This window comes from Juglans regia, chromosome 1 (genome assembly GCF_001411555.2).
Source record: "Juglans regia cultivar Chandler chromosome 1, Walnut 2.0, whole genome shotgun sequence".
NCBI lineage: Eukaryota > Viridiplantae > Streptophyta > Magnoliopsida > Fagales > Juglandaceae > Juglans > Juglans regia.
In genome coordinates, this window is record NC_049901.1 from 34,854,846 (window position 1) to 34,926,934 (window position 72,089).

At 36.0% G+C, this 72,089-nt stretch overlaps 3 protein-coding genes and 1 long non-coding RNA gene across 4 annotated transcripts; 3 read left to right on the forward strand and 1 right to left on the reverse strand.

Moving 5' to 3' along the window:
* The first annotated feature begins 3,914 nt into the window (after positions 1–3,914).
* On the forward strand, positions 3,915–5,634 carry LOC109008678 (myb-related protein 330-like). Its single transcript, XM_018988867.2, has 3 exons — positions 3,915–4,118; positions 4,260–4,389; positions 4,494–5,634. The coding sequence occupies exons 1-3, from the start codon at positions 3,986–3,988 to the stop codon at positions 5,392–5,394; spliced, it is 1,164 nt and encodes a 387-aa protein (XP_018844412.2). The 5' UTR covers positions 3,915–3,985; the 3' UTR covers positions 5,395–5,634.
* Positions 5,635–13,271: 7,637 nt separating this feature from the next.
* Positions 13,272–13,792, forward strand: LOC118348209. The gene is made up of 3 exons (XR_004801313.1): positions 13,272–13,318; positions 13,606–13,686; positions 13,778–13,792. It is a non-coding gene; the product is annotated as an uncharacterized LOC118348209 (long non-coding RNA).
* Positions 13,793–34,656: 20,864 nt separating this feature from the next.
* On the forward strand, positions 34,657–35,193 carry LOC118348740 (14.7 kDa ribonuclease H-like protein). Its single transcript, XM_035691014.1, has one exon. It carries the CDS (start codon positions 34,657–34,659, stop codon positions 35,191–35,193), a length of 537 nt encoding a protein of 178 aa, XP_035546907.1.
* Positions 35,194–52,846: 17,653 nt separating this feature from the next.
* Positions 52,847–53,692, reverse strand: LOC109018853. The gene has a single exon (XM_019001045.1). The coding sequence runs from the start codon at positions 53,690–53,692 to the stop codon at positions 52,847–52,849; it is 846 nt and encodes a 281-aa protein (XP_018856590.1).
* Positions 53,693–72,089: the final 18,397 nt, after the last annotated feature.

Genomic DNA, 72,089 nt, shown 5'->3' on the forward strand with positions numbered 1-72,089 from the left:
ATAATAGAAAAAATTTTCTGGTTTCTTTCTATTTTTTTTTTTGGGAAGTGCATTCTTGATATGTCAAAATTTTGAGCACATGTGTTCTCACAAAATAAATTTTTGAACTTATACATCTCTCTACTTTGTGCAGTTCACTTTATGCATACTAACCCTTTGGGTCATCTTGACAAAGTTCATTTACAAAGCATTGTGAGAAACTTATGTGTATGCACCTTATAATTAAGTTCCATATTTATTATTAAGATGCTCACCATAGAGAGAGTCTATGCCTTGAAATGACTAATACTAGTTGAACCTAGTACAATAATAAATAGATCTTCCCTTGCCAAACATAAATAGTTTATCCACATAGAAAAAATCGGTGTTGTTTCATTGCGGAAAAAGACAAACACTATACACGGATGTATCCCTTAAGTCCTTATAGAAAGAATCGGGGCTCAAATCATTGTAGAAAAAGATGAGCAACAAAAATGGACATGAAATGGGTTGTGCAAACTAGTGTTTGGAGAAGATACTCATATATCTAGGCCTTAGCATAAAGTTTGACTCTTGAAGTAAGTGACAAACTTTTGGAAGCATCTGTAAGAAGAACAAAATTGCTACGTACAGTCGCCCTATGCAAGTGGCGTGCAAACGACTTTAAAAAATAATAATAATAAATATTAAAAAAAATAAGGCCAAAATAAAAATAGAAAAGAAACGCAGAGAGAGGTCGTCTTCTTCGTTGGTGGGTGTTTTCGTTTCCTCGTCATTCCAGGTGGTTGATATCCCTAAGAAGATCAAGATCAAGGCTGAAACTAGAATACAGAGGAATTGGTTGGCATGTCTGCCCTTTGTAGCCGCCAACAAGAATACATCACCCATGTTGAGAAAGAGAGGAAGAAAGGAAGATGGCAACGCAATGAGAGATGTGGGCTAGTTTGGTAATGGAAAGAGAGAGAAAATGAGAAACAAAGAGAGATAAGGACGGCACAATGGAGAAGAAGAAGAAGAGACAAATGGAAATGCAGAGAGGGAGATGGAAACTAAGGGAGGGAGAGTTCGTGTTGGGGATAAAACAGTGCATTTCAATTTTTTTGTCATGTCAGCGACGCTTACCCGGCGCTTATCCCAGGCGACTGTATCTAGACATTTCGTAAAAAGAAAATACTCATGAGTAATATTATCAAAAATATATTGAAAATAAAAAGAAATAAAGAGTTACTTTTCTATATAAGTTTATTCACTCACATACTCACACGAACTTTGACATTGATGATCTTATGAGACATGAACATTTATGGTGATTGTTGCAAATAAGAGGGTGTACTCTATTGAATGTTTTTTTGTGAGTGACACTATGTTTTGAACTAAGATGCATCTAGGCATGTTACTTGCTCCATTGCTTCTATATATATAAAAACAAATTTTTATTATCATTTATTTATTTTGGTTTATATAAAATAAATATGAAAATATAAAATATATTGATGTATAAGTCAGTGTTGGGATTATTCATGTCGGTTTTAAACTAATGCTCACTAAGTGTTTATTTTTATGTCTCAACCAAACTTCTTCACTCATTTTGCCATAATTTTACGTGCATTCGTGCTCATACATCAAGTGCATTTAATCTATGAAAAGTTGAAACACATGAGAGTTGTTCATCATATCTTTCTTAGTGTCTTCATCTTGGCTCACATAAGTAGCATTTATTATCTTATGAGTCTTGTCCGATTAGTGACAAAAATGAAGGGATTTAAATGTGTTGTTGAGGAGGAGTTGAATAAGCTCAAGGAGAGTTGAATGAGTAAGTGAAGTAAGTGTATTGCTGAAAAAAAAATGGAGAGATTGAGGGGGAGAACTATATACTTGAGGAGGAGCAGCAAAATATTGAGGTGGAGTACTAAGTATTGAACATGGTTATTAATGATGATTAGAACACTATTTTAGTAGGTTTCGATTACGTCTAACCTTTGATTTTGTTGAGACTAATTTCAAAGAGTGTTCTATGTCATTTCTTCTCATTACTGTATTAAGATTTTCTTCATGACATCTTGGTCTGTTGGTTGTCTTTGTCTCAGGTACACTTTATATTCATCAAGTTGGTTTCGTCACCAATCTGCCAAAGGGGCAGATTGTAGATACAAGACATTTCTCAAGTTGACTTTATCACCAATCCACCAAAGGGGGAGATTGTAGATGTAAAAATTTGGCTATGATTAGGTGACTAAGTTGATAAGTTTATATGGGATTATGTGACTAAAATGATAGAGTTTATCCTATCATTAAATTGGTAATTTTGGATGAATGTAAATTATTTAATGTCTTTATCTATAACAATATTAAATTTATCTAAGAAGTATTAGAGGTTGTTTAGATAAGTCATAAGTGGGAAAATCGAGTCCCAAATAATCTGCACTTACCCAGAGAAGAGGTTGATATGAAATCTGTTACTGTAGTGAAGAGTTATACTTTTTCCAGCGATTTAATTATGTCGTTGGAATATATAGATCTCAGTATTAGCAGCGATTTATTTATTTTTTGCAACGACTTAATTTGCCGGAAAAAGTTTTCCCAGCGATTTAATAGGCAAACCGAATGGGTATTTGCAACGTTTTATTTGGAATTTGCGGCGAATAAAAATCACAGGTAAAGAAAATCTTTTCCGGCAATTTTTTACTTCCGTTGGAGTATATCAAAAGTGGGGCTTTAATACCAGCAAACCTCCAACAATCTATAAATCGTTGAAAAGGGTGATTTTATTAGTTTTTCCTGCAAAAATAAATCGTTGTGAAATATGATTCTCCTTGTAGTATATATCCACCGGTTTAGCCCGCAAGGAAAAACGTATGGATTTCTTTATTTTGAAAATAAAATGCCTCCACGTTATATTCATGACTGCAAGCAGTTTAATTTTAAGATTACCGTTGGGTGGCGCCTTGTCAGTTTTATTGCTAAGCTCATGATTGGCTGATTGCCGTTTAGCTTAAGTACAATATGTCTTGTCCATTTTATATTTATTTATTATTAGTTTCTAAATTTAAGTGACGACTACATATCATCAAGCGTGACGATGATATATGTCCCAATGACAGAAACTAAAAGCTAGCTAGCAGATGGTCCAAAGGGTTCAGAATGGGCCAAAGAGCTGCAGCATGCATTATTATATTGATAGTTTGATTTCAATGACACTGGTAGCTAGCTTTAAAGAAGTGGATGCTGATTACCTGATCTCTCATCACACGCTGATCTTCCGACACGTTTCTTATTTATTTGAAGGAAAGATATGCCGGATCTGGGGGACAGGGTCCCTTTGTTCTACAACAAACTTTCAATCATCTGCAGTGAGAATGTCAGTTGGAGATAAGACCCAATAATTGAAAGGATGGCTGGTGAGTATGGAGATTTAAGTTTTACACTCTTTTTCCATAGCTACTACCTAAGCTGCTAGCTCCTCGATCCCATATTCTGGCTTCTCATGAGGATAAAATATATATATATATATATATATATAAATTCTCACCATCTTGAATATTAATGCATCTCTTGCATGAATATATATGCAGTAGTACTATCAGCATCAGCATGCAATTTCTTTATTTATTTAAATTGAAGGAGGAGCTAGCACTCCAATCATTGTTCATTTTTGTTTGGTTGCTCCTGTTTTGGAATGGGATCATGTGGCGCTTAATTAAATGTTTCGACGTTTGAATATGAAGTAGGACCATGTGACCACGAGACACGTAAATTATAAGTGAGAAATATTATGTAACGCAAGTTGGTTTTGAATAAGACAAAGGGACCACATGACCACGATCGAGACACATGCAGTATTTTTTTTTTTGATATAATATTTTAATCACAAAAGCATAAAAGCTAGTTAATTATACGGCGAAAAACCTGCTATATAAGCAAGCACCATTGCTCACTCCCTCTAGACCATAACTACTACTCAATTACAAGGCGGAAACATCATATCGATTGAGACGTACAGTGCCAAATGGGGAGGAGCCCTTGTTGTGCTAAGGAGGGCTTAAACAAAGGTGCTTGGACATCTCAAGAAGATGATATTCTCATCGAGTACATTAGAATCAATGGTGAAGGCAAATGGAGAAACCTTCCCAAAAATGCAGGTACTGATCGATCATGATCTATATATATTTAAATCAAGAGAGATTCAATTCCCAACTTTAATTATTCATGTTTGTTTAATATTTTATTACTTTTAAGTAATTAGAAAGGAACGTTACAATATGCATGGACGTTTGGAGCAGGTCTGAAAAGATGTGGGAAGAGCTGCAGGCTTCGATGGTTGAACTACCTGAGACCAGATATCAAGAGAGGTAACATAGGACCGGATGAAGAGGACCTCATCATTAGGCTCCACAAACTTCTGGGAAACAGGTTTTGAATCTCTTCTACATAGTAAAAACTCTAATGTATTTAACGATGGATGTATAAGTTAATCAGGCAGCTAAATGATCTATATGTTTCTGCGGTGTTTATAGATGGTCTCTAATTGCTGGGAGGCTTCCGGGCCGAACAGACAATGAAATAAAAAACTACTGGAACACCAACCTGGGAAAAAAAGTTCAAAACCACCAAATCAGTACTACCGTTTCGATTCCTCCTAAGCTTTCAGGGCATTCAGATGAAAACAATTTTCCGCCACCTGCAGTTTCAACGACTCCTATGCTTTCAGGTTATACCGATGAAAACAATTTTCCGCCACCTGCAGTTTCAACGACTCCTATGCTTTCAGGTTATACCGATGAAAACAATTTTAATCCAGTACCAACGATCAACCTGATGTCCTCCATTGACACAAGCACCTTACCATCATCACCAATATCGAAAACCTGCACGAACTCCAATGTGATCCGGACCAAAGCTTTCAGGTGCAGCTCTAAGCTTCTTCTGACCCCACAGCCAAACAAGTCATGTAAAGAAAATTTGGAGACCAACGTGATCGGGGTAGGATTAATGCCGATGGATGGTCAACATCATTCGGTAAACAAGCCCACGGAATTATCTGGTGCATTCGATGAGTTATTATCACTTGTTACTACTACTCCTACTCCTACAGGATCATCAGGAGATCATAATAATAATCAGTCGTCGGATTTGCTGATGAATTTCAACGTGGGGCATATTTGCTTATCGGATCTTCTCAACTCAGACTTCTCAGGTGTTTGTGATTTCAATTATAGTGACGATAACATGAGTAATGATTTATCTCCAGTTTCTGCAGACCAACCACCTCTAACGCAGTACTCTGATCATCGGGATATGCTGCAAGATTGGAAGATAAACAACTCTTGTGTTCAAACAATGAATTATGTGGCTCCAAATCTCCAGTACTCTTTCTCATCACTTCTTAATTCTGTTGCGGAATGGTTTGAAGAATAATATGACTTGCTAGTACTCAAAGTATGCATGTCTAGGCAGAGCTAGAATGAATAATTCAGTCCAAATGTACTTAAAACGAATAAATAGTACTACTGGCTGTCATGTAAGATTTTGTGTGACATTGTTTTGGTTCCCAGCCGGCTCTGTGTAATTACATAACAACAATGTAAGATTTCCAATCGATTTTTGTACGGTGATCGTGTTATATATTTTCAACTAAGACTGCGTTTAGACGTTAAATTGAGTTAAAGTTGAAGAATTAGATCTGTGTAGTTTTTATTTTAAGTATTTTATATGAATCGTTCAAAAACTGAAATATGGCATCCGTCGGTCTAATCTCTCTTCGTTTAATATGTAAAGGGTAGTGATAGGCTAAAAAATCATTCATAAATAATTTTAAATATAATAATATATTTTTTTATATTTAAATACATTAAAAAGTCAAAAATAAATTTAAAATAATATTATTTCATTATATAATTATATACAAATTATTATTTAATAATAACTTTATCATATGTAAACTATGACAAAGCTGATATATATATATATATATAACTGATGATCAGTCTAGGTAGCTAACGACATGCCTCTTAATTTCACGGCCTAATAGTAATGCCTGCGCGCGCGCTGTGCATGCAGGCCACAATATTGAGATGATCGAGGTTAATTCGTTCGTCGAACGAGCTCATCGTAATAATATTGAATTAAGTTGAGTTAAAATAATTAATTATATCAAAGCAATTAATTATATAATTAATTAACTTGAAAATAATTAATTATATCAAAGCAATTAATTAGAAAAAATTATGAAAATTCAAGATATTTTATAGTCACCTATATGAATAAAATATTTAGTACTTTTATTCTTCATCTTCAGATGAATTTTTCATGCTTGTTTCAGAATCTCCATCAATAACATCTTCATCATCATCATGCACCTATTCTTCATTGTCCTTATCCACCTCCTGCCCGGATTCTGATTCGTCTTCATCTTCTGACTCTTCTTCTTCTTCTTCCTACTCAATTACTTGAATTGAATGATCATTTATACAGACGGGTCGAGAAGGATGGGTGGGACATCATCTCTACACAAGGGGAGCAACTCGAGTGCACTGAGGTCAACAAACAAGTTAATACCCTCTCTATCTTCATCTTCACTATTCTCATAATCTGCACTCGTTCCTGCTTCATATATATTTCGATGAACAAATTTTTGTACGACTCGCCAAGTGATCTCTCCACTATCTTCATCAGCACTTTTCATTGGATCAATCAAGTAATAGACTTGGGTAGCTTGATAAGACAATACGAATGGATCATCTTCGTAAATCAATAATATATATTAAATTGTTACTTATTAAATTCTGCATTATATACTAACTTATAATATAGTATATATACTACATTTTATATATCTATAACTATACTACATTGTATAGTATGATAGTATAATACTTTGAATGAGAACATAATAATATAGTATATAAACTATACCATATATATATATATTTTTTATTTTATTAAAGAGTTAGAGTCACCTGTCCAAGAGTGACCCCTCCCCAATTTTATTAATAGCCCTCACTTGTGGCGGAGGAAAACCGTGGTTACAAAAAACCCAGCATACCAAAAAACAACCAACAACCATAAAAAATAATTCAACAAGAAAACGACAAAACCACAAGAAAAAACAAACCAAAACTAAGAAATACGAAGCGAAGGAGTCCCGGAATAGTCCATGCGAATAAGGCCATGCAACATGCGGGGAGTCTCCATCAAATGGGAGAAAGCTGAATCGTTACCAGAAGCTCCATTTTTGGCTAACCAATCTGCAACTTTATTTCCCTCTCGAAATATATGGTGAATAGAGCAAGTCATAGAATTCATGATATTAAGAACTTCTTCCCAGAAGTCCTCCAAATACCAAACCCCACATCTTTTACTACGCCACCAAGAAATAACAGTCATAGAATAAAGTTCAATTTCAACATGATTGAGAGCTAAAGACCTACAAACCTGGAGTCCATGTAGGAGAGCTAGAAGCTCAGCTTGGTTATTAGAACCTGTGCCAGTAAAAGCAGAGAAAGCATGAATTAATTTACCATGATCGTTTCGAATAATCCCACCTATGCCAGAAGCTCCTGGATTGCCCAAACTACTGCCATCTGTATTCAATTTAACCCAACCATCCGAAGGCCTTTGCCATTTAATAATCTTGTAACTCCGAGCAGGAGGGAAACTAGGTTGAACCTGCAAACTCTCAAGTACCTGCAAATCAAAACCAGAGATGTGAGAGCTAGTATGTATATCACGGCAAATAGTACTAATCCACCTTCGGACAGAATGAATGATGTCAGCGGTCGTTTCAAATTGACCCTCCATACGCGCCAGACAATGCCTTCGCTAGAGACGCAAAGTAATAACCACCGGGAGAATTCCCACTATAATGCCCATTTGAGATGCTAATTTCACACGACGAAACTAAGTTTGCACCGTATCTTTCCAATTACGACCATTGACTATACCAAGATTAGCCCCAAAATGATGCCAAACATTGCTAGCTATATCACCTGCAAACAAAACATGATTTTGGTCTTCATAATGACCGTTAGCACAGCAGTCACAACGAGAAGTAATAGGAATACCAATGCACCGAAGGTGATGATCAACACTCAAAGCCATATACCAGGCTTTCCACATATTGATAGACATCTTCAAAGGAAGACTTTTATGCCACATCCAAGAATGCCCTTCCAGAGAGCCACCTCTAATACGAACACAATCCCAAGCCGACTTGGTGGAAAACAAACCATTATCATTTTTAGTCCATATCAACACATCCAGACCAGGTTTAGCTTTACAAATGTCCTCTAAAATACCGTCCAGATTTGCCGGACCCACTAACTGGAGAATAAAGTCCACATCCCAGTTATTAGATAATTTACAATCTTTAACTTTCAAGAGAGAGTTACCCACAATAGGCATCTCATTAGCTAAAGGACCTCTTTCCCGCCATTTATCATACCAGAATAAAATATTTCCGTCTTTTAAACGCCATTTAGTGCTATCCAAAACCAAAGGAAGAGATTTAGCAATCATTCGCCAGAATCTAGTACCTTTATTAGGGTCAATAAGGGACCAAGGTTTGGTACCTACATATTTACCTTTAAAAAAATTAGCCCATAAAGAATTACCTTGAATGAGATTCCAAGCAAAACGGGTATGAAGGGCTTGTTGCATATCATCAAGATTTCTCAAAGCCAAGCCACCTTCATCCACGGGACGACAGATAGAATTCCAGGCCACCCATTTTTTTTTTCTTTTACCATTAAACTCGCCCCAGAAAAAGGTACTCATCATACGATGAAGAGTATTGATAGTGGCTTGCGGAACCTGAAGAATAGCAAAAAGATGAAGAGCCATGCTGGAGAGAACATGTCTCAATAAAATAAGTCTACCACCAGCTGAAAGAATTTTCATTTTCCAGCCAGAGATTTTCTTTTGGACTTTAGCCACCATATCTTCCAAATACACATGTTTAAGATGGCCCAAAATAATAGGCACACCAAGATAGTTGAAAGGGAAAGATCCTTCTGAAAATCCAGTCATTCTTAATAAAAGACTCTTACGAGAAGAAGTGATTTTATTAGAACAATAAATGGCAGATTTAGAATGATTAATGCATTGGCCCGACCAACTAGCATATTTATTAAGCACATCCAAAATTTCCTTGATGGCTTTGGAACTACCATTAGAAAAAAGCATCACATCATCAGCATACATGAGATGAGAGATAATAGGCGTACCTCGGGCTTGAGAGAATTGACCAAATTTCCTAGTCTCCACACTTTTCTTAATGAGACGAGATAGAATTTCTTGGAGAATAATAAATAAGTAGGGAGATAGGGGATCGCTCTGCCGTAAGCCCCGACCTCCTTGAAAAAAGCCTTTAGTAGTACCATTCATCATGATAGAAAACCAAGGAGTCGAAATACAAGTGCTGATGAGATCATAGAAGATGGAGGAGAATCCAAAACAGCGAAGAACCTCTATAAGAAAAGACCAATCCACTCGATCATAGGCCTTGGCCATATCCAGCTTAATCATGATATTACCACCATGAGTCTTCTTGTTAATAGTATGGACCATTTCTTGAGTAATACTAATATTTTCAAAAATACTTCTTCCCGGAATGAAGGCACCTTGTTCCCAAGAAATTATACGATCTAGTAAACCTGTCAAGCGATTAACAATAATCTTGGAACATATTTTATAAAAAACCGAACATAGACTGATAGGCCTGAATTTATTAAACCCAGAAGGATTATCAACCTTTGGAATAAGAACCAGAAAAGAGGCCGTAAAAACTCTTGGGAGCTGTTTAGAAACAAAGAATTCAGATATGGCTTCCAAGACATCTTCTTTCACAATCTCCCAACAACTTTTGTAGAAACCCGAACTAAAACCATCAGGACCCGGAGCACTATTAGACGGGATAGAAGAAAGAGCTGAGAAAACCTCATTCAATGTAGGAACAGAGCACAGAATATTGCTATCAGCGTCTGAAATAACAGGAGAAATAAGAGAAGACAGATTTGGAAGAGATCTGTTCGGCATACCCTTCAGAAAATTAGAAAAAAAATCCACTGCCCCTTGATGAAGGCTCTCCGGCGAGTTAAAGACCATCCCATTCGAACATCTCATTTCCATCACTCTTTTACGCCGTTTATTGGCAAGGCACGCATGAAAAAACTTCGTGTTCCGATCCCCTTCCATTTGCCATTTTATTTTAGACATCTGTCCCAACCTGGTATCTTCACGTTGAAGCCAAATATCTAATTCCGCAGTCGAGATAAGGAGGTCCCTTTCCGTAGCTTCATCCCAGTTTATATGAAGTTTATGATCAAGCTCTTCAATGTGTCTTTCAAGCGCATTAATATGCATGGTGGTATGACCAAAAATATGTTTGTTCCATTCCCGCAGAGCCACCTTAGTCTTTTTCAATTTCATAGCCAATTTAGTAAGATCCTGGCCAACGACAGTCTCAGACCACACCTGGCGAATACAATATAAAAACTGCGGGTGGTCCAGCCACATTTGTTGGAAATGGAAAGGCGAGGGGCCATAAGAGAAAGGATCCATCTTGAATTCAATAACCATAGGAGAGTGATAAGATGTTGTGCGCGGAAGATAGGAGCAAATAGCATTCGGGAAAGAAGAGAACAAAGGAACATCCATGAATACCCGATCTAATTTTGCCCAAGATCGAGCAAGGCCAGACTGCCCATTACACCAGGAGTAATTTTTACCTTTTGATCTCATTTCAACCAAGCCACCCTGATGGATCCAATTGTTGAAGTCCTCCATAGCGGCATTCGGACGGGGACAACCACCCTTTCTCTCAGAATTATTACGGATGATATTAAAATCACCAGCAATTAAGCAAGGTTCCGAACCCAGAGAGTGAGAACTGAGATCTTCCCACAAAACTTTCCTCTCATACATGCTGCACTTAGCATAAACAATATTGCACAAGAATTGATAAGAACCCGTACTAACACGAAGAGAAATAAACTGCTGTCTTATCCTTACCATCTGAACACACTACAAGAAATCAGGTCTTTTCCAGCGATTTTTAAATCGTCGCAACCCAAATCGCTGCAAATAGATGTTATTTCCGGCGATTTTCAAGTCGCCGCTCAATTTCCTCGGTTAAGTTGCGAAATGGAGGAAAATAATTTTGTCTTGACTTGTTGCAGCGATTTTTCCATCTATAGCGGCGATTTTTTTCGCCGCAATAATTAATTTTATATTGTAGCATGTTAAGTTTTCGTCGAAATGAAAAAATCGCTATTATTAATTGATTTTGAGGCGAAAATTGTCGCCGTAACAAAATATGCTTCATTTAAAACTTATTAGCGGCGAATAAAATTCGCCGGAAAAAGCACATAAAATTTAAATGCCGCTGGTTGGGTTTTTCCCTCATTAATTTGTTTCCCTCGCCGAACTCTCCCCGCCCCCCTGCCCCCCTCTCCCCAAATTCTTCTCCTTCAAGCCTCCGCCACCCACAGCCGTCACCGGCGACCCCACCACGCCACCGCCACCGCCACCTCACCTCGACAGCCAACCCCTCCTTTTCCCCCAGCCCCAGCGCCGATCTCTTGGCTTTTCCCCAAATCTAGCCTCACCTCTCTCTCTCGGATTTCTCTATATCGCCGCCGCTGGGGGTGCCGTTCGCCACCACCCACATCTCGGCGCCGTCCACAGTCCTCCGTCGGAGCCCCCTTCTCCTCCACGCCTAGCCGAGCAGCCCGAGGCCCTCCCTCTCTCCCTTGCTCTGTTCGTAACCCACGACCACCAGCTCTCCACAGCGCTGCCGTGCTCCTCCCGAGCCACCACTCCACTCCAAGCTACCACCACGACCACCCCTGGTATGGGTTTTCAATTTAATCTTCAAGTTAATCATGATAACGTGCTTCGACCGTGAAAAGTTAAGCGTGAAACATGAATAGTACTATAAATATATATGTAGATTCTCATGACCATGATCAGTCAAAGTGAATTATAAGCTTTATTGTCTGGATTTGAGGCCATATATAGGTGATTGATCAAAGACTGAGGTTCAGTAGCTCATAGAATAAATATATATATATATATATATATATATATATATATATATTTGATCTTCTTTAATTTGTGCATATATTTCTGGGATGCAATTAACAGATTGAGCTGAATTAATCAAAATCATACCTTTATTTAATTGAGCATCCACATGATTTCTTTTCTTTTTGTTTCATCTTGATCTACATGAGTTATTTGAGGGAGAAGGAATATAATTTGATAATTTTTTTGGTTTGCATTTCATTGCTAATTTGCTTTAGATTGATGACAAATTCGAAGCAAATTTGGACTGTTTCAACTGTACGTACTACATATAAATTTCTTAAGTTGCTGATTTTTTAATTTTGATTCATTATGTTAGAACACAATATTTTTTAGGTTTGGGCTATTTAGTTTGAGGTTTGTGTTTGTGGATTTTGTCATTTCTGTATAAATCTTTACTATTGTTTGTTAAATTAAATTTTATATTTCATTTTAGTAATATCTGGTTATTTATATAACCACAACTGCCATGTGTTTAAAAAACAATCAATGAATGAAACATATAAAATTAAACACTTCAGGAAACCCGAAGTATGATCCTCACCTTGATTTGTCATAATATCGATGGTTTTAAAGTCATAATACTGATGGCATTGCCTTTGCTTGTGCTGGACAGCTGGTCTGATTATATTTGATCTATGTTTTTTACATGACAGAGTGCAATGTTAGAATCTGTTCAAGTTTTACATTGAACTGATTATCTGATATTATTGTTAATCATGCTTAATGTTCTCATGTTATCATTGAATATCTGCTAGCTGGATCTTTTATTGGACCTGGAGGATTTAACTTTGTTAGTGAAATGGTCCAAGTATGTTGCTTTTTCCTTTGAAAACTTTTAGTGCCTTTTATCTTTAATTACCTCTAAACTCTTGAATATGATTGTTTGTTTGCTTTAATGTCATACTTCACTGTTTTACCGAAGTAATCCCCTTATATGATAGGTACTTATAAAAAAAAAATGTGCTATGATAGGTAACGAATGATATCGAATGAGTGTAATGATTCGATTGACATATCTGGTTAGAGTATGGTTATCATAATGCTCTGGTTTCTCTGTTGGTCTACACATTTGGGAGATAAAGGGCTCATTATTTGCACTTGTATAATTTGCTTTTTGGATTTGATTGTTTGATTCAAACTATTTTGAACTTTTGACGTTAGGTCTTGCTAAACTGTTTTTTCCCCTGCCCATGTGATGTAGGAAAGATAAGCTTGTATTAGGACAAACTAGAGAGGTTCATAGACTTGAGTAAAGGTACATTTGTTTCTTTGAAATTTTGACATTTGTTGTTAATTTCTCATCTTAAAATGTCATCGTGAATGGTGCTGCAAGTACAAGGGCACTCCTAATCTTACTATGAAGATTTTACTTTATTTTAAGATGAAAGTGACTGGGCTGGGTCATTTAATATGCAGAGCATACTATCATATGCTCAAATTTGATTTTTTTTAGAATCTCATTTTCTAATGACAATATTCTTGTGTTGGCTGTAGTTTATTTTCCTCTTAACTGATTGCATGATTTTGATTTTTTTCTTCCAGCACCACTTCGACCCTCTACTACCTTGAATTATCAGGCTGCAACACGTTTTATTGAGCATTCTTTCCCTGACCTGACCCCAGGTAAATTGTTCTTTTCTAATTTTTATGTTCATGAATCTTTAACCATTTTTAGCTCTTTGCATTGGGGGATTGCTCATTTTTTGTACACCAGAAGCTAAGTATGAGAAATATTAAAGTTCACCTCCATGTTATACTGACATCTGTGTTGGGGTTGGTGCATGTTTCATTTGATTTCCTGTTGTCATGCATGTATTCTTTGATTTATCGGTTCCTTTGATTTTAAATTTCTATTTGACGTTATTTTCATTTCTGGATTACAGTAGGCGATATTGGCATATCTTAAATAGCCACTTACCTTGTATTAAGTTCCTGATCATACACACTTATACCTACTTAGAAATATCTATACAACATGAGATTCATGAAGGCTGTAGATTAAGGACTTCGGTTCTAAGATCATATACCCTTGTTGCTTATAAATAGGATATTGTTGCCAGTAGCTTCCATGAAGTTGCTAAAATTGCAGCCTTGAAGACTGAAGTTTACATTCTGCATCACATAAGATTTCTGTCCATTCCAAGAATTATATATGACTAGTTGGCTCTTACTCACAAAATTAGTAATTGGCATATTACAAGTATGATAATCAACATGAGCTGTTGATTGTGAAGAGGCTGACATTTCAGAAACTATCCTAACATGACTAGTTATATCTTTAATTATCAAAATTATTATTTGAAAATATAAAGGATATGATGCAAAAAGGACATACACAATTACTAATTGTGTATCCCTTCGTTTGACCCTCCATTCTTCTAGTCTTGCTGTTGTAGATTGTAGATAGTTCTTATGGAAAGCAAAAAGGAGTCAGAAATATACAACTAGTTTATTAATTTCCTCAAGCAAATTAAACTGAGTCATATATATATATATATATATAGTTTAATCTAAATGGTTGAAAATATGTTTTCCATGATTGTTTACGCGTTAAAAATAATAATAATAATAATAATAATTTGCATTAATCTTTCTACATTAATGACTCGACATATTTAGTAGATCAACTTAAAACCCGCCAAGCCTGCTGCAATATGCCTCTAATTTGCCTTGCTTTTCCACTAAGATGGATAATATATATGAAACATTATTTGTATGGTCGGCATGTACTGCATGCATGGAATTCACACAATATTGTTTGCATTTTAATCCACATAATTTTCAAAAAAATCTTGCTAATTATTATCTCTTACAAAATTTGAATTGATACACTCCAGCTGAAATGAAAAAGATTAAAAAAGGGTCAATTGTTGAGAAGAAACATAGTTTTGTTAATGTGGTCTGATGATAGTATATATATAGACTATCATATGTCAGATATTGGTGTTTCTGAGATAAAAACTACCTCTTTAGCTTTGTGTAATAGTGCATTTAGAGAATTCCTCTTTTCCCCTCAGGTAGTTGTGCCTTTCCTATCCCCCTCATTTAGTGTTGTTTTTTTAAAGTTATATGGGGTAGAGTTGGAGAGAAAGCTGAGTTGAACACATTTAGAAGCCTGTGAAAAGTCTTCAATTATTTTGTGTTGGCTGTTGGTTCTGCCACGTTTCTTTCTTATTCCACCCCCCCAACAAAAAAAAAAGGAGAGTTGGCTTCGGTAGTTTGCTATTTCCATGTTACTCATTGTTCTGTTTTTGCCGGAATGCATTGCTTGGAATTATTGGAAAGGGTGGTTTACGTTCATTGTATGCTGGGTGGGGAGCAGTACTCTGCAGGAATGTTCCTCACTCAATAATCAAGGTCAGTCTAGTTTTTGATTGTAGACACAGGTCTACAATATTAGGATGACATTTTTTGAGAGAGAATTGTCATTTAAAATATTAGGATGACATATCCATGAGCTTATTTGATTTATTCTGCTGCTTGTCCCTTGAACTGGTCTCTCCTTCTCATGATTATTACCTTAATATGCTTAGTATAGTCTTAGTATAGTTACTATAGATCTTTGGATCTTTTGTGTAAAAAGAATATTAGGGCAATCCATAGTGTAAGGTAAAATTGTGAAGCCTGCAAAACTTGGATGTGTATAATATTTTCTCTATACTGTTTTGTGCATTTTTTTTTTTAATTTTCTGAAAAATCTTTTCCGGCGATTTTTACTCGCCGGAAATAGTTTTTAATAGCATAAATATTTTGTGGCGACATAAAATCGCCACAAATAGTTTTTTGTGGCGACAATTACACGCTGCAAAATACTCCATAGCGGCGATTATTTCAAATCGCTGGGGAAAATAATAATTTATTGCGGCGATTTATTAAGTTTTTGTGACGATAAATATCGCCGGAAATAGTAGTTCTCAGCGATTTCAAAGGTAAACCGGAGGGCTATTTCTGTCGATTTTTTTAACATTTCCGGCAGACGAAAGTCGCCGGAAATACTAGTCTTTGTGACGATTTTTTCCTATCGCTGCAATTGATCAAAAATGGCTTTAGGATAGTGGCGAACCGGCAGCGATTTATAAATCGCCGCAATTGATCAAATGCAGCGATTTCTAAAGGTATTTGTGACGATTTTGACCGCTGGAAAAGGCCAGATTTCTTGTAGTGACATCAAGGACATTATCCCAAAAAATCCAAATTTTACCCCCAGCATCAACATTAGAGATAAAAGAATCAAAATGAAGAGAATTCATCAACCGAAGAGCTTTGTTTTGATTTTGGAATGGCTCCAAAATGGCAATAATCTTAGGCTTGAACTTAAAAACCAAACTTTTTAAAAGACGACTAGAAGTGCCAATGCCGCGAACATTCCAAACAATTATGGATTCACTCATAAAGGAAAATTAGAGGAATGGGTAAGGACCCGTAGGGAACTTCGCACTTTCTCAAATTTCTTTCTCTGATATTTTTTTATTTTTATTTTGCCTTCATTATCAGAATAATAATCTTTGTCCTGAGATAATGTTTGCGGTTACATCTCAGGGTCGGGTTCAGACAACACAAAATCTTCAATCAAATTTTCCTGGCTTTTGTTCAAACTAACATCAACCAAACAGGGGTCTTCTTCAGGAATATCTTCCTTCAGAAACAGATTATTTGGTTCCTGGGAACTAAAAGAATTTAGAGTGTTACCTGCTTCCGCATTGGTCGCAAACTCACCCCTGTCCGTAAGCTCCTTGGGCACGAACTCTCCATCTGCTTTATCAACAAGATTTTCTGTTACGGTAAGCTTAATCCCCTGAATAGAGGACGTGAATTTCACCGTATCTTGCTCTTCAGCAATCTCACCCTCTTCTTTCTCATGAAGTGCCGGTTTTGATGTCTCACCATTCTGCACATTCCCATAATTATTTTCACCCGTAATTACTTCTTCTTTCTTACGGTCACGAAATTTCTCTCCATTCATATTTTTCCCTGCACGACATGTCTTGACATTGTGACCCTGCACTCTGCACTTTCCACAATACGCCGGTAATGTTTCATAAAGAATTTCCTGCTTTCGGCTCGTTGACAGTCCAGGAGTGCCTATCCAGAAATAGGGAATGGGTTCTTTGGCCACATCCATCTCCAAACAGATCCTAGCTCCGTCCATCCAAGTCGCGCAACGAGTAGGATTATCCCTACGTATAAATCGTCCAATGGGTGCAGAGAAAATACGTAAAAAGGACTCTTGATAGAAGTTTGGCGGCAACCCAGGGAGTAAGATCCACACCGGGACGTTGGATGGTTCATGCTCTTCATTAAATTCTGGAGACCAATGGAACTCACGATATGCCACGCCATTCACTTCGCAAGACTCACGGGACAGGGCTTTCACGAAGTCAGCCTCCGTGTTCATCCTAACAAAGACATTGCGGGGAAGTTTCATGGAAGAGACCACCGGAGTAGAGGACAGACCCCACCGGTTGAGAATAAAAGCACGGATGGCATCCAGGGACGGTCTTTGTCGAAGGAACTTAAGAACTATGGAGAAGCGGAATGGTTCAGCCGAACGGTTTATTTCTTCTTTCGAAAACTGGAAAAAGATTTCTCCATCCATGACTTTTGGTACACGATGAATAACATGAATCTCAGGCAGGGGCTGTGGGGTCGCAGCAGCCATTTCGGCAAAGGACTGACGAACAGAACCATGGCCATCAATGGCTGCCATGCAGCCACAACACAGCAGCGTCACAAGCCCTTCAAAACACACGAACCCTAGCAGAGCAGAAAACAGGGGTAAAAAAGTCCTTGTCGTCGTCGTATCCCTTCATTGGATGAAGTTATAAACTATACCATATATATAAATCAATAACATATACTAAATTGTTACTTATTAAATTCTGCATTATATACTAACTTATAATATAATATATATACTACATTTTATATATCTATAACTATACTACATTGTATAGTATGATAGCATAATACTTTAGATGAGAGCATAATAATATAGTATATAAACTATACCACATATATAAATCAATAATATATACTAAATTGTTACTTATTAAATTATGCATTATATACTAACTTATAATATAATATATATACTACATTTTATATATCTATAACTATACTACATTGTATACTATGATAACATAATACTTTGAATGAGAACATAATAATATAGTATATAAACTATACCATATATATAAATCAATAATATATACTAAATTGTTACTTATTAAATTCTGGACTATATACTAACTTATAATATAGTATATATACTACATTTTATATATCTATAACTATACTTCATTGTATAGTATTATAGCATAATACTTTAGATGAGAACATAATAATATAGTATATAAACTATACCATATATATAAACCAATAATATATACTAAATTGTTACTTATTAAATTCTGCATTATATACTAACTTATAATATAGTATATATATTACATTTTATATATCTATAACTATACTATATTGTATAGTATGATAGCATAATAGTTTAGATGAGAACATAATAATATAGTATTTAAACTATACCATATATATAAATCAATAATATATACTAAATTTTCTGCATTATATACTAACTTATAATATAATATATATACTACATTTTATATATCTATAACTATACTACATTGTATAGTATGATAGCATAATACTTTAGATGAGAACATAATAATATAGTATATAAACTATACCATATATATAAATCAATAATATATACTAAATTGTTACTTATTAAATTCTGCATTATATACTAACTTATAATATAATATATATATACTACATTTTATATATCTATAACTATACTACATTGTATATATATATATATAGACAATCAGGATGTGTATTTTGGACACCTATCTTGATGTCTGAAGATACGTACGGCCCACTTGATAGCCACAAACGCAACCAATGAAGGTACGCAACTACAACGTGATCACCAAGCTAGTTAGCTAGTTAGTCCTGTATTTTTTACTTTTTTAGGGCATAATTTATATTATACTTATAATTTGAATAATAATCATATTCTAACTAAATTAGTATGAATATATTATATATACTTACTCCATGTTATATATTAAATTTCATATAATCTGTATATTAAATGTTTTTAATCTTTACTTAAAATTAAGATCATAAACTTATAATTTTCTTGTTAAACATATTCAATAAAAATTCAAAAACAATAATCACAATATTTTAAATCCATATAACAGAATATTCACAATATTCTCACAACAATATTTATACACATATTAATATGAAAGGGCCATTTTTGCTAAAAGGGGCAAGAAGTTGGAAATATTGAGAAGGCTCAATATTAGTTAACTGTACGTCGCATGTTGTCGTAACAATGAAAGCATGGCCTATAAATCATGGTCAAAAGGCACGAGGTAATTGGGAAATCATGCTGATCCAGTTTCCTCGTGATAACTCCCCTTTCTAGTAAAGAAAATAGGTACGGGTTACAATGAATTTTGCTAGTAAAGTGAACTAGTTTCCAGTTAAAATGATGCCTTTATATCCATGTATGCGTTTTTTGTATGGCAGAAATCTGGCACAACTGAGGGCACAAGCTGTGAATGAACAATAAAGATTACTTGAATTCATTTCGTCAAGATGATGCTGGAGAGGCTAAGGAAGAAGAGGCTTATGTTTGTGAGAGATTCTCTTAATCGGGTCAGTGGGTTTCGATGGTCTGCCTGCTCGATTCATGGATTTCACCAAAACTCAAATACGTGCAACACAATGGCTCTTTGACACCTTTAAGGCCATTGTGAGTATATATATAGTATTATTTGGGTAAATTTACTAACATGTAGTTCTGCCTTATCAACCCTAGAATTGAGATAGGAATTATTGGATTAGCAATAGTCTAAAGAAATAATATATACCTAAAAGGCTGATCTTAAGATACAACTAAATTTTAAAGCCATAATTCTAGATTGTTAGAGTCAAGGCAATAGAGAAGCATGCTAGGCATTGGACGGATGCGGACATACTAGTGTTTGACTCCTACTTATGGTGGTGAAGGCCATGCATAAAAGTTTTGTAAGTATCTTCGATATATAAAAGTAGGCCAACATTAGCAGCTAGATAGTTAGCTCCTTAATTGATCATTTGTCACAATATCAACTTAATTAGCAATCTAATCTTACAATAATAATTTTTGGTGGCAATGATTAGGTGGGGATCATTTGAAAATCCAGATGATGCTATTATAAAGAAATAGAGATGCTTCAAGAAATCGGGCTCTAAGAACAGCAAGCAGATTGGGTGGAAGTTCGGGTATAATAGAACCAAGACCCAATTGTTTTTTGTTAGCATGTCACCAACTCATGAAATGTATAATTAATATATCTTGACTCCCTCCTAATCTTGTTCCCTTGTTCCCTGGCAGGCCTAGTCTGTGTGTGTATATGTATATATAAAAACAGTTCAGGATTTGGGTACCTCTTAGAATTTCTAGGATAATGCAAAATGATGGATTAGAAAAAATTTATATTCTCAATAAATTAATGACACACTGTCCAAAAATATATATACATTAGTGCTTGAGGCACAGTACCAATAATAGAAGAAAATGGAAGATTATATACTAAGTAATTATTATCTAACTTTCATCATATACAAATATTGCTTTTACTTATATATATATACACACACACACACACATACAGACACACCATGCAATCAATTATTGCCTTTTAGAATAAGAAATCATAATGAAATCGGGATCGATCGTGGCCCAAATAATAGTTCATGGAAATAAAACCTAACATCCAGTGCATATTCTAGTGGACAAGATTGGGGCAGTGGTGAAACCTGTTACCTAGAAATGCAATTTTAGATGAGAGATATTGGTGAAATGACACAGATCGAAAAGTGATGCGAGTCCTAGAAATTTCATGAGGTATTTGACTATCCCAATTGAAATGGTCTGACAGCTACCATTGAAATATATTAACCATGAAATTCCATACGGTCTTTAACCCAATTTGATTATCACAATCGATACTCAAAAACATGCAAAATATTAACCCTTCCACTAACTGATGGGGAAGCAGAAAAGCGACAAAGCTTATTGAAAAGAAAAAATCTGGTGGATCTCATAATCCAAAATTGTTGGCATCATTTAATTATCCCATCACTGACCAAAACAAAAACCACAAGAGTTCAAAAGAAACCATATGATAGGGGTATAAAGCCTGATAGACAGGGGTGAGATAGGCCGGTTGAAGGTCAGTGAGAGGAGAGAGAGAGAGAGGGATAGAGGAGAATCACGGGAGTGAGTCTGCATTTACCACATACCTAATTTTTGATGGTGTATGCATGATTGTGGGCCTTCCTTAAAATTTGGTGTCGATTGGAGTGAAAGAGTCGAACCAATCCACCAGATCAACACGCTTGTGATGCAAAAGCAGAGAGAGAGAGAGAGAGTGAGTGTGAGAGAGAGAGAGAGAGAGAGAGAGATGAAGTGGCTACCGCGAGGAGGTGACGGTGCGGGGTGGGAAGGGGCCTTTAGGGCAGTTTGTGAGATGTATACATAGGCTAATGGGAAATTGTAGAGTATTGGGTTAGGGGAGAAGAAACAGAGCGATAAAATTGACAAAATTACCTTTAAAGACGATAAAATTCGCTGCAAGCATATTTCCCAGTTGCATAGCTATTGTGTCGGCCCAAGATCACTGTGATATATCACCCCCAATACGGTAAAAACGTTAATAGGTCCAAACTTAATGCGACCACAGCACATTCGACGCAATTGATCACTTATCATGACATTCTTAGGATCGTCGCACTAAAATGGTCAACTGCTTGTTGTTGTGTCAAACATACATGGCGCCACAAATATATTGGACGCAAAAAGGGGTATGTGTTGTAGTGTTGCGGCGGGGCAATGGTGGGGCAGCAAAAATCTTAGACAGAGTGAGAGAAGCAGGACTGATTAGCCAAATTTGGTTTTGTGATCAAATAAAGAAATAGAGATAGAGGATGAGAGGGTCAAACCATTAGAGAGAGACTCACAAGCAAGGCAAGGCGGCGACGGTGCGGCATGGATAGGGAGACACAGACGAAGAAGTTAGACAAATAATAGAGTATCGAGTTGGGGGGAAAAGAAAAAAGAGGGAAGTATTTAATTCCTTATCTTTTGCCGCAAAAAAAAAAAAAAAGATATATATATAATATATCATTGCAAGTAAATGGATTGTGAACAACATACCTCCAACAGAAAACCTGCATACAGGAGTGCCTTCCCTTTCTCTGGGAGAAAGAGTGAGGTTACAGTGCCTTTGATGTTTCAACAAAGGTTTAAGTCTCACTTCGGTGAGTTGGGTTTGATTGTGGATAGTATTGTTGAGTAGATAGAAGCGATGGAGGCGGAGGACCTGGCATCACGTTGGGAAAGATTACACCTTTCTAAAGAAGAAAGTGCATGCTTCCACGTCCAGCAGAAGAGTTTCAACGGTGACAAAAAAAAGGGAAAGTATTGTATTGTTGGGAAGGCTATGACGGATAAGGGAGTGAACAGTGAAGGATTCAGAATCACAATGTCTCAAATATGGAGGTTGGATGGGTGGGTGACCTTTAAGGAACTTGGTGATCAGTGCTTCTTGATCGAGTTTCAGAAAATAGAAGACAAAGAAAAGGTGCTGAGTGGACGTCCATGGTTTTTTGACAGACACATCCTCACCATGATGGAGGTGGATGAGAAGGAATCCATAGATGGGTTGAAGTTTTGTTTTGAGCCATTTTGGATACAACTACACAATCTTCCACTATCAGTCATGACAGAAGGTTTCGGTGAGCAGTTTGCAGAGGCTATAGGCCCGGTCATTAGAGTAGAAGCAGAAGCAGATGGACATGCATGGGGAAGATGCCTTAGAGTAAGGGTGGCTGTGGACCTCAACAAACCTTTACTACAAGGAAATGGTTAAGGCTAGATGACAAACAACACTAGATCTCATTCAAATATGAGAGGCTGCAAAACTTTTGTTTTCAGTGTGGAATTCTTAATCACAAAGGCAAAGGCTACTCAACAGCTCGTTATGCTCCGCAAGGAGATACATTGCCCCCATCTCAGTATGGTCCATGGCTTCGAGGACAGCCCAGGAACACAAACATCTTCGATAGCCATAGATACGGTGGATCAAAGGGAGGAAACAACCAACAGACGGGCCAGAAAGGGGGAGAGGGTACTATGGTCCAAGATATGTTGGTGCACCGTACATCAGAAGTCCATTCAAAAGTGGTGGTAGAGGAAATGGAGAAGGTGTCAGCAGAAAAGAAGGGAGGAGGGTCTCAGGCAGGCACCAATCTGTCACCTACAGAAGTAAAGCAGGAGAAGGAGCTGCTAAGGATTCATGCATCGGGAATATGGCTAGAAGCCAGGGTGTAAGTCAATCCGCTGACTAGAAAAAGGCTATATTTGGACAGGAGGATGCTAGGTGCTTAGAACCTGGTGGCCCTCAGGAGATCCAGGGTCTCCACGTGGGGGAGGATTTTGCAGCTAACCTAATGTCAGGGACATATAGCCCTCATGACCCTACGAGGGGTATAGGGCTTGAAAGGGGTAAGAAGGGAAGTTCCAATAATGGCAGCATGGTTGCACCCACTATTGGTGTATGTTTTTCTATTCAACATGATGATAGAAGGATGGCCCTGGATAAACTACCTGGTGAAGATATTATCATGCCAATGGCAAAGGTTGAGGGTCTGAGGACTTTGAGGAAATGGAAAAGGAAGGTCCGGGAGTGTGAGACTAATACAAAAGGCAAAAGTAAGTCAAAACTAGTTGACAGCTCAAAATACAATGCAAGGAATATGTATGCGAGCGGGTGTAAAAGGAGCTCAACTTTACAGGAGGCTAGTTCAAAAAAGACAAAGAGAAGCCACAATACCACAGATATTCCCATGGTTAAGGCAGAGGCTGGCTTCCAGCCCTGCCATGACCAATGAGCATTCTAGTGTGGAACTGCTGAGGGCTTGGGAACCCTCGGACAGTTAAGGTCCTTAGGAATCTAACTAAGGAAAAGTATCCCAATTTAGTTTTCCTAGTGGAAACTAAATGCAGAAGAAATAAAATGGAGGCAGTTAGGAGGTTTTTGCAAATGGATGGGTGCTTTACAGTGGAATGTATGGGACTTAGTGGGGGTATTGCCCTCCTCTGGAAAGATGATTGGTGTGTTAACATCATTAATTTTACTAAATGGCACGTTAGTGCTCTGATCCAAGAGAAAGAAAATGGACCAACATGGCAATTCACGGGCTTCTATGGACATCCTGACATAGGGAAGAGAGGCAGTAGTTGGCAGTTACTTAAGATGCTAAAACCCACCACTTCCATAGCATGGTTATGTGCTGGGGATTTTAATGAGATTCTTCATCAGAGTGATAAGATTGGTGGAGCCAGTAGACCATATAAACAGATTGAGGACTTTAGACAAGCTGTGGAATACTGTGGTCTCAATGATATACATTCATATGGGCAAAGGTTTACTTGGTCAAATAACAGAAGTGGTAATGACTTTATAAAAGAAAAAATTGACAGAGCTTTTGGAAATAAAGAATGAAGTGAGTTATATTGCCATGGTGTCTGTAATGTTCTTCCTGCCATTAGATCTGATCACTCCCCCTTGTCAATTAGTTTACACAACACCACTAATGGGAGGAAGAAAAGAAGATGGTGCTTTAGATATGAGATGGCCTGGGAAATAAAGGAAGAATGTCTGAAGGTGGAGAGTGAGGCTTGGCAAAATGCTGGTATAACAAACTGTCAGGCTAAATCCTTAAGGACACAACTTGAACTACGCCAAAAGGGTCTCATGACAAGAAGGTGGTATCTGCCACTACAACTAATGATATAAAGTGGAAGCAAAGGGCAAAGCAACACTGGCTGAAGCATGGGGACAGAAACACTCAGTATTTTCACATGCAAGCAAGCCAAAGAAAGAAGATCAATGCAGTCAAAAGCATAGAGGATTCTCAAGGCAGGGTTGTCACTGACCAGTCAGAAAATGGTGAGGTATTCACATGTTTTTTCTCTTCTCTATTCACTACATCCCAACCTTTATCTATTGACCAATGTCTGCAAGCAATGGACACCAAATTAGACATGGATATGAAGGCTTGGCTTTTAAATCCTTTCACTAGGGAAGAAATCACTGCAGCTGTTTTTAAAATGAATCCCTTGGGGTCGCCAGGCCCTGATGGTTTTCCTGCCCAATTCTATCAAAAAAGCTGGGAGGTAGTGGGGGGTCAAGTTTGTAACTTTGCTCTTGATTTCCTCAATCATGGTGGCTCTCTCAGTGAGGTTAATGACACGTTTATTACTCTTATACCCAAAGTTCAAAGCCCCAAAAGAGTAGTGGATTACAGACCCATAAGTCTATGTAATGTATTATACAAGGTTGTGTAAAAAACTATGGCAAATAGACTGAAACACATACTGCCTCAAATCATTACCCCCAATCAGAGTGCCTTTGTGCCTGGAAGGCTCATATCTGATAACACCTTGGTAGCCTATGAGGTCCTCCACTCTATGAACTCTAGAATGAAAGGGAAGAAAGGATTCATGGCTCTAAAATTGGACATGAGTAAAGCCTATGACAGGGTAGAGTAGAAATTTATTGAAGCCATCATGATCAAAATGGACTTCCCTGGACATTGGATCCATATTACAAAAGCTTGCCTCACTTCTGTTTCTTATTCAATACTTGTTAATGGAGAACCTTAGAAAAAGTTTGTACCTTCGAGAGGCCTAAGACAAGGAGACCCCTTGTCACCCTACTTATTTATTCTATGTGCTGAAGCCCTCTCTTCTCTCCTCAAACATGCTGAGGCATGTGGCAGTTTAACTCCTGTGGCTATTGGCAGAGGTCCAGTTAAAGTAAACCACCTCTTCTTTGCTGATGATAGCCTCTTGTTCTGCCAAGCCAAGTATGAGGAAATTAAGTGTGTCCTTAATATCCTTGAGCTATATGAGAAAGGATCAGGACAGGTTCTAAACAAGGACAAGTCTGCAATTTATTTTAGCAAGAACACTGCACTAATGACCCAATAGCAGATCATGCATCTAGCAGGTGTCCAATCCACATCCAATTTTGTCCAATCCACACCCGTCTGATTCGTCTTCATCTTCTGACTCTTCTTCTTCTTCTTCCTCCTCACTTACTTGAATTGAATGATCATTTAATACAGACGGGTCGAGAAGGACGGGTGGGACATCATCTCTACACAAGGGGAGCAACTCGAGTGCACTGAGGTCAACAAACAAGTTAATACCCTCTCTATCTTCATCTCCACTATTCTCGTAATCTGCACTCGTTCCTGCTTCATATATATTTCGATGAACAAATTTCTGTACGACTCGCCAAGTTATCTCTCCACTATCTTCATCAGCACTTTTCATTGGATCAATCAAGTAATAGACTTGGGTAGCTTGACAAGCCAATACGAATGGATCATCTTCGTAAATCAATAATATATATTAAATTGTTACTTATTAAATTCTGCATTATATACTAACTTATAATATAGTATATATACTACATTTTATATATCTATAACTATACTACATTGTATAGTATGATAGCATAATACTTTGAATGGGAACATAATAATATAGTATATAAACTATACCATATATATAAATCAATAATATATACTAAATTATTACTTATTAAATTCTGCATTATATACTAACTTATAATATAGTATATATACTACATTTTATATATCTATAACTATATTACATTGTATAGTATGATAGAATAATACTTTAGATGAGAACATAATAATATAGTATATAAACTATACCATATATATAAATCAATAATATATACTATATTGTTACTTATTAAATTATGCATTATAAACTAACTTATAATATAGTATATATATTACATTTTATATATCTATAACTATACTACATTGTATAGTATGATAGGATAATACTTTAGATGAGAACATAATAATATAGTATATAAACTATACCATATATATAAATCAATAATATATACTAAATTATTACTTATTAAATTCTCCATTATATACTAACTTATAATATAGTATATATACTACATTTTATATATCTATAACTATATTACATTGTATAGTATGATAGGATAATACTTTAGATGAGAACATAATAATATAGTATATAAACTATACCATATATATAAATCAATAATATATACTATATTGTTACTTATTAAATTATGCATTATAAACTAACTTATAATATAGTATATATATTACATTTTATATATCTATAACTATACTACATTGTATAGTATGATAGGATAATACTTTAGATGAGAACATAATAATATAGTATATAAACTATACCATATATATAAATCAATAATATATACTAAATTGTTACTTATTAAATTATGCATTATATACTAACTTATAATATAGTATATATACTACATTTTATATATCTATAACTATACTACATTGTATAGTATGACAGCATAATACTTTAGATGAGAACATAATAATATAGTATATAAACTATACCATATATATAAATCAATAATATATACTAAATTGTTACTTATTAAATTATGCATTATATACTAACTTATAATATAGTATATATACTACATTTTATATATCTATAACTATACTACATTGTATAGTATGATAGCATAATACTTTAGACGAGAACATAATAATATAGTATATAAACTATACCATATATATAAATCAATAATATATACTAAATTGTTTTTTTTTATAGAAGAGCCGGAAACCACCTGTCCATTAGTGGCCCCGTCCCAATTTTATTAATCAACCTCACTTATGGCGGAGGAAAACCGTGGTAACAAAACTGACACTCATGATACAGACCATCCCTTGTATCTAAAGCAAAACCCAAAACCAAAATACAAAACCAACTAAAACTACAGAACCTTACCAGCAAAACGAAAACTGGAAAAGAGAAAACAAACTGCTTATACCAGCAAAACAAGACCGAACCCCGAACCACGTCAAACGCAAGACAACGCCGCACGAAACGAAAACCAGCAACAACCACACGACTCACCTATTTCTTCCGCCTAACAGAAGGAAGCCCCCATTTATCCACTCTAATCAAACCCCGAAACAGAGGAGAAACCTCACCCAAACTCTGCCATACCGCATCACCATCAATTGCCCCCCTTTTAGCTAACCAATCCGCAGCCCCATTTCCTTCCCTATGAATGTGCATAAACCGTATATCCATATTAATGATCAGAAGTTGCAATTCCTCCCAATAATCCTCCAAATACGAGCTACCACAGCGTTTGTTATCTAACCAAGCCAGAACCACTTTAGAATCCATTTCAACATCTACAGCTATCAAATTCAAATTCTTACAATGTTTGACACCCTCCACAAGAGCTCTCAACTCTGCATAATTACTGGTACCGTAACCAATATTCTTTGAAAATGCTAACAGCATATTTCCATGCATATCCCGGATCACACCTCCAGCCCCTGCCACACCTGGATTCCCAAGACTACTTCCATCCGTGTTGATCTTCACACGACCTGGTTCCGGCTTAGACCAAGCTATATAATCAGTCTTTTGTTGTTTGATTGGAACTTGCTGTAAATTAAAACAATTAAGAATGTAAAGGTCAATCTGATTAAATTTCCTTGGCTTTGAAAACCCTTGACAAATAACGCCCACCCACTGTTTGATAGATTGCCACACAATATGACCAGATTCAATTTTCCCTTCCATACGGGCTTTACATCTCCTATTGCAAAGCCTCCACGAAATCACAGTAGGTAATACACCCAAAATGACACCAGATTGAGATGCATTAGAAGCTCTCCTAAACCAACTAAGACATGTTTCATACCAATTCCTTCCAATAGGTAGCCCAAGCATTACTCCCATTTTTTTCCAGACTTCGGCAGCCTTTTCACCAGCAAATAAAACATGATTTAAGTCTTCATAATGTCCTTGAATACAACAGTTGCATCTCGAGACTAAAGGAATACCAATTCTCCGAATTTTATCATCCACTGCTAAAGCTCCATGCCAAGCCTTCCACATAAATACCGAAAATTTTTTTGGAAGAATACTATTCCAAATCCACTTTTTCCCCTCAAAATTTTGACCTCTAACACGAACACAATCCCAAGCTGATTTTGTTGAAAACTTTCCACTTTCACTAGTAGTCCAGATTAACAAATCACTGCCTTCTTTACAATTTGCAAAAACCTCTAGTACCCTCTCAGCAACTTCAGACCCGACAAGTCTCTCTAACCGAGCCATATCCCATCCTCTATCCAATATACAATCTTTTATCTTCACAAGAGGTTGCTCACTTACCAAAACATTATCAGCAAGAGGCCCCTGATCCAACCATTTATCATACCAAAAAAATACATTACCTTCTCGAATTTTCCATTTAGAATTACTCAAAACTGTAGGAATATTTCTAACAATCATCCGCCAAAAACTTGTCCCCTTTTTAGAGTCCAACAACAGCAAAGGTTTATTCCCCACATATTTTGAACGAAAAAAATTTGTCCAAAGAGAATCTTCATGCATCAATTTCCAGGTAAGCTTTAAATGAAGAGCCTTTTGCATATCATCAAACGATCTAATACCCAAACCTCCTTCTTCTATTGGCATACAAATATTTCTCCAAGCAACCCATTTTTTCCTACCCTTTCCATCCCTTTCTCCCCAAAAGAAATCACTCATTAACTGATTTAATGATGAAATAATTACCTTTGGAACTTGTAAAACTGCTAGTTGATGTAACGCCATACTCGCCAAAACATGCCTCAATAAAATCACTCGACCCCCTGCTGAAAGTAATTTCATTTTCCAACCACTAATTTTCCTTTTAACCTTGTTCTCTAACTCCTCCAAATCACCAATTTTCATTCTACCCGACACAATAGGCACTCCCAAATATTTGAAAGGAAACTTACCTTCCGAAAATCCTGTCAATCGTTTAAGATTCCTTCTTCTAGCCATCGAAAGTTTTTTGGAGAAATACATAGCAGTTTTCTCTTTATTAATCAATTGACCAGACCACTTCTCATATGTATTCAAAATATTTAGTAGACATCGGATTGATCGACAACCACCGTTGGTGAATATGACCACATCATCCGCATACATTAGACGAGACACTAAAATCGTACCTCTAGGTTGAGAAAAATGTCCAAAACTTTTTTCTTCCACCTTTTGTTTTATAAGACGAGACAGAACCTCCTGTAAAATAATAAACAAATAAGGCGACAAAGGATCACCTTGCCTCAATCCTCTACCACCTTTAAAAAAACCTTTTGTTGTACCATTCATTAATATCGAGTACCACGGCGTAGTAATACACTCCTTAATAAGACCACAAACAGCAGGAGAAAACCCAAAAGATTGAAGTACCTTCAATAGAAAATCCCACTCAACACGATCATAAGCCTTGGCCATATCAAGCTTTAATACCACGTTACCCCCATGAATTTTTTTATTAATAGAATGGACCATTTCTTGTGTTAGACTAATGTTCTCAAAAATACTTCTTCCAGGAATAAACGCACCTTGTTCAACAGAAATAATTTTAGGAAGCAAAACCGCCAAACGGTTTACAAGCACCTTAGAGCAAATTTTATAAAACACCGAACAAAGACTTATTGGTCTAAATTTATCAAACCCATTAGGCTTATCCATCTTAGGAATTAAGACCACATAAGACGACGTATAAAATCTCGACCATTTACCACCTCTAAAAAACTCTTCCACCACTGCCATAATATCCATTTTAATAATATCCCAGACACTTTTAAAAAAACCCGAACCAAAACCATCCGGCCCTGGCGCACTATTAGAAGGAATGGAATCCAAAGCATTTTTCACTTCATTAATCGAAGGAATAGCCCCAATAATCTCATTATCCTCCAAAGAAATAACATCCAAAATAATATGAGATAAATCCGGTAAACTATCATGACTTTCAGTTTGTAAAAATTGTGAAAAATAATTGACAGCACTTAAATGAATCTCCTCAGGAGATCCCAAATAAGTACCATCATATAATCTCATGTCCGAGACTCTTTGTTTCCGTTTAAAAGACAAAATCGCATGAAAGAAAGATGAATTTTGGTCCCCTTCCTACCGCCATTTCATTTTAGCCAATTGAGCCAATCTAATTTCTTCCCATCTACGCCAACTAGCTAACTCCATATTTTTACTCACAAGATCCTGCTCAATCGCCGGATTCCAATGCTGTTGTAGTTCAGATTCTAATTCCTCAATTTTATTTTCTAACCCCTGAATATGATCTTCAGTTCTACCAAAAATACACTTATTCCATTCCCGTAAAGAACCTCTTAATTTTTTAAGCTTAAAAGCCAGCTTCAGAAGACCAAAACCACCCACCTCCTCTGACCAAATTCTACCCACAAACTGATGAAAATCTGGATGCTCTATCCACATCTGCTGAAACCGAAAAGGAGAATATCCATACTTAAAAAGATCAGACTGAAATTGAATAAACATAGGCGAATGATCAGAAGTTGATCTTGATAAATAACAATTATTCATATTTGGAAATCTAGTCAAGCAACTGGCATTAACTAAACCTCTATCCAATTTTGCCCAACTACGTGCTAACCCTCTTTGGCCATTACACCAAGAAAATCTTCTTCCCGACGACTTCATGTCCATTAAACCACAATTATCAATCCAATTATTAAAATCCTCCATAGCCATTCTCGGACGTGGTCTACCACCTCTACGCTCCGAGTCTTCCCTTATAATATTAAAATCCCCTACAACAATACAAGGTTCATTACCAATTAGGTGTTCATTGAGAGACTCCCACAATTCTCTCCTCTCACCCAAATTACATTTAGCATAAATAAAACAACAAATGACAGCGTTATTTCCCACTCCAACACGAATTAAAATATATTGTTCTTTGCAAATAATCGGCTGAACTGAAAGATCATCATGCCAAAACACCCAAATCTTACCAGCCTCCCCATCATTTATAATAAACTTATCCATATGAAGAAACCGAGCAACCTCCTGCACCTTATCCAAGGAAGCAAAAGGTTCCATTAACGCAACAATTTTCGGCTTTAATTTCCTAACCAAACTTTTTAAACGACCTCTAGACGTTCCAAATCCTCTAATATTCCATGATAAAATTGGACCAATCATAAAGAAAATTTATTTGGCCGAGAACTTACCCGATTTGAACTTCGAACTTTTTGAAATATTTTCCTCGTTCCTTTTCGCTTAATATTCGCGCCCTCATTATCCGAAGCATAGTCTTTTTGTTTCGAGAAATGTTCCACGTTTAACTCCGTATCTGGTTCAGAAACTGTATCCTCCATACATTCATTATTCTCCTCAGGTATTTTTCCTAGTTCCGAATCAGAAACAATCGGCTCTAATTCCTTTTCAAAGATCAAATTACTATCCAAATTTTCTGTATTAACAACCCCAGCAAACCTCTCTTCCATCGACCCCTCCCCTGCCAGATTAACCAATTCATTCATTTTTAATCCCTCTGTTTCTTCATCTTCTATCTCCTCTACATGATAATCCTTACCAGTTAATTCATTTTCTTCAATCAACCTAACATCCATTTCTTGACCCTCCAACTTTTCCTGAGGTTCCCCCTCCTTTTCACCCATAACTTGAGCACCATAATCCCGAGTTTGATCCTGCGACAATACTATTTTTTCCGTATCTCCTTGAGCCATTCCTGCATCCATCATCATCACTCCCTTGCCTTTATCCAACTCAACATTAGTTTCCTCTGGTATCTCTGTTTTTTTTTCTTCAGAATCTTTTACATTCTTTCTTATCCAAATCTTTTCTCCATCTCTCCGATTATGCAATTTACAGGTACGATCATTGTGCCCCTGAATTTTACAATGAGTACAAAACGCTGGAAGCGTCTCATAAATGGTTTCTTGCTTGCGTCCCGATCCAGGCATCTCAATCCAAAAATAAGAAATTGGCTCTTTTGATGCATCCATCTCCAAACATAAACGAGCTCCGTCCATGCGAGTTGCACATTTGGTTGTATTATCTCTTCTAATAAATTTACCAATCGGAGCAGTAAAAATCTTTAGAAAAGATTCATGATAGAAATTTGGAGGAAGCCCCGGCAACACTATCCAAACTGGGACCAAAGACGGCTCCTCATCTTCATTAAACTCTGGAGTCCAGTGAAAAACGCGATACTGAATCCCATTTACTTCACAAGATTCACGAGAAATTGCTTTGACGAAATCTTGCTCATTTGTCATACGAATGAAAACATTTATTGATCTCCGCAAAGCTGTAACCATCGGCATGCAAGATAATCCCCAGCGGAGATGTATAAACGACCGAATCACATCCAACGAAGGTCTCTGTCTTATAAACTTCAGCACAATAGAGAACCTAAAAGGTTCCGCAGATCGAGCGACTTCCTCCTTGGTGAACTGAAAACACATTTCTCCATCCACGTACTTTGGCCCACGATGAGGCACCAATAATTCTAGAAGTGGTTGCGGAACCACAGATACCAGATCAGCAAAGGAACGTCGACTAGAATCCTTGGCCGCCATGGCCCCCTTCGGGAGGCCCGAAGCTCTCTCGGCAACTTCTCAAATTCTTGGAGCGTTCTTCTATTTCTCGAGTAAACCCACGCAATTCAGAAATATTAGTTGGTGTAGGCCATGCTACCATGGCAGCAATTTTCTGATTATCGACCTTCACTCCTTGAGGCGTAACAATGTGTCCCAAATACTCTAGCTCCTGTTGGCCGAATACACATTTGCTGGCCTTAGCAAAAAATTGTTGTTGCTTCAAAATCTCCAAGGATTGTTTTACATGCGTTATACTAAATTGTTACTTATTAAATTATGCATTATATACTAACTTATAATATAGTATATATACTACATTTTATATATCTATAACTATACTACATTGTATAGTATGATAGCATAATACTTTAGATGAGAACATAATAATATAGTTTATAAACTATACCATATATATAAATCAATAATATATACTAAATTGTTACTTATTAAATTATGCATTATATACTAACTTATAATATAGTATATATACTACATTTTATATATCTATAATTATACTACATTGTATAGTATGATAGCATAATACTTTAGATGAGAACATAATAATAGAGTATATAAACTATACCATATATATAAATCAATAATATATACTAAATTGTTACTTATTAAATTATGCATTATAAACTAACTTATAATATAGTATATATACTACATTTTATATATCTATAACTATACTACATTGTATAGTATGATAGCATAATACTTTAGATGAGAACATAATAATATAGTATATAAACTATACCATATATATAAATCAATAATATATACTAAATTGTTACTTATTAAATTCTGCATTATATACTAACTTATAATATAGTATATATACTACATTTTATATATATATAACTATACTACATTGTATATATATATATATAGACAATTAGAATGTGTATTTTGGACACCTATCTTGATGTCTGAAGATACGTACGGCCCACTTGATAGCCACAAACGCAACAAATGAAGGTACGCAACTACAACAAAACTATCACTTGGAATCGTCCTTCGGCGGGATGGGTCAAGCTTAACACAGATGGCAGCAGCTTGGGTAACCCTGGTGCCTCAGGGATAGGTGGGATCATTAGAAATAATCATGGAAATCTTATTCATGCTTTTTCTTCATTCATTGGCATAGGGTCTAATAATCGGGCAGAACTTCTAGCTCTTCTTCATGGGATCCAGGTTTGTAAATCTTTATCTCTTAATTATGTGCATATTGAGCTTGATTCTATGAATGTTATTTCATGGTGGAAGAGCAAGAGATGTGGGGTGTGGTATCTGGAGGATTTCTGGGAGGAGCTAATTGACATTATGGACTCCATGACCTACTCGATAAACCACGTTTTTAGAGAGGGAAATAAAGTCGCTGATTGGTTAGCCAAACAGGGAGCTTCTGGAAACGACCTAGCTGTCTCGCTATTAACGGAGTCTCCCCGTGAATTGCGGGGTCTTATCCGTATGGATTACTCTGGTTTACCGTCTTTACGTTTTAGGTAGATTCGAGTTTTCGTTGTTTGTCGTTTATTTTGTTGTTTTTGTTGGTTTTTTTCGGCTTGGTTTTTTCCTGCATGCTGGGTTTTGTTGTTTTGTACCCCAGATGCTTGTCTTTGTAACCACGGTTTTCCACCGCCACAAGTGAGGGATATTAATAAAATTGGGGAGGGGTCACTAGTGTACAGGTGACCCTAACTTTTCTAAAAAAAAAAAAAAACTACAACGTGATCACTAAGCTGGCTAGCTAGTCGGTCCTGTATTTTTTATTTTTTTAGGACATAATTTATATTATACTTATAATTTGAATAATAAATATATTCTAACTAAATTAGTATGAATATATTATATATACTTACTCCATGTTATATATTAAATTTCATATTATATGTATATTAAATGTTTTTAATCTTTACTTAAAATTAAGATCATAAACTTATAATTTTGTTGTTAAACATATTCAATAAAAATTCAAAAACAATAATCACAATATTTTAAATCCATATCACAGAATATTCACAATATTCTCGCAACAATATTTATACACATATTAATATGAAAGGGCCATTTTTGCTAAAAGGGGCAAGAAGTTGGAAATATTGAGAAGGCTCAATATTAGTTAACTGTACGTCACATGTCGTCATAACAATGAAAGCATGGCCTATAAATCATGGTCGAAAGGCACGAGGTAATTGGGAAATCATGCTGATCCAGTTTCCTCGTGATAACTCCCCTTTCTAGTAAAGAAAATAGGTACGGGTTACAATGAATTTTGCTAGTAAAGTGAACTAGTTTCCAGTTAAAATGATGCCTTTATATGCATGTATGCGTTTTTTGTGTGGCAGAAATCTGGCACAACTGAGGGCACAAGCTGTGAATGAACAATAAAGAAATACAGTGACTACTTGAATTCATTTCGTCAAGATGATGCTGGAGAGGTTAAGGAAGAAGAGGCTTATGTTTGTGGGAGATTCTCTTAATCGGGTCAGTGGGTTTCGATGGTCTGCCTGCTCGATTCATGGATTTCACCAAAACTCAAATACGTGCAACACAATGGCTCTTTGACACCTTTAAGGCCATTGTGAGTATATATATAATATTATTTTGGTAAATTTACTAACATGTAGTTCTGCCTTATCAACCCTAGAATTGAGATAGGAATTATTGGATTAGCAATAGTCTAAAGAAATAATATATACCTAAAAGGCTGATCTTAAGATACAACTAAATTTTAAAGCCATAATTCTAGATTGTTAGAGTCAAGGCAATAGAGAAGCATGCTAGGCATTGGATGGATGCAGACATACTAGTGTTTGACTCCTACTTATGGTGGAGAAGGCCATGCATGAAAGTTTTGTAAGTATCTTTGATATATAAAAGTAGGCCAACATTAGCAGCTAGATAGTTAGCTCCTTAATTGATCATTTGTCACAATATCAACTTAATTAGCAATCTAATCTTACAATAATAATTTTTGGTGGCAATGATTAGGTGGGGATCATTTGAAAATCCAGATGATGCTATTATAAAGAAAGAGAGATGCTTCACGAAATCGAGCTCTAAGAACAGTAAGCAGATTGGGTGGAAGTTCGGGTATAATAGAACCAAGACCCAATTGTTTTTTGTTAGCATGTCACCAACTCATGAAATGTATAATTAATATATCTTGACTCCCTCCTAATCTTGTTCCCTTGTTCCCTGGTACGCCCAGTCTGTGTGTGTATATGTATATACAAAAACAGTTCGGGATTTGGGTACCTCTTAGAATTTCTAGGATAATGCAAAATGATGGATTAGAAAAAATTTATATTCTCAATAAATTAATGACACACTGTCCAAAAATTTATATACATTAGTGCTTGAGGCACAGTACCAATAATAGAAGAAAATGGAAGATTATATGCTAAGTAATCATTATCTAACTTTCATCATATACAGATATTGCTTTTACTTTTACACACACACACACACACACACACAGAGACACAGACACACCATGAAATCAATTATTGCTTTTTAGAATAAGAAATCATAATGAAATCGGGATCGATCGTGGCCCAAATAATAGTTCATGGAAATAAAACCTAACATCCAGTGCATATTCTAGTGGACAAGATTGGGGCAGTGGTGAAACCTGTTACCTAGAAATGCAATTTTAGATGAGAGATATTGGTGAAATGACACAGATCGAAAAGTGATGCGAGTCCTAGAAATTTCATGAGGTATTTGACTATCCCAATTGAAATGGTCTGACAGCTACCATTGAAATATATTAACCATGAAATTCCATACGGTCTTTAACCCAATTTGATTATCACAATCGATACTCAAAAACATGCAAAATATTAATCCTTCCACTAACTGACGGAGAAGCACAAAAACAACAAAGCTTATTGAAAAGAAAAAATCTGGTGGATCTCATAATCCAAAATTGTTGGCATCATTTAATTATCCCATCACTGACCAAAACAAAAACCACAAGAGTTCAAAAGAAACCGTATGATACGGGTATAAAGCCTGATAGACAGGGGTGAGATAGGCCGGTTGAAGGTCAGTGAGAAGAGAGAGAGAGAGAGGGATAGAGGAGAATCACGGGAGTGGGTCTGCCGTTACCACATACCTAATTTTTGATGGTGTATGCATGATTGTGGGCCTTCCTTAAAATTTGGTGTCGATTGGAGTGAAAGAGTCGAACCAATCCACCAGATCAACACGCTTGTGATGCAAAAGCAAAGAGAGAGTGGGTGAGTGAGAGAGAGAGAGAGAGATGAAGTGGCTACCGCGAGGAGGTGACGGTGGGGGGTGGGAAGGGGCCTTTAGGGTAGTTTGCGAGATGTATACATAGGCTAATGGGAAATTGTAGAGTATTGGGTTAGAGGAGAAGAAACAGAGCGATAAAATTGACAAAATTACCTTTAAAGACGATAAAATTCACTGCAAGCATATTTCCCAGTTGCATAGCTATTATGTCGGCACAAGATCACCGTGATATATCACCCCCAATACGGTAAAAACGTTAATAGGTCCAAACTTAAGTCTCACTTCGGTGAGTTGGGTTTGATTGTGGATAGTATCGTTGAGTAGATAGAAGCGATGGAGGCGGAGGACCTGGCATCACGTTGGGAAAGATTACACCTTTCTAAAGAAGAAAGTGCATGCTTCCACGTCCAGCAGAAGAGTTTCAACAGCGACAAAAAAAAAGGAAAGTATTGTATTGTTGGGATGGCTATGACGGAGAAGGGAGTGAACAGTAAAGGATTCAGAATCACAATGTCTCAAATATGGAGGTTGGATAGGTGGGTGACCTTTATGGAACTTGGTGATTAGTGCTTCTTGATCGAGTTTCGGAAAATAGAAGACAAAGAAAAGGTGCTGAGTGGACGTCCATGGTTTTTTGACAGACACCTCCTCACCATGATGGAGGTGGATGAGAAGGAATCCATAGATGGGTTGAAGTTCTGTTTTGAGCCATTTTGGATACAACTACACAATCTTCCACTATCAGTCATGAAAGAAGGTTTCGGTGAGCAGTTTGCAGAGGCTATAGGCCCGGTCATTAGAGTAGAAGCAGAAGCAGATGGACGTGCATAGGGAAGATGCCTTAGAGGAAGGGTGGCTATGGACCTCAACAAACCTTTACTACAAGGGAAATGGTTAAGGCTGGATGACAAACAACACTAGATCTCATTCAAATATGAGAGGTTGCAAAACTTTTGTTTTCAGTGTGGATTCTTAATCACAAAGGCAAAGGCTGCTCAACAGCTCGTAATGCTCAGCAAGGAGATACATTGCCCCCATCTCAGTATGGTCCATGGCTTCGAGGACAGCCCAGGAACACAAACATCTTCGATAACTGTAGATACGGTGGACTAAAGGGAGGAAACAACCAACAGAGGGTCCAGAAAGGGGGAAAGGGTACTATGGTCCAAGATATGTTGGTGCACCGTACATCAGAAGTCCATTCAAAAGAGGTGGTAGAGGAAATGGAGAAGGTGTCAGCAGAAAAGAAGGGAGGAAGGTCTCAGGCAGGCACCAATCTGTCAACTACAGAAGAAAAGGAGGAGAAGGAGCTGCTAAGGATTCATGCATCAGGAATATGGCAAGAAGCCAGGGTGTAAGTCAATCCTCTGACTAGAAAAAGGCTATATTTGGACAGGAGGATGCTAGGTGCTTAGAACCTTGTGGCCCTCAGGAGATCCAGGGTCTCCACGTGGGGGAGGATTTTGCAGCTAACCTAATGTCGGGGACATATAGCCCTCATGACCCTACGAGGGGTATAGGGCTTGAAAGGGGTACGAAGGAAAGTTCCAATAATGGCAGCATGGTTGCACCCACTATTGGTGTATGTTTTTCTATTCAACATGATGATAGAAGGATGGCCCTGGATAAACTACCTGGTGAAGATATTATCATGCCAATGGCAAAGGTTGAGGGTCTGAGGACTTTGAGGAAATGGAAAAGGAAGGCCTGGGAGTGTGAGACTAATACAAAAGGCAAAAGTAAGTCAAAACTAGTTGACAGCTCAAAATACAATGCAAGGAATATGTATGTGAGGGGGTGTAAAAGGAGCTCAACTTTACAGGAGGCTGGTTCAAAAAAGACACAGAGAAGCCACAATACCACAGATATTCCCATGGTTAAGGCAGAGGATGACTTCCAGCCCTGCCATGACCAATGAGCATTCTAGTGTGGAACTGCCGAGGGCTTGGGAACCCTCGGACAGTTAAGGTCCTTAGGAATCTAACTAAGGAAAAGTACCCCAATTTAGTTTTCCTAGTGGAAACTAAATGCAGAAGAAATAAAATGGAGGCAGTTAGGAGGTTTTTGCAAATGGATGGGTGCTTTACAGTGGAATGTATGGGACTTAGTGGGGTTATTGCCCTCCTCTGGAAAGATGATTGGTGTGTTAACATCATTAATTATACTAAATGGCACGTTAGTGCTCTGATCCAGGAGAAAGAAAATGGACCAACATGGCAATTCACGGGCTTCTATGGACATCCTGACACAGGGAAGAGAGGCAGTTGTTGGCAATTACTTAAGATGCTAAAACCCACCACTTCCATAGCATGGTTATGTGCTGGGGATTTTAATGAGATTCTTCATCAGAGTGATAAGATTTGTGGAGCCAGCAGACCATATAAACAGATTGAGGAATTTAGACAAGCTGTGGAATACTGTGGTCTCAATGATATACATTCATATGGGCAAAGGTTTACTTGGTCAAATAACAGAAGTGGTAATGACTTTATAAAAGAAAAAATTGACAGAGCTTTTGGAAATAAAGAATGAAGTGAGTTATATTGCCATGGTGTCTGTAATGTTCTTCCTGCCATTAGATTTGATCACTCCCCCTTGTCAATTAGTTTACACAACACCACTAATGGGAGGAAGAAAAGAAGATGGTGCTTTAGATATGAGATGGCCTGGGAAATAAAGGAAGAATGTCTGAAGGTGGTGAGTGAGGCTTGGCAAAATGCTCGTATAACAAACTGTCAGGCTAAATCCTTAAGGACACAGCTTGAACTACGCCAAAAGGGTCTCATGACATGGAGGTGGTATCTGCCATTACAGCTAATGATATAAAGTGGAAGCAAAGGGCAAAGCAACACTGGCTGAAGCATGGGGCTGAAGCATGGGGACAGAAACACTCAGTATTTTCACATGCAAGCAAGCCAGAGAAAGAAGATCAATGCAGTCAAAAGCATAGAGGATTCTCAAGGCAGGGTTGTCACTGACCAGTCAGAAAATGGTGAGGTATTCACATGTTTTTTCTATTCTCTATTCACTACATCCCAACCTTTATCTATTGACCAATGTCTGCAAGCAATGGACACCAAATTAGACATGGATATGAAGGCTTGGCTTTTAAATCCTTTCACTAGGGAAGAAATCACTGCAGCTGTTTTTAAAATGAATCCCTTGGGGTCGCCAGGCCCTGATGGTTTTCCTGCCCAATTCTATCAAAAAAGCTGGGAGGTAGTGGGGGATCAAGTTTGTAACTTTGCTCTTGATTTCCTCAATCATGGTGGCTCTCTCAGTGAGGTTAATGACACGTTTATTACTCTTATACCCAAAGTTCAAAGCCCCAAAAGAGTAGTGGATTACAGACCCATAAGTCTATGTAATGTATTATACAAGGTTGTGTCAAAAACTATGGCAAATAGACTGAAACACATACTGCCTCAAATCATTACCCCCAATCAGAGTGCCTTTGTGCCTGGAAGGCTCATATATGATAACACCTTGGTAGCCTATGAGGTCCTCCACTCTTTGAACTCTAGAATGAAAGGAAAGAAAGGATTCATGGCTCTAAAATTGGACATGAGTAAAGCCTATGATAGGGTAGAGTGGAAATTTATTGAAGCCATCATGATCAAAATGGACTTGCCAGGACATTGGATCCATATTACAAAAGCTTGCCTCACTTCTATTTCTTATTCAATACTTGTTAATGGAGAACCTCAGAAAAAGTTTGTACCTTCGAGAGGCCTAAGACAAGGAGACCCCTTGTCACCCTACTTATTTATTCTATGTGCCGAAGCCCTCTCTTCTCTCCTCAAACATGTTGAGGCATGTGGCAGTTTAACTCCTGTGGCTATTGGCAGAGGTCCAGTTAAAGTAAACCACCTCTTCTTTGCTGATGATAGCCTCTTGTTCTGCCAAGCCAAGTATGAGGAAATTAAGTATGTCCTTAATATCCTTGAGCTATATGAGAAAGGATCAGGACATGTTCTAAACAAGGACAAGTCTGTAATTTATTTTAGCAAGAACACTGCACTGATGACCCAACAGCAAATCATGCATCTAGCAAGTGTCCAATCCACATCCAATTTTGAGGAATACCTGGGTTTACCTACCTTGGTGGGTAGGAAGAAGATAGCTTCTTTCCACATTAATTGATAGAACTTGGTCTCGGGTTACTAATTGGAGGACCAAATTTCTCTCTGCAGCAGAAAAGGAAATTTTGCTCAAAGCTGTGCTTCAAGCTGTTCTCACCTATGCAATGGGGATGTTCCTTTTACCAGCATCTATAACAAGGAAATTGAACCAGATTCTAAGGAGGTTTTGGTGGGGATTCAATGAAGATTCTTCAAAAATTCAAGGAGTCAATTGGGAGAAACTTAGTGGCAGGAAGGATATGGGAGGGCTTGGATTTCGAGATCTAAGATGTTTTAATATTGCCTTACTCTCGAAGAAGGAATGCAGTGAAGTCTTGCCCACTATGGCTAACTTGAAAAGAAGAAAGGTGGTAACGGATAGCATCTGTTGAATATGCAAGAGAGAACATGAGACTTCTGGGCATGCCTTATGGGGATGTAGTGGTGCTCAAGATGTTTTGTGTCAAGGTCCAATGAAAGTGCAAAAATTTTCTTCTCATAGTGATTTGTTTTTTAATATCTGGGCAGAATTGATTGGCAAGCTTGAATCAAAGGAGTTAAATGAGGTAGCTGTCACAATGAGGGTGATATGGGCGAGAAGAAATGATGTCTTACATGGAAAAGCCTTTAAACACCCTCGGGAAATCATTGCACAGGCCAGGACAGAATTGTCTCTTCATAATAAGGCTCTATAGAAGGATGTTGGTGCTAACTCTGAGAATATGGCAAGGGTTCATAGATGGACTAAGCCTACAGTAGGAAGTCTAAAAGTGAATTGGGATGCAGCTGTGCAAACGAGGATGGGAAGGATTGGCATTGAGGTAATTATCAGAGATCACCAAGGTCTTGTGATAGGTGCCCTTTGTGCTAACAGACCCTTGAGGGGCTGTGTTTTTGATGCTGAAGCATATGGGCTACTTTTGGCTTGTGTTTTTTGTAAGGAAATTGGAATAAGGCACTTCTGTTTGGAGGGGAACTCAAAGCAGGTAGTGGACCAAATGAACCAAGACAGTCCTAACTGGAGCTTAGGTGGTTGTCTCATATCAGATGCCAAAGAGGTCCTAACCTCAGCTGCTATTTGATCAATCTCACATGTATACCGGGAGGCTAACATGGCAGCTCACAGGCTTGCTCAAGCGGCTTTAGAGTGTACTGAAGACATGTATGATATCGAGATATGCCCCTCTTGTATTCTTCATGTGGTTTCTAAGGAAATGAGTCAATGATCCTGTTTTTTTCCTTTGTAATACTGGTTTGCTTGTCTGCATTTGAAGTTGATTAATGAGATCAGTTTCTTTATAAAAAAAAAATGGATTGCGATGTTCCACCTAGTGCCAATAATGGACTGCAAGTAAAGAATTTTTCTGTCAAACTTACATATCTGCGGCGGCCCAATTGTTGCCGTAAATAAATTGACCATAATTCCTTTTTGCATCAAATGTAAACAACGCCGAAAATAATTTAGCCGCAAAAGGTAGTTTTTTTCTTGTATTGCGACCTCTTTTTGACTTATTTCTTCTATAATACAACAATCCAGCTCATCGTCTTATAGTTCGAGCTAACTCTTTGGAAGTTGTTGAGCCCACAATTCCATTATAAAAAACACAACTCTCTTGTCTAGAAAACTCTCATAGTATTAATTATGTACACTCTTTTTTTTATTTTAATTTTATGACTCATCTCGTACGAAATAAAAAAAGCCCCACTTCCACTCTTCGTGAAAGAGGAATTTGAGGTGAAATTCTAGAAAAGCTCGAGATGCTAACAGGACTTTTTTTTTTCTTTTTTTCCACAAAACTTCTCTATATGATACGGAAAAGAGGCACCACCAAAAACATATGATAATTCTGTGAGTAATATATATAAACCGCAATTGAATGAATAGACAATTTAATGAAAAGTGAACGTTATTGACAAGCTAAACGGCAATGAGCTTGAGCAATAAAAATGACAAGGCAGCCACCCAATGGTAATCTTAAAATTAAACTGCTTGGGTCATGAATGTAACGTAGAGGCATTTTATTTTCAAAATAAAGAAATCCAGACGTTTATCCTTACGGGTTAACCAAGTGGATATAATTAATTGAATGTATAAAAAAAGCTGAAACAACTTAAAGAGTAATCAATTATCAACACAATAACCCTTTGAAACTCCAAATTTTAATGACTAAATGTATTAAAGAATAGTTATTTTATTTTACTCTTTGATTTGTACCATTATACACGTGTCCATTTACTGTATATAAAAGGCAAGATATTGTAATTAACTTTTTGATGTGAAATCGAATCGGTGACAATTATCCTAGATGGTCCCGTTCGATGCTTATGACTTTGCGTGCCAAGAATAAATTAGGGTTTGTCACTGATTCGATTTCACAACCTCCACCTACTGATCCGATGTTTGGAGCTTGGGAGCGATGCAACAATACCTTGCTATCATGGATTTTGAATTCGATTTCAAAGGAGATTGCAACTAGCGTCATTTACGCCTCGTCTGCCTCTGAGGTTTGGTTAGATCTTCAGGAACGTTTTGATCAAGGTAATGGCCCTCGCATCTATCAATTGGAGAAAGAATTTTCATCTCTCACACAAGGTCAGATTTCTGTAAGTTCTTATTATACTTGTATGATAGGAACCCTCAGATTCTGTTATTTTTTCTAACGTTCGTGGTCAAATTCTGGTAATGGAACCCTTGCCATCCATTAACAAGGTCTTTTCTCTTGTTTTACAAGAAGAAATGCAACAGTTATCTATTTCGACTCCTATGTTTGAGCCTGCTGCTATGCTTACCCAAGCTAATGTTTCTGTGATTGCTTCTGGTAAACCTAATATTCGCAAAGAAAAGACCTATTTGCTCTTACTGTGGTGTTGCTGGCCACACTGTTGATAAGTGTTATAAGTTGCACGGGTATCCCCTGGCTTTCACTCCAAGTTTAGAAAATCCCATGCTGCAAATCAGGTTACTCAGGAGTCTCAAGATCATGGATCTTTCTCCTCTACAGTGGCTATTCCTCAATTGCCTATCTCTCCGAAGCAGTGTCAACAGTTTTATTGGCATTCCTTATTGCTCAAAATTTGTTGCTCACTCAAACTCCCAACCTATCCAGCTTAAAGGCTGCAAATGTAGTCTCCGATGCTTCCACATCTTCATCTCTGTAACGCATATCTCACTCTGTTTTTTCTTTCAATCAAACTCTGGCACTTCAATTCATTCTAGCACTTGGATCATTGATATTGGTGCAACTGACCATATCATTTCTTCCATTTCCTTTTATACTTCTATCACCTCCACAGTCGATATTGCGTCACATTACCTAATGGTTCTAATGTCAATGTGACTCATGTTGGTACTGTAAAGCTCTCAGAATCTTTGATTCTTACAGATGTTTTATGTGCACCCTCTTTGAGCTCCAATTTATTGTCTATTAGTAAACTCACACCTTCATCCTCTTGTTTCTTTCCTTTTCTTTCCAATTGTTGTTTCATTCAGGACCTCATCCATTGGAGGATGATTGGCTTGGGTAGCAAAAGAGGCATCTGTATGTTCTGCAGCAATCATATCATTCTTTTATACCTGTTGTTTCTAATGTTTCCAGTCATTTGTTGCCATTAATAAAGACTCTTGTTGATCTTTGGCATGTTAGATTAGGTCATCCTTCTTTTTCTAAGTTGGATGTTTTACACAAATCTGTATTTGAAATCCCTTCTTACTGTAATAAAATGTTTCATTGTCCTGTATGTCCTGTTGCAAAACAGAAGCGTTTACCTTTTCCTCATAGTACACATACTGCTACATCTATTTTTGCCTTAATTTATTGTGACATTTGGGGTCCATTTTCCACTTCTAGATTTCATGGTTTCAATTATTTCCAATCCATTATCAATGATTACTCTCGAGCTACTTGGGTATATTTGATGAAACAAAAATCAGATACTCGATTGCTATTACAGTCCTTTTTTACTTTTGTTGAAACTCAATTCAACAAAAAAAATTCAGATCATTCAAATAGACAATGGTAAAGAGTTTGATATGTCCAGCTTTTTCACTCTCAAAGGTGTAATCCATCATCGTAGTTGTGTTGCCACCCCCAAAAAAAATTCCGTTGTTGAAAAAAAAATCAAGATCTTCTCAATGTTGCTCGATCATTGAGATTTCAAGCTAATCTTCCTCTTTCTTTTTAGGGTGAGTGTGTTTTACATGCTGCTCATCACATCAATAGACTTCCAACACCTATTTTGTGTAACAAATCTCCTTATGAAATGTTATACAATAAAATTCCTTGTTATTCTCCTCTTAAAGTGTTTGGATGTTTATGCTATGCATCTACTCTTTCTCATCTTAGATCTAAATTTGATGCTCGAGCTACACCTTGTCTCTTCATTGGATATCCTTATCATGTCAAGGGCTACAAGTTGTATGATCTAATCCATAAATCTATTTTTGTTTCTCGAGATGTTACAATCCAGGAAGCCATTTTCCCTTATCATGACTTTCACAATCAAATTTCTGCCCAACCCATTCTTCTAATCATCATGTATTACCTTGTCCTCTTGTTGACATCCCCACTCCTAACACTCTTTCCAGTCCTAATAATCCTTCTTCATCTGTTCCTACCCTCCCTAGATGCTCTTCCAGAACACATCGACCACCTAGCTACTTGCAGAGTTATTACTATCATAATGTCTCAGATTCTACCTCAGCTTGTGATTCTCCTTTGTTTGCAGGTCTAGGTAAACTTATCCTATTTCTAATTCCCTTTCATATTCAAATCTTTCTTCTATGTACAAACATTATCTTCTTACTCTTTCAAACAACTCAGAACCCACCTCTTTTACTCAAGCAATGAAATTTTCTCATTGGAGAGAGGCCATGGCAACTAAAATATCTACTCAAGCTCGTCATCCGCTACCACTTCATCAAAATGTATCATTTTTATTAAAAGAAGTTGAGATGAGGAAGCTCCAAACAAAGCTGTGTCTAAAACTCATGTTCCAAGAGCCTCACACGATAGATCAATGACAAAAAAGCCCAACAAAGTAAGTCCAAAGGTAAGTTTATTCCTACTTATCATCATTGTGGTATTCTTGGCCATATAAAGTCATTTTACTTTAACTTGAATAAAGTGAAGAAAAATGGAGGTGAAAGAAAGTTAAAAAAGAAGGGAAAGACTTTAGAAAATATGTTGATGAGATAAGTCAATAAATCACCTTTATAATTCTAAAGCTTGGTGAACTAGTAGAATTTTTCCTTCACAATAAAGAAAAAATCATACAAAGTGGTGTTAATGAAAATAGTATGCCAAAGAAGATGTCGTGTCACATTAATTGATAGGATCACTTGCATGTTCTTGCATTCCTTGCATTTCATTTTATTAGTCTAGGACATGCATTTTATTGTTCTGTTTTTAATTTATGTTTCTGCTTTATTTTTTAAATAAGAAAAATAATAGAAAAAATTTTCTGGATTCTTTCTTTGGTTTTTTTTGGGAAGTGCATTCTTGATATGTAAAAATTTTGAGCACATGTGTTCTCACAAAATAAATTTTTGAACTTATACATCTCTCTACTTTGTGCAGTTCACTTTATGCATACTAACCCTTTGGGTCATCTTGACAAAGTTCATTTACAAAGCATTGTGAGAAACTTATGTGTATGCACCTTATAATTAAGTTCCATATTTATTATTGAGATGCTCTCCATAGAAAGAGTCTATGCCTTGAAATGACTAATACTAGTTGAACCTAGTACAATAATAAATAGATCTTCCCTTGCCAAACATAAATAGTTTATCCACATAGAAAAAATTGGTGTTGTTTCATTGCGGAAAAAGACAAACACTATACACGGATGTATCCCTTAAGTCCTTATAGAAAGAATCGGGGCTCAAATCATTGTGGAAAAAGATGAGCAACAAAAATGGACATGAAATGGGTTGTGCAAACTAGTGTTTGGAGAAGATACTCATATATCTAGGCCTTAGCATAAAGTTTGACTCTTGAGGTAAGTGACAAACTTTTGGAAGCATCTGTAAGAAGAACAAAATTGCTACGTACAGTCGCCCTATGCAAGTGGCGTGCAAACGGCTTTAAAAAATAATAATAATAAATATTAAAAAAAATAAGACCAAAATAAAAATAGAAAAGAAATGCAGAGAGAGGTCGTCTTCTTCGTTGGTGGGTGTTTTCGTTTCCTCGTCATTCCAGGTGGTTGATATCCCTAACAAGATCAAGATCAAGGCTGAAACTAGAATACAGAGGAATTGGTTGGCATGTCTGCCCTTTGTAGCCGCCAACAAGAATACATCACCCATGTTGAGAAAGAGAGGAAGAAAGGAAGATGGCAAAGCAATGAGAGATGTGGGCTACTTTTCTATATAAGTTTATTCACTCACATACTCACACAAACTTTGACATTGATGATCTTATGAGATATGAACATTTATGGTGATTGTTGCAAATAAGAGGGTGTACTCTATTGAATGTTTTTTTGTGAGTGACACTATGTTTTGAACTAAGATGCATCTAGGCATGTTACTTGCCCCATTGCTTCTATATATATAAAAATAAATTTTTATTATCATTTATTTATTTTGGTTTATATAAAATAAATATGAAAATATAAAATATATTGATGTATAAGTCAGTGTTGGGATTATTCATGTCGGTTTTAAACTAATGCTCACTAAGTGTTTATTTTTATGTCTCAACCAAACTTCTTCACTCATTTTGCCTTGATTTTACGTGCATTCATGCTCATACATCACGTGCATTTAATCTATGAAAAGTTGAAACACATGAGAGTTGTTCATCATATCTTTCTTAGTGTCTTCATCTTGGCTCACATAAGTAGTATTTATTATTTTATGAGTCTTGTTCGATTAGTGACAAAAAGGAAGAGATTTAAATGTGTTGTTGAGGAGGAGTTGAATAAGCTCAAGGAGAGTTGAATGAGTAAGTGAAGTAAGTGTAAAAAAAAAGGAGAGATTGAGGGGGAGAACTATATACTTGAGTAGGAGCAGCAAAATATTGAGGTGGAGTACTAAGTATTGAACATGGTTATTAATGATGATTAGAACACTATTTTAGTAGGTTTAGATTACGTCTAACCTTTGATTTTGTTGAGACTAATTTCAAAGAGTGTTCTAGTCATTTCTTCTCATTACTGTATTAAGATTTTCTTCATGACATCTTGGTCTGTTGGTTGTCTTGTCTCAGGTACACTTTATATTCATCAAGTTGGTTTTGTCACTAATCTGCCAAAGGGGTAGATTGTAGATGCAAGACATTTCTCAAGTTGACTTTATCACCAATCCACCAAAGGGGGAGATTGTAGATGTAAAAATTTGGCTATGATTAGGTGACTAAGTTGATAAGTTTATATGGGATTATGTGACTAAAATGATAGAGTTTATCCTATCATTAAATTGGTAATTTTGGATGAATGTAAATTATTTAATGTCTTTATCTATAACAATATTAAATTTATCTAAGAGGTATTAGAGGTTGTTTAGATAAGTCATAGGTTGGAAAATCGAGTCCCAAATAATCTGCACTTACCTAGAGAAGAGGTTGATATGAAATCTGTTACTGTAGTGAAGAGTTATACTTTTTCCAGCGATTTAATTATGTCGTTGGAATATATAGATCTCAGTATTAGCAGCGATTTATTTATTTTTTGCAAAGACTTAATTTGTCGGAAAAAGTTTTCCCTGCGATTTAATGGGCAAACCGAATGGGTATTTGCAACGTTTTATTTGGAATTTGCGGCGAATAAAAATCGTAGGTGAGTTACAAAAAACTCCATTCCATTTAATAAATCATATTATCCATTGCAAATTTGACATGACTCTAATACCCATCTTGTAGATGGCTAGTATCTACAAACCAAATTATGTATATTTTATTTTGTTTAATACACCTATATATATATATAGCAATCTCTTTAAAATTCTAATATGATTTGAGAAACTATAATGGTTAATCCTCCAATGATTGACTTTGTTCTCTAATTCAACGAATTCATGAACTAGCATACATGAAAATGGGGGAAAAGACCTACTATACTGATATGACCTTAATCGTTGCACACATACCTTGAATGTTGATTCTCCTCATTTCTCATAGAATAAATGCAATGCCGTCTTTTTTCCCCTCACCTGATAGTTCCAATATCAATATATAAGTAACATAATACGATGAAATTCCAACAAGCTTCATGATATTATAATGCAAACTATAAAACACACATAGGGTTTAGGGTTTTATTAGTGAAGTCCCCTCATCAATGGGTTGTAATTCCATATGGTTAGTAAGAAATAAATCAACCCTGGTAGTATAGTTTTCTTTTAATAGTTATAGTTAATCGTAACAAAATCTATGACAGAAAAACTCTTCACACGTGAAACTAAGTTTTAAACTAACATTAAACGTCTACTTGAATAATTTGACCAACCAATATGGGAGTCTATACTTATAAATATACTCAGCAATGTTGGAACCTGAGGTCGCTATCATTACAACTATATTCATAGTACGTGTGCATCCAGGATCCATAACTTGAAAAAAATATTGAGTATGAACTAGAAGCATTAATTGTTACACAAATTGCTCAATCAAAGGTATTTGGGAATTGATATCGTAGTTGAAATGAACATACATGTAAGTTCTCACAAATTATAGTTAGGCACATACCCATTACAAAAAAGGTAAACTATGGAATTAAAGTGCGTCAACTTTACGGCTGGTTGTCTATTCTGAGACATACTCGTCATCTATGGGTAGGTCATCCTCATCTGAATATTCCCCATCACCATAAGCATCTCCTGAACTCGAGGCTAGTAGGCCATCGTCAATAAAATCGGTTGAATCCATGTTTTGACCAGCCAAATCGTTGCCTTCTCATGCACCAATCAAGATAGGTTCTATATCATCCCTATTCAATGGACTTAACACTGGACATCCATCACAATCCAATGGTGCATAATCAAATGATGATTCATTTTCTTGATAGGCATCATCATCACTTGATTCGCCATCAATATCTTCTAACACCCTTGGCACTGGTGGAATGTCAAATACATTCCTGTTGTTGTACTTTTGCACCACAAACCATCTCTCTTTCGCCCTTAAATCTCTGATGTAAAAACACTGGGAAGCCTGGCATGCTAACACAAATGGTTAATCCTTATACCAAGTCTTGTCCATGTTGATACTGGTCATATGGTTATCAACTTGGATCCCTCTCCTTGGATCACCAACGTCAAACCAATCACACATGAACAAGTACACCCGACGCCAACCCATATAGCGTAACTCCACGATATCATTAATAACACCGTAGAAGTCAACGTTATTTGTACTTTCGTCACCGGTTACCAACACCCCTGAATTTTGTGTACGCCTCCAAAGTTAACGCTGCTTTGTATGGAACCTCTTGCCATTTATAATGCAAGCAGCATAGGTTGCAACCTTAGGTTCAGGGCCGCATGCTAACGCATACAGATCAGCAGTCACAGCGAGTGGGTTGGCGATACGCTGGTCCTGAACCTACAATAGTATTGTAGGTAGGTAATTACTTATAGTTGGGAAGAAAACTTATATAGAAAAGATCAAGTTCATCTAACTAGGGAGGGCGCAGTCTAACTTACACGTTCCTTAAACCAAGTTGGAAACTCAGTTTGATGTGTTCGATTTACACAATTTGGGCTATGCACCTTACATTTCTCATAGTGCTCCCTGCAATTGGCATCGCACAACCACATACAGTAATACACGTCAGTTACGTGAGGGACATACACCATAAATGGGTCGTCAGCGAAGAAAGATAAGGAAAAAAGTTTTGAGTCTTGAGATATAATGGATGCTTACTCTAGGTAGTGTCCAATCTCAGCGCAGTTGTTGAGGACGTACCATATGGCTTCATTGAGGAGTTTATCTGGTAATTGCAAGTTGGAAGCCACACCCATGGTTCGTAATTTTTGGTTGAAAATCTTGAATCCATCTATATTCTCCGCTTCTGGACCATCAATGTTGCGGTCCATTCGAGTAAACTTCGTCTCAATATCTTGGAGATACATTGAGCAAAAAGTCTGGCATTCAATGTGAATGTAGGCTTCGGCTATTGAGCCTTCTGGGCGAGAAGTATTCTTAACATACCGCTTGAACTTACCGAGATACCTCTCAAATGGATACATCCACCTGTATCGTCGCTTCTGGCGCCAAGAAGCGACGATGTCCCATATAACAATGTTTTCGGCCATACTTCAACCAGATGGAATCAGTGCCCACATTATAGGATGGACATGCTAATTTTCCTTTTGTTGACCAGCCAGAAAGATTTCCATATGCTGGAAAGTCATTGATTGTCCACATTAATGCGGCATGCAACATGAATGTTTCCTTTGTGTAGGCATCATGTGTGGGTACCCCATGCTCCCAAAATTCAAGTAGTTCATCGACTAACGGTTGCAAGTAAACATCAATGTCATTACCTGGAGATCTTGGCCCAAGAATAATGAGGGATGTCATGAAGAATTGGTCTTTCATGCACAACCACGGCGGCAAGTTATACGGAACAAGAATTACTAGCCAAATGCTATACGGTTTAGCCATATTGTTGAAGGGATTGAAACCGTCACTTGACATCCCAAGCCTTACATTACGAGCATCCTGAGCAAACCAACTATGTTCTTCATCAAATCTCTTCCAGGACTCTGAGTCTGCAGGATGCCTCAGGATAGCCTCTCCAGTCGGTCGTTGCTCTTTATGTCATCTCATATTTTATGCGATCTTTGCAGACACGAAGAGACGTTGCAATCTTGGCTTCAAAGGAAAATGCCACAACACTTTTTGAGGGATACGATGTGCCTTGTGTGTTTTAGGCACCCACCTTGAAGCCTTACACTTAGGACATTCATCAAGATTAGCATTTTCCTTCCAAAACAGGATGGTGTCATTGGGGCATGCATGAATTTTGTGGTAATTGAAACCCAAACCATGCTCCAATGACCTTGACTCCTCATATGAATGTGGCAATTCAGCGTCAGGAAAGGCAGACCGCAAAAGGCTAAGTAGCATATCAATTGACTTTATTGACCATCCACCGAGTGTCTTAATGTGTAACAACTTCACAATGAATGATAGTTTTGAGAATTTTGTACAACCAGCAAAAAGTGGACGTCGGGCATCCTCTAGTAGCTGGTCGAAAGATGAACTTGGGGAGGGATCTGGAATTTCACCACTAGTTGCCAATGGATTACCATGATCTTGGGGAACATCAAAGGATGTGCTTGCCCGGATGTCATCTAACATATGGTTCATGTCATCAATGTACACGTCGGCGTAATCAGCAGTGTTACTATCGTCATCGTCGTCATTGAATCTCCAAGTTTCCTCTTCCCCATGAAATATCCAATGGGTATAATTTGGATTGATCCCTTTGAGAAACAAGTGAGTCTCCACAATTCGTATAGGCAAGAAGAGATTAGTACAGCATGAACGACATGGACACCAAATGCGATCACTGCCCTGAGAATGGTTTCGTGCCAGGGTGAGGAAAGCGTTAACCCCATCGGCGTATGCAGGCGAACGAAGTCGATCAGTCAAGTTCATCCAGCTTTTGTCCATCTAAAAAGGTTGAAATATACATATATATTAGTTAATCGGATAACTTCAATTTAGCTATATGGAGGACGGGTAAGAAATTTGAGAAAGTTCATTGTTGAATTTATAAGCAGGCGAGTCGAAGTTACTTGCATGTGGAGCACAAGAGAAGATGTTGAAAACGATACTAACCGGGGTTGTCATGAAGATCGCTGTGGAGTGACGAAGAGATAGTGTTGAATATTGAATATTTCACTGTTTATGCCAGGAGCAGTGAAGTGCTATAGAAAATATATGTCATCATGTTAAACATAGTGCATCATATGTGAATATTTTTGAAATATTCTAGATGAAGCTGCATATAAAGATTCTAGTGGGATGGTCTACCTACACAAGAGTTGAAATAATTATGGAAGTTATGGAAGCGTGTAGGTGGTATGCCTGAATATTTTCATAATCGTTGGGAAAACAATTATGGCATATATGAATTGGGTAAGCCTCATATGAACTATATAAATGAACACAATACTTCAACTTTGAGGTAATTGAAACCCAAACCCAAACCCGGCTCCAAAAATTAATGGATGGTTGGAGGGATTTATGGTCTAAGGCACAAGAATTAAATCTTGTTTAAATCATATTTATGGGCAATGTTACATATACGATGACATAGAGCAAAATGCCAATAGATTGTCCCAAGAGATATATCTACATGTTGGAAAAAATCTGGTGGGGGGAGTCCCATAACGAAAATATATAGTAATAATTCTTTGGGGTTTTTAAACTATCGTACCAGCTCTTTTATTTAAAAAGAGCAAAAGGGAAGTTAGAAGTCAAAACTTGACATGAGTTGAGTTATTATTAAAGAATAATAATAACTCAACTCGGCTGAAACTAATGTCAGTTCTGACTAGGTGAGAGCATGTAACTCGAGCTCTTGCTGACCACATTTGTTATTTGAGGCTTAGTGAGCTGAAATAAAGAGTACCAATTAAGTAACAAAAGTTGATGGGATTAAATAAATTTGGATTAGGCCTACATGTATTTTGCTGACCCAAATTCCTTAAAATAAATGCAAGGAAGTGGAAGAGACAGGGAAACAGAATCCAGATTTGGTCGATGGACCAAATTCACATAGTTTAATGCATCTTTATGTATTTTGGTGAGTGAAATTCATAGCCCAAAAAATTTAGTGGAATTGGCACACCCAATTTGAAGTCTAAAGTTTCGACTTATTTGAACCTAACCGAGAATTAAAGTTAGGGTCACATAGGCACTAGAGTTCGATATCACATTAACACACCTGTTAAAGCCCCACATTTCCAATGATTCAGAAAAACAAAATGAATCATAGGAGTTCGATGATTTAATGTATTATATATGTACAATATCTGGGTAAAAACCAAAAAAACATGTACAAAAAATAATTAACATCCAAAAGGGAAAAGAAAGCTGGCTATGTAATTGTAATTAAAGGGAAACAAACCCCAAGGAAGTCATGATCAGATTTGCTTCAGAGGAATTTGTTATGACGTATGTTAAATCTGAGTTACTTATACTTTTAGGAATTAAAACTTGAAGCTAGTATAAATAGCTAGGGATTAGCTAGCTTTTGTTGGGCTGTTTCCATCATGTGCATGGTTGTAATCAGTATGGATTAAGTAGACCAAAATCTATTCTTGTGATGGATGTCATTTCACCATTATATATATATATATATATATATATATATATATGTGTGTGTGTGTTCTGTATATATGTATACAGGACATGATTCCGTACATGTTGGCTATACCCAACATCTCACACCTCCTCTCTCTATAGCCACTGTCACAGTTGAATATGGTTTAAGGTAATGAACGATAGATGTTTGTCCTGTGCAATATGTAATTAATCTAATCTGAAAAAAGACATGGATATGTTGAAGGGGTATTGAGAAGAGAACTAATCATAGAGAGCGAGAGAGAGAGAGGGAGAGAGAGAGAGAGAGAGAGAAGTGCATGCTAATGTGTCTTATATATATATATATATATATATATATGGCCATCATGATTCCGTACATGATGGCTATACCCAACATCTCACACCTCCTATCCTATAGCCACTGTCACAGTTGTAGCCAGCTACAACAATGGACGATAGATGTTTGTCCTGTGCAATATATAATTAATATAATCTGAAAAAAGACATGGATATGTTGAAGGGCTATTGAGAAGAGAAATAATCATAGAGAGAGAGAGAGAGAAGATCTATGCTAATGTGTCTTATATATATCCATTTCCCAATATCGATCAATCATTAGCTCCTAATGATTGGTTGTGGGGGAGAAAAATTTGCCAAAATAGAAATGAAAATACTGAAGCAATTAGGTTAAATATGGGGGCCATATAAACATGAAAATATATACCAGACAATCTGCAGCTTTACCAAGTGAGCATAGGATCAATGTCCATATATATATAAAGTCTATATATATATATATATATATGAATATAGACTTTATAATTGAGTAATAGGATAACTTTGATTTCCATATACTGAGAATTCTACCAAAACTATATAATGAGATGAACTACACACTAAAACATGAACAAGTAACTCACATTTAAGTTACTCATGAATAACATGAATAACATGAGTAACTAGTCTTATAAGTCGGTGACAAAGTTAGGGAATCACATCGAATGACCAACCAATTGGATCACCCTACGTGCGAAGAGAGAGGGGAGAGAGAACTCAAAAAACAGTGGAAGATGTCCTTATCTATGATTCAGCAAAGCTGGACACAGTAAAGCTAGTTGTACGTGGGTCCCAAGGGTCATATGTTAAATTCGGATGAGTGGCTGTTACTTGGAAGGAATCTAGTGGCTTTTGTCTCTATAAAATTATAATAGTGAAAATGGGACAAATACCAGGCCAATTCATCCATGATCATGATGTCAAGAATATTAAATCAGTCTATTAAGTAATATCTAAACAGAATATGGCTAGAAATTAATATATATACATATATATATATATATATATATATTAAAAGCATGAATTTAATATTTGCAGATGATTAGTACTAATTAATATGGATGATCTCCTTATCACCCTTACTCCAAGTACATGAGTTTTTTAATTAATCATGTACAAAAGTATCACACAAGTATATGCATGTGAAGTTCGATAGTGATGTATATTAATGTGAATATATAACCTATATATTCAATAGTGATTATATTTCATGCATTTCAAATATTTAATCCATATATAGAAATCTGACCATATATGTTGCACAATAATCCCCAATATTATCTTTTAGTATATCATGAGTCTACAAGAAATTTGAGATAATTGAGGTCAAAACAGAAAATAAATTAACTCGAAACGATATGAATGTAATTCGGGGGTAAATATTGAATTATGAGCTTTCTATACAAAGAAATGAGAGGACTGTGGACTAACAATCATCGTGCATGTAAGAGATCATGCATAAACAATGGGACTAACAGCTCACCAAACTGTAACCCAAAGAAAGGAATACTCCAATAGCATGATCATATTGGGCGGGGCACTTCATAATTCAATTGATATTTAACAATGAACTTGATTAATATTTAGGGAGTACTATATAATTGATACACATACCCAAATGGAAGATAAAATCTGGATATTGATATTTATGACCCAAAAATAAATTCATTGTAAGCAAGTTATCAAACTCTCGACATGATAATGTAGCAGAGGAATTTTAAGAAAAATCTGATTGCTTCGGTCATATGTAAGCGAGCTTCATAGTGAATATTTTTACGCAATTATCAAAGTTATAATTGGAGTTTCAAGCTCAAAGTGCCTCAAAATGTTTTCTAACTTAATTCATTTTATAGTTTGAATCCAATATTTCTGTACCACCACAACGGCATGCACTTTGTAACAAAAGTGAGAGAAGCACAGACTCAGTACTCGTTCTTCATGATCAGCTAATTAAAAAGCTAAATTAAGCTAGACTTAATAATTTTTGTAATTTTTCTATTTGCACCGGCTGCGTTTTCACTTCTTTTTTTGGTTCTCCGATATTGCTAATAGGGTGTACAGTCGCCGCAAATAAAAATTACAGATCAGATATGAATAAATGTAATAACACTTACATTACACTTGTGAAGCCAATAAGGGAGAAGCACACAAGAAAAATCTGTACATATTGGTTGGTTTTTGAGCAGGAGGCAGTAATTGTTCAAAAAACATATATATTATTAATTTCAGCATCATGTTTCCAAAACATGATTTATATCCAAGCCATTAATTACGGAAAGTTTGACAAAATACTTTGGAAAACTTCAGTTAGGAGTTTGTACCCCCCATTAAAATCAGTGCCCCTTCATGATCATATAGTTAGGCAGTCAGTATCAAACTTTTTTACACTACAAGAAAAAAGGGTTAATCCAGCGCAATGATAATGTGAGCATAGCTTCTTAGTTAACGAAATCTTATTGCTCAAAGTTATAATTGGAGTTCCTAGTTAAAGTGTCTCATTATCTGGAAAAACTTAATTAAGGCTGACAAATGAGATAGGTCTGATTAATCTAGAAATTAATTAGATATATCTCAATATCTATATGTATATATATATATATATAACAAATAATTTATTAAATCACATCTTAATTATAGAGTCTACACTAGGGTCTTCATCATGGCTTGCATTAGGACTGCATGCACTCAAACCAGTAAAAAGAGTTTTTTCCAGCACACAAGAGGTACATGCAGTCTGTTGTGGGTAAAGGAAGGTTTTTCTATATACATTTGGGCAGCATATAACTTTGCCCAAGATGATTAATGTCAAGGCAGGCCCTAGCTAGCACAAATCCAATTTCAAGAGCACAGTAAAATGAATTGAATATTTTCAGTCTATGAAGACTACATTTTCATCAGTTCATGAGAGCTCCAATCTCGCTCAAAAATGAACCAAATTCGTGCAGGGTCATGCTTGGGGATCATAATTCTGAAAAATTTCCTCAACCCTTGTGTGTTATCCTTAAAAAAGTCTTGTTGTGTTAGAAGAGGAAAAGACAGACAGGACACACACACACACATATATGCCAATCCATATTGTGGAAAAATAAATTGTTCACTGTAAAAAATTAGAAGGGCAATAAATTTTTTACTCAAGTGTCACTCTCTCTTAGTGACTGCAATAGGGAATAGTCCCAGAAGTCATACAGATTTCCTTCGTCTTACCTAAACACTAATGAAATAATTTCCATTCTGTGTTATGAGAACAGGACCATCTCTAAAAACAAGTAGGACTATAAACTTGAGATTATCTATAATTTAGTATAAGATGTATTGGCAAAATAGAAATTTTTTACTGGGTCATTCAATGTTCGAGCCACGGACATGAGTTCTATGAAACACAAAATGCATGTATACCCTACAATAATTCGTGAAACAAGCAGTAGATTTCACAACTGGACAGATAGAAATTAAACAAGTGCAACAAGAAAACTCCTAATTTTGTAAAGAAACACGCACGCAAAATCGATTCATTACCAAACCAGTTCTGAGTTGCAGCCATACCTGAGGTGACGGAAGGACCCACGCTATCCCTCAACTGAATCTCGACGAGCCTCAGTTGGAAGCCATTGAATCCCCAAATCCCACGGGTTCAATAGAGACAAATCGCACGGCTCCTAATCAGCTTCGGGGATTCTGTCTAGCCAGAGTAGCTTCCGTGGGAGGAGGAATGTGGTAAAGGACAAACCTTTGGGTGGTCGGGTGAAAATGGAGATGAAATCGTTCGGGGGACGTGGGTGGAGTAGCAGCTGATCTCTTGGAAAGGGAAATGGAGACGAAATATTGGGGAAGAACAGAGAGAAGTGGAGGGGGAATGAAATCGGGGGGGAAAAAGAAAATAATTTTAAGGGATTGGCGTCAGAGCGTAGTTACGGCGAAATGGAGCGTTGCAACAGTTTTTTAATTTGGTCGGCGAAATAAATCGCTGCTAAAAAGCTTAATATTGCCGCAACTAGTTAAAGTAACCCCAAGAATCAGGTTTCTCAACGGTTTTCAGCGGCGGTAAAAAACTCGACGTAAAAAATCATCTATTCCGGCGTTCCCTTTTGCAACACTATAAAAATCGCCGGGAAAACCTTTTTTTCTTGTAGTGAACTTATGATGATTTCTAGTGATTTTCATAAGAATAATGTTCGATAATTACGTTTTATATATATGACAACAGTAACAACAATATATTTTATTTGATCTCAACGTATAACAACAATATATTATATATGATCTCATTTTCAAACCCCCGTATATATATACACATCTATTGAGAGAAAAAAAATATAAAAAGATAAAATATAAAAGACTCACATTAGTAGATATATATGTAATGTAGGACTGAGTATAACTGATTATATATATATAATTATTTTAGGATATTTTAGGGATAGAATTGTATCAGTGAAAAAAACTGGGTAGGAACCTCACACCAACAAACACATGCAGATGGGTCGTCTACATATGGATAATGCTACTGGTAGAGGTGTAAACTCAAACCGAAAAACCGGTCTGGATCGGACCGGACCGATTTTACCGGTTTTGAACCGGTCCGGTCCGGAACCGGTTTTTAAAATGTAAAAACCGGCCGGTTCCAATTCCAGGATGTTTTGGACTGGAATGGTTGATTAAAAAAAATAATAATAATATTTTTATATATAATTTTTATACAAAATATTTTTTATATATTAAATATTAATATATATAAGTATATATAATGTATAATTATAAATTTTTATGTGAAACGTTTATATATAATATATATAATTATATATATTCATATATGAAATAATTTCTTATTATAATTTATAAATTATTACATAAAATGTTAATACTAAATCACTAAAAGCTTATAACTAATACTAATATATAACTTATAACTATACTAATAGTCTAATATTAATACTATTATATAGTCTAATATATTAATAAAAGTATAAAAAAAAAATTTAAATCAGTTTTTTTTTTTTTATAAACAAATTTTTAATGACAAATTGTGAAACTTACATTTTAAAAAAACTGAAAAACTGGACCAGACCGGACCGGAAACCAGTAAAACCGGAAGTATCGATTTAGGAGGGTAACCGGTGCGTAATCGCTTTTGAAAAATACAAAACCGGTACATACCGGTTCGGTCCTAGATTTTATCCAAAACCGGACCGGACCGGTTACACCCCTACCTACTGGGATCCATGGTCCCTGGTGACAATTTTTTTTTTCTTTTAAATAGAAGTGTAATCGATTCGGTTTGGTCCGGTTTTGAATATATTTGAGAACCGAATCAGTATATATATACACATATATTGAGAGAAAAAAAAAATATAAAATATAAAAGACTCACATTAGTAGATATATATGTCACTACAACATAATGTGTCTTTTGTGACAGAGGAAACTGTCATAAAAAAATGGCAAGCCGTTACTAAAGATATTTGGTGGACCGTCACCTAAAGTGCGTCACAAACCTCTTGCCATACTAGACTGAGGCCCGAGCACCTGCGTGAATATGTCTATGTCACTAGGAGAGGATTCCTTAGAAGCCGATTGCATCTCAATCATTTTTCCCTACAATTTAAAAGGTAATGATCGTAAATAATTAGTAATGTATTAAAAAAAATAGAAATAAGAAATAAACTATTCAAATGTTATATAAATAATTTATTTAACAAAACTAACACTGCTTACATAATTATCTAAAGCGACAGGATCCATCCACTCACTATGCTCATTAGTGTGAGCAGCAGCATAGACATGAATGAGGGAAAAGTTTTCAAGATCATCACGTTTCTGACAGAGCGACATTAGCAATTTTAAAAAGATAATGTTAATACTTAAATAAAAGAATATCAGGAAAATAACTGAATTCTATAATTTTTTAATTACCATTTTTTCAGCAAGACAGAGGAATGACCATGAACTGGCACGATGGTGGACAGTCAGAACGGATCTATTCTGTGCATTTGTAGAACTCAAGTGCTACAAAATATATTAAGAATGTTAAGTGTAATATGTATCCATATAATATATAGAACGAATATGAATGTAAATAATTAAAATATATAAATGTAAAATATCTGATAATCTGGAGATGCGAAATGATCACAACACTTTCTCCAATCATCTAACTTCATTTGCTGAAAAGGAGACTGCGCAGCCTCTTCCAACGTCTCAAACTTCTTGAAGTGGTCATGACATCGTCCTTTGTGACGTAAGAATAGGGTAGCCATCAACTCATTCACGGTTCTCAAATCCTCACTACGGCCAAAGTCGAGGTCGAATTCATCCTAACAAGGGAATGAGGTCAAAAATATAATATATTAATCTAGGTAAAAAAAATGTACTGAAAAGTAAATGTGACGCCCCCAGATTCCGCTTGGGATCGGACGGAATTTGAAGCTTCAAGACATGCAACACAAGGTTACCTGCCTCCGTTCATGACATATAAGATGCAATATTTCTAACATGCATCTAGCATTATGCAATATTCGCAGCGGATAATTTTTTTCTTTAGCAATACTATGCACCAAACTAAAATATCTCAAATACTTAAAACATACTCCATACTTAACGACATACTAAACAACTAAGATCATAATAATAGTCCATAAGGTTGTGATCAAAAGAGTGCTGGAGATTGAACTCCACAATACAAGTAGTAATCTGAGGTAACGACTGTACTACCATCTACGTCGTACCGTCACTTAGTCGACCGTTTCCAGTTGGTCGATTCCCGGTTCTCCTTCAGATCCTATAACAAAATCTACCATTTGGGGAGAATGGTAGTTGGGACTACCACAGTGAGATTTGATTACAAATCTCAGCAAGTTAACAGAAAACTTCCACACAGGTTAATGATGCATGCATGGCAGTAAAAGCATGAATGCATAATCAAATCATAAGTAATCATAGCATAACTTGACATACAACATAACATAACTGGCATAACTTAAACTGAAACTGAAGCTTAGCATGAACGTGACTTGAAACATAACATGGACTTGAAACATAGCATGAACGTGAACTTGAAATATAACATGGACTTGAAACATAACATGAACGTGAACATGCATAATTTGAACATGAACTTGAGCATGACGTAACATAAATGTGAACTTAGAACATAACGTAAACGTGAACATAACATAACATGAACTTGAAACATATTCTTGTCTCATGGGATTACCATGATTGCGTGAACGTAAATTTGAACATAACATAACGTGAACTTGAAACATGACTTGAACGTGAAATACATGAACTTGAAATCTTATTCAATAGACTTAATCATTAAAGTGACCATATGGGTGCTACACAGGTCCCCTTGAGCCGTGTGTCCCTGCCGATTACCGCATCACATCACAGGTTTCTATACCAACTGTGAGTGCGTTAATACGTACTCCACAGTTGTTGTGGCTCCACGTATTTTACGTGTCACAATTGCTGTGTCTCACATAGTGTATGCTCCACAGTTGTTGTGGCCCTATGACTTATTTGTTTGTGCCACACTTGCTGTGGACACACGTAACATAATGTGTGGCACCATCGGCCTTAGTGCCTGGCGCGCTCCGATGACCAGCTAATTAGGCCTCATTCGCAACCTGTTGACTGTACTTCGTCAACCCAGGGAATTTCACACCTATTTAGACACTCCAGCGTGAACAAAGGAGTTCCACTAGGATATTACCCCATCCTAGCGTTTAGGGTCGTGATTGACATGAACAACTTAACTGGCATACATGATATTTCGTAACGTGACGTAACATGATCGTGACATAAAAGATAGAAGTCCTGATGTAGCATAACATGACATGAACGTAAGTTGACAGACATGACATACTTCAAGACATAAATGTAATAGAGTATATTTCATAACATGGCATACATGTAACATGCAACATTTCGTAACATGGCATACCATATAACAGACAACATTTCTTAACATGGTGTAACATGTGACAATTGACATACTTAACTTAACATGACATACTTGCAATGTATAGGAATACGTGACAGAATATCTTGTGTAACAGATGAATAATTCATGACAGAATAAATTCTGTGTAACAGATAAATATGCAATGACTTGGCATGGCACATATGATAACATGCATACATACAATTTAGTTCCCTTACTTATCACTCACACACATTAAACTGATAGTAAGTTAAAAGCTAACTTACCTCGATCGTCGCGTTCTACTAGAATAAGCGTGAAACACGAGGAACTGTAAGAGGATATTAACTAGTTAGAACATTAATTACTAACAATTAGAAATGGGAAAAGAGACAACTTAGATTAAAATTACCATTTTACCCTCTACATGTGGGCAAATGATCATTTTATCCCTAACTTAAGGATATCACATCCTAACTCCAAAAATTACCAAAATTTACATTCCTCATGTAAATCTTGTCCTAGACTCAAATAAAAACTCAGAAAAAATTAAAACCAATCACAACTATGGAAACTCACAATGACCGAAACATTCATAGACCATTTCTCTTGATTTTGGTTGCAATTTCTTCCATATTCAAAACCCATGAGTAAACCAAAATTTTGTAACAAGGATCTTCCTATCCTAAGTTTAAAAATACACTTGAAATATCCATTAAGAAAAGCTAATCATCAACACCAAACTTTTTGTAAAAAGATCCAAACTTTTTAACAAAAAGTAAACCTTTAAATCACAAGTTTTGACCTTAATAAAAACATCTCCAAGAATTCCAAAAAATCAAATCTTACTTCTAACATATTCATAACATCATCCTAAGATCAACCATGCTTTAAATCATCAAACAAAACTCACCAAAAATCACAAAACAACACTTGGAGTTTTTGGTTTAAAACTTAGTCCAAAACAGAAACTGTTTTTCCCAACTAACTTTGATCAATCTCTTGATTCATGGCTTAAAGACATGTGATCTTCAAACTAACACATCACATGGTTTAAAAATGTGTCCTAAAGAAGATCCAACCATCAAACTTAAAATCACATGGCTAAAATTTAATAAAACATGGATCTAACTCAAAAACATCAAAGTTTAGGCCTAACCGAAATCCTCTTGCATAGAAAATCATATCTTTAAAACTAATACTAAATATCTTCGAAATAACATCCTAACATGTATATAAGAGGCTTAGGATCATTATATAAAAATATCAAAGCCTTTGGAATAATATTAAACCACGAAATATTCAAACTTTCACAAAACAGAAACTGTTTTTCCACTTCCAGTTTTCAAGTTTCTAACTCTAAGAAAATCTATCATCAAAAGCTTTATTCAAGCAACAAAACCTCAATGAACATTCATAAACACATGTTAACAATACTCCATAAAATTTTCGGACCAAGATATGTCCATTAGCTTGGTCAAAACTTCCAAAACATAACATACTCTCCAGTTTCACGCCCATAATGAGCTTTCCATGGTTAAAAATACTTTTGACCGATCAAATGAGCATTGAATGAGACTAATAAGATATCCACGGAAACTAGACTCAAATACGAACAACTTATGTGATGGAATAATCGTTCAAAAATACTTACAAAGGGTCGTAAATGGCCACGTAAAATGTCCTAGAAATCTGCCCGAGAGAGCTCTTTTGGGTTTCTCTCTAAGAATGGGGGAAAGGAAGTGATAAAATGGAAGGAAAAGTGCCTTGCACGACTATAGACTCCTGGAGGGGGAAGTTGTGGGCTAGAAAGACCCTTGATTGGAGGTGGCTATGTGACATAAAGTGGAGAATAGTGAGGTGCAAAGACTGCCTGCAGCAGCTGTGAAAGATGGAGGTTGATGGAGTGGATTTCTCCTTCACATCAAGGCACTATTGGATGCAGCCAATGGCAGTGGATGGTCTGCCATGTGGGAGAGGAAACTTCTCCAAGAAGCTTTGCCAAGGTGGCCAATTTCGTGGGCCTTGGTGGGCCCCACCAAGTGGGCTTCAATTTGGGGTTTAAAGGGGATTTGGTTAGGGTTTGAGATGCTATCAAGCCCAAAATCAACTTTTCTTGGCCCAATCAAATTCCCAAGGTTTAAAAGGTTGAATAATGATGTCATAACAAGGATTTGATTAATTAACAGCATATGGAAGTGATTTAATCAAGTGATTAAATACAATGCTAGAAATCGGATTAAAAAGGGTTTGGAGGCCAACTTTAGGGTTTGGGAAAACCATTTAGGGTTTTGGTTTCAACCAAGCTTTTGGAGTTTCAATTGGATTCCACCCATTTAGGGTTTTGCTAGGGTTGAAACCCTCTTTGGTCTGGCACAAAATTGGTTGAACAGATGAAACACAGCTTTGCTTCGGTGGCATGATCTCACACCTTGATTCCTTCACAAATCTATCTAATGGTTCTTCTTTGTGCCAAGTGTCTAAAACCATTTACTATGTGTGGCTAAAATCTTGTCAAGTGTCCAAATAAAACTTCTCTAACCTAAATTTGGACATTCCACACTGTGATTTTGAAAACACTACAATAGGTGCGCTTATCGAGGTTACTATTCACTCCAAAAAAATACATAATAAACTTAGTACTAAAAATTTCTAAATATTCATATTAACCTATAGTGAAAATCGTTCACCGAAATTCAACCCCGAAGTGTCCCTAAAAAATAATTTCACAATTTTCAACAGACGTTTCGTCCGGAATTATGAAAATAGGCTATTGCGCCATAAAATCCTAAATAATCCACTGAGTCTAACGGTGTAGACCATAACGTATTCTGACACTTCTAACTACCTCAAATAATTAAACTCATATTTCTAGCACCACAGTAAGTGATAACACTCACTATGTTGACAGACTAAAACCTGTGCGATTGGTCGATTCGTAAAAACTTATGGGGTTTTCACGAGATTCCTAAAGTCAATAGAAATTCCACCAATGAATTTCTAGCGGGCTGTTATAGTAAACTTCCAGCACACGACTTCGAATGTGCTCCTTAATCTCATTCGGAACATCTCGTCATGAGCGCACATAAAATGGAGCATAAGCTCGAACTACTGTGTCAATATAGGAGAAAAGCGCTACTGCACTATCATCCACTCCTCTAGTGGAATTATCAGGAATTGTGATCTTTAGTTTTCCGTGCCTTCTATTTTTTTCAAGAGAGATTCCACGTGTATAGCCACGATCGCGACGTGCAGATGCATCAACTACATGATAAAAGATAGTATAATTATAATTATATAGTTATTGAGACAAAAGTATTCAGTATATATATAATTATCAACGGCAATATTTCCTTACTGGTAGGTGTCGACTGGATGTTGTTCTCTTCTGTGTTAGCTTGATCTTCAGGAACGGATTCCGCGAGTGGGGAGTCCTCAATGGATTCAGGACTTGGACTTGGCGGAAGCACATTTCTTCGTTTTCATTTTGGCGGCATTCTTGAAAATAATTAATTATATCAAAGAAAATTAATTAGAAGAAATTATGAAAATTCAAGATATTTTATAGTCACCTATATGAATAAAATATTTAGTACTTTTATTCTTCATCTTCAGATGAATTTTTCATGCTTGTTTTAGAATCTCCATCAATAACATATTCATCATCATCATGCACCTCTTCTTCATCGTCCTTATTCACCTCCTGCCCGGATTCTGATTCGTCTTCATCTTCTGACTCTTCTTCTTCTTCTTCCTCCTCACTTACTTGAATTGAATGATCATTTAATACAGACGGGTCGAGAAGGATGGGTGGGACATCATCTCTACACAAGGGGAGCAACTCGAGTGCACTGAGGTCAACAAACAAGTTAATACCCTCTCTATCTTCATCTCCACAATTCTCGTAATCTGCACTCGTTCCTGCTTCATATATATTTCGATGAACAAATTTCTGTACGACTCACCAAGTTATGTCTCCACTATCTTCATCAGCACTTTTCATTGGATCAATCAAGTAATAGACTTGGGTAGCTTGACAAGCCAATACGAATGGATCATCTTCGTAAATCAATAATATATATTAAATTGTTACTTATTAAATTCTGCATTATATACTAACTTATAATATAGTATATATACTACATTTTATATATCTATAACTATACTACATTGTATAGTATGATAGCATAATACTTTGAATGGGAACATAATAATATAGTATATAAACTATACCATATATATAAATCAATAATATATACTAAATTATTACTTATTAAATTCTGCATTATATACTAACTTATAATATAGTATATATACTACATTTTATATATCTATAACTATATTACATTGTATAGTATGATAGAATAATACTTTAGATGAGAACATAATAATATAGTATATAAACTATACCATATATATAAATCAATAATATATACTATATTGTTACTTATTAAATTATGCATTATAAACTAACTTATAATATAGTATATATATTACATTTTATATATCTATAACTATACTACATTGTATAGTATGATAGGATAATACTTTAGATGAGAACATAATAATATAGTATATAAACTATACCATATATATAAATCAATAATATATACTAAATTATTACTTATTAAATTCTCCATTATATACTAACTTATAATATAGTATATATACTACATTTTATATATCTATAACTATATTACATTGTATAGTATGATAGGATAATACTTTAGATGAGAACATAATAATATAGTATATAAACTATACCATATATATAAATCAATAATATATACTATATTGTTACTTATTAAATTATGCATTATAAACTAACTTATAATATAGTATATATATTACATTTTATATATCTATAACTATACTACATTGTATAGTATGATAGGATAATACTTTAGATGAGAACATAATAATATAGTATATAAACTATACCATATATATAAATCAATAATATATACTAAATTGTTACTTATTAAATTCTGCATTATATACTAACTTATAATATAGTATATATACTACATTTTATATATCTATAACTATACTACATTGTATAGTATGATAGCATAATACTTTAGATGAGAACATAATAATATAGTATATAAACTATACCATATATATAAATCAATAATATATACTAAATTGTTACTTATTAAATTATGCATTATATACTAACTTATAATATAGTATATATACTACATTTTATATATCTATAACTATACTACATTGTATAGTATGATAGCATAATACTTTAGATGAGAACATAATAATATAGTATATAAACTATACCATATATATAAATCAATAATATATACTAAATTGTTACTTATTAAATTCTGCATTATATACTAACTTATAATATAGTATATATACTACATTTTATATATCTATAACTATACTACATTGTATAGTATGATAGCATAATACTTTAGATGAGAACATAATAATATAGTATATAAACTATACCATATATATAAATCAATAATATATACTAAATTGTTACTTATTAAATTCTGCATTATATACTAACTTATAATATAATATATATATACTACATTTTATATATCTATAACTATACTACATTGTATATATATATATAGACAATCAGAATGTGTATTTTGGACACCTATCTTGATGTCTGAAGATACGTACGGCCCACTTGATAGCCACAAACGCAACAAATGAAGGTACGCAACTACAACGTGATCACCAAGCTAGCTAGCTAGTCGGTCCTGTATTTTTTATTTTTTTAGGGACATAATTTATATTATACTTATAATTTGAATAATAATCATATTCTAACTAAATTAGTATGAATATATTATATATACTTACTCCATGTTATATATTAAATTTCATATTATCTGTATATTAAATGTTTTTAATCTTTACTTAAAATTAAGATCATAAACTTATAATTTTCTTGTTAAACATATTCAATAAAAATTCAAAAACAATAATCACAATATTTTAAATCCATATCACAGAATATTCACAATATTCTCACAACAATATTTATACACATTAATATGAAATGGCCATTTTTGCTAAAAGGGGCAAGAAGTTGGAAATACTGAGAAGGCTCAATATTAGTTAACTGTACGTCGCATGTTGTCGTAACAATGAAAGCATGGCCTATAAATCATGGTCAAAAGGCACGAGGTAATTGGGAAATCATGCTGATCCAGTTTCCTCGTGATAACTCCCCTTTCTAGTAAAGAAAATAGGTACGGGTTACAATGAATTTTGCTAGTAAAGTGAACTAGTTTCCAGTTAAAATGATGCCTTTATATGCATGTATGCGTTTTTTGTGTGGCAGAAATCTGGCACAACTGAGGGCACAAGCTGTGAATGAACAATAAAGAAATACAGTGACTACTTGAATTCATTTCGTCAAGATGATGCTGGAGAGGTTAAGGAAGAAGAGGCTTATGTTTGTGGGAGATTCTCTTAATCGGGTCAGTGGGTTTCGATGGTCTGCCTGCTCGATTCATGGATTTCACCAAAACTCAAATACGTGCAACACAATGGCTCTTTGACACCTTTAAGGCCATTGTGAGTATATATATAATATTATTTTGGTAAATTTACTAACATGTAGTTCTGCCTTATCAACCCTAGAATTGAGATAGGAATTATTGGATTAGCAATAGTCTAAAGAAATAATATATACCTAAAAGGCTGATCTTAAGATACAACTAAATTTTAAAGCCATAATTCTAGATTGTTAGAGTCAAGGCAATAGAGAAGCATGCTAGGCATTGGATGGATGCAGACATACTAGTGTTTGACTCCTACTTATGGTGGAGAAGGCCATGCATGAAAGTTTTGTAAGTATCTTTGATATATAAAAGTAGGCCAACATTAGCAGCTAGATAGTTAGCTCCTTAATTGATCATTTGTCACAATATCAACTTAATTAGCAATCTAATCTTACAATAATAATTTTTGGTGGCAATGATTAGGTGGGGATCATTTGAAAATCCAGATGATGCTATTATAAAGAAAGAGAGATGCTTCACGAAATCGAGCTCTAAGAACAGTAAGCAGATTGGGTGGAAGTTCGGGTATAATAGAACCAAGACCCAATTGTTTTTTGTTAGCATGTCACCAACTCATGAAATGTATAATTAATATATCTTGACTCCCTCCTAATCTTGTTCCCTTGTTCCCTGGTACGCCCAGTCTGTGTGTGTATATGTATATACAAAAACAGTTCGGGATTTGGGTACCTCTTAGAATTTCTAGGATAATGCAAAATGATGGATTAGAAAAAATTTATATTCTCAATAAATTAATGACACACTGTCCAAAAATTTATATACATTAGTGCTTGAGGCACAGTACCAATAATAGAAGAAAATGGAAGATTATATGCTAAGTAATCATTATCTAACTTTCATCATATACAGATATTGCTTTTACTTTTACACACACACACACACACACACACAGAGACACAGACACACCATGAAATCAATTATTGCTTTTTAGAATAAGAAATCATAATGAAATCGGGATCGATCGTGGCCCAAATAATAGTTCATGGAAATAAAACCTAACATCCAGTGCATATTCTAGTGGACAAGATTGGGGCAGTGGTGAAACCTGTTACCTAGAAATGCAATTTTAGATGAGAGATATTGGTGAAATGACACAGATCGAAAAGTGATGCGAGTCCTAGAAATTTCATGAGGTATTTGACTATCCCAATTGAAATGGTCTGACAGCTACCATTGAAATATATTAACCATGAAATTCCATACGGTCTTTAACCCAATTTGATTATCACAATCGATACTCAAAAACATGCAAAATATTAATCCTTCCACTAACTGACGGAGAAGCACAAAAACAACAAAGCTTATTGAAAAGAAAAAATCTGGTGGATCTCATAATCCAAAATTGTTGGCATCATTTAATTATCCCATCACTGACCAAAACAAAAACCACAAGAGTTCAAAAGAAACCGTATGATACGGGTATAAAGCCTGATAGACAGGGGTGAGATAGGCCGGTTGAAGGTCAGTGAGAAGAGAGAGAGAGAGAGGGATAGAGGAGAATCACGGGAGTGGGTCTGCCGTTACCACATACCTAATTTTTGATGGTGTATGCATGATTGTGGGCCTTCCTTAAAATTTGGTGTCGATTGGAGTGAAAGAGTCGAACCAATCCACCAGATCAACACGCTTGTGATGCAAAAGCAAAGAGAGAGTGGGTGAGTGAGAGAGAGAGAGAGAGATGAAGTGGCTACCGCGAGGAGGTGACGGTGGGGGGTGGGAAGGGGCCTTTAGGGTAGTTTGCGAGATGTATACATAGGCTAATGGGAAATTGTAGAGTATTGGGTTAGAGGAGAAGAAACAGAGCGATAAAATTGACAAAATTACCTTTAAAGACGATAAAATTCACTGCAAGCATATTTCCCAGTTGCATAGCTATTATGTCGGCACAAGATCACCGTGATATATCACCCCC

Excerpts from the sequence above, each read along its gene's own strand:
- LOC109008678 (XM_018988867.2), top strand. The coding sequence starts at position 3,986 with ATGGGGAGGAGCCCTTGTTGTGCTAAGGAGGGCTTAAACAAAGGTGCT. Across the intron at positions 4,119-4,259 it reads AAACCTTCCCAAAAATGCAG|GTCTGAAAAGATGTGGGAAG; the intron begins GTACTGATCGAT and ends CGTTTGGAGCAG. Across the intron at positions 4,390-4,493 it reads CACAAACTTCTGGGAAACAG|ATGGTCTCTAATTGCTGGGA; the intron begins GTTTTGAATCTC and ends CGGTGTTTATAG.
- LOC118348740 (XM_035691014.1), top strand. The coding sequence starts at position 34,657 with ATGAAGGTACGCAACTACAACAAAACTATCACTTGGAATCGTCCTTCG.
- LOC109018853 (XM_019001045.1), bottom strand. The coding sequence starts at position 53,692 with ATGGACAAAAGCTGGATGAACTTGACTGATCGACTTCGTTCGCCTGCA.